This window comes from Vitis riparia, chromosome 13 (genome assembly GCF_004353265.1).
Source record: "Vitis riparia cultivar Riparia Gloire de Montpellier isolate 1030 chromosome 13, EGFV_Vit.rip_1.0, whole genome shotgun sequence".
NCBI classification, from domain to species: domain Eukaryota; kingdom Viridiplantae; phylum Streptophyta; class Magnoliopsida; order Vitales; family Vitaceae; genus Vitis; species Vitis riparia.
Genome location: NC_048443.1, coordinates 12,119,921 through 12,192,009, shown reverse-complemented (window position 1 = coordinate 12,192,009; position 72,089 = coordinate 12,119,921). Strand labels below are relative to the sequence as shown.

The following is a 72,089-nucleotide window of genomic DNA, read 5'->3' as shown; positions in this document are numbered from 1 at the left end:
TTGTGACCATTGTGTTCCTCATGCTTGCTATTGAAAAAGTGCAAATTAAAAATAAAATAACCTAATTGCTTTCAAAAAATTTATAATAATAAATGTGCAACAAAAAAAAATCCTTGCACAATTTAAAATATTCATACATTTATAATTATAAAAGATGAAAAATAATAATAATTATTATTATTATTTAATTTCTTTACATATATTTTAAAATTTGTAACTAATTTTAATTTTAATGATACGTAAATTATATATTTATGATGTTACCAATTCGATCAAGGTTTAACCACCGATCCAACCATTGAACTATGGACTAGTAACTTTTCTGGTTCAATGACCAGTCTGGTTTTAAAAACATTGATCATTACCTTATTTTTATATGAAATATGGAATTAATCATTGAGTAAAAATTCTAGTGGTTATTTAGTAGCCCTATAAGGAAGACAACCTCATTTGTTGTGTGATTTGAAGATATTGAAGGCTCAATTCACAATTCTAAATTTTGAAGTATTATTGACTAGTCTTGGTGTTTAGTCGAATCTAATTGAAAGGATTAAGTCATCTTAAAGGGAAAAGTTGGTGTAAATCATGGATGGTGTTAGAAAAGTTACTAAACTCGACTTTAACACTTTCAAATGATGGGATTTTGAATTTTAGGACTAGACTATGTGTGCCTTGAGTTAGAGATTTAAGAAGAGACATTCTATAAGAAACACACAACTCTAAATTTTCAGTTCATCCTGGTGAGACTAAGATGCATATAAATAAGATAACTTTATTTATGACATGGATTAAAGCAAGATATTGCTCATTTTGTAGCACAATGCTTAACTTGACAAGTCAAAGTTGGGCACTAGTGCCCAATTGGGCCCTAGTGCCCAATTGGGCCCTTACAACTACTTCCCATTCCTAAGTGGAAGTGGAAGCATATTGCAATGAACTTTGTCTCTAGACCACCTAAGTCTTTAGTAGATAACAATGTGGTTTGGGTAATTTTTTATAGATTGACAAAATCAACCCACTTTTTGCTTATTTGGACCATGTTTTCCCTAGATAAATTGGCCTCTTTGTATGCTTAGGAAATTGTAACATTGCATGGAGTTTCAATGTCTATTGTTTTAGATAGAGATAGTCATTTAGCTTCTAGATTTTGGAAGAGCTCACAAAAAGCTTTGAGCACTTAGTTGAAATATAGCACTACCTTTCATGCTCAGATAGATGCTTAGTTATAAAAGATGATCCAAATTTTGGAGGATATTTTGCATGTATCTTGGATTTGGGAGGTAGTTGGGAAAATCATATACTTTTGGTAGAAATTGCTTATAAAAATAGATATTATACTAGTATTAGTATGGCACCATAGGAGGCTTTGTATGATAGAAGGAGTAAGTCCCCAATTTGTTAGGATGAAATTAATGAGAGAAAATTGTTCGGTTCAAAGCTAGTTCAAGTGACTATAGAAAAAGTTGATCATAGGATACAAGTCATAGGTTCCATTAAGTAGATAAGTTGTCCATAATTAGTTCATGGATTTAGGCAATTCAGTAGAGACTATAGTACACTACCTTCTAATTAGAGGAATGACTTATCTTAGGCATCGAAATGGGTTTCTCATGGTGAGTGCACTAGTGTATGAGATGCAAACTGGATAGGACCTATGGTAAATCATGAATTAAGACTATTTATTATCATTATTCACCAAGATATTATATTGCATGACTTTTCAACCTTGAGAAGATATTGAGCCTATGCCAAAATCAGGAGAAGGCTTTGATCTATGGGTAAAACGCTAAAATGGTCATATATCCCTAAGGATTTGGTCATTGTTAATGGAGACTGGTGGCAATGGTATTCTCAATAGAGGCACCATGATATCTCATAGGTTTGAGATAACTTGTCCCATTGGTTGATCCAAAGGATGTGTGATTATGAAATTTGTGGTCACAATAATTCCTTTAGTGGAATTTGACATATGCCCCTTTGAGCTATGTCTGTTGATCATATAATAAAGAAGATCGATAACTCAAGGATTGGAAATGTAATTTTCAAAGTGATAGCACTATCTTGTTATATTACGGTCACTAGTTCATGGAGAGTCTGCATGGAGTGGATAGTAGCTCACGGACCCGAACTTCATCTCATTGTCATTTACATAAGGTATTAGGGTGTATTGACTCTCTATAGTAGGATGTTGAATCAATTTCAAAATTGGATTCTAAGGGAGCCAGTACTCCTATGGCTTTAATCGTTCATGCTTTGAGTTCAAATACCATGATGGTAGGGTTTATGAAGGTTGGACTGACTCTAGGTTCACTCATGTGTATAAGGGTGTTTTGGTAATTACACAAGATTGCATAAGGAATAGTAAACAAGGTCTCTAAATTGGGCTAATTGATTAATTAGATGACCTTGTATGGTTAATTAATCAATTAAGACTTGTTTTAGGCTAGATTATGTGACCCAAACCCATGTGAGCTCAAGTCACTTAAGCCTAGTAATATAACCATATAACTACTCCTTAAAGGTTATGGTTAGGGTTTCCATGGCTTTAGACAATCATCTTCCACCTCGAGAGAGAAAGAAAGAAAGAGAGTCAAATATTTATTCCTTCCAAAACCCATCATTTAGAGTGTCAAGGTCATCATTAGAGTCATTGGAAAGAAAACTTTGGGTATACAAGACCTCTACAAACTACAAGCTTCTTTTTCACCAACTTTGATTCGACTTGGGAACATCCAGATCCAAGTATAATTCTCTTAGTCTCTAGATTTTCATTATTTTGTTTTTTTAAGCCATTATTTTCTATTATGTTAGATCTAGAGAACCTTAGTGATAAATGCATGCACTCTACGAGATCCAGGGCCTGGAAGTAGAGTAATCAAGGGTTCCTAACAACAAAGCCCTAAGGTAGGTTATTGCATGCTAGATCTATTCTAGGATATGCTCACATATGTTTTATAAGGTTGTTTTATTCATCCCAGATCCCTAGGGATAAATGAATGAAATTCACTTTTATTTGTTCAATTGAATGAATGAATATAAATGGATATGATCTCTGCCTTTTGATTTTCTAGGTTGGGTTATACACTCCATAAGGGGTATAGGATTTTTATTTTATTGTAAAAAAATTTGTTTTTTCAATAGATGGGTTGTGAGCTCCATTATTGGAACATAGGAATTTTTTATTATTGTAAAAAAAAAAAATTATATCCATCTATTGTGACTCAAGAGAAAATAAAGATTCTTGAAGTTTCTTTTTTAAGATCATATTGTAACTAAAGAAAAAAAGAAAGATTCTTAGAAGTTCTTTGTTTTGAGATCCATGCCAACATACTGATGTTAAATTTGACTCGAAATTGGGGTTGTCTCCCATAAGTTTCTTGGGGAAAACCACTTATGGTTTTGAAACTTAGGAAGTTAGAAATTTAACGCTTCAAATGGTTTGTAAATCAGAGTTGAGATGAGAGAGATATGATCGATTGAAGCAAGATTGGGCAAAGAGCGTGCTATTTCGGGATTGCATTCAGGCCAAATTGGTTTTAGTCCTTTGGGCTTGATTTTGGGCCTTTTTTGGGGCTCATTTTTTGGCAGCAATTGGGCTTTTTAGGGGAGTTTTAATTTTTACAAATCCTAATATTTGGTTGTAGTGCTATTTTGGTAGTTTGGATTTTACCCAATTTTTAATTACCAAATATGTAATAGAATCCTTAAAGGACATGAGAAATATTTCTTTAATTATTTTCTTGTTTTTATTGAATGTTATCTTTATTAATTGCATATATGGCCTTAAGCTATTTTGGTATTTTTAATTAGAAATAAATGTTCATGAATTTTTCAAAATTAGAAAACTTATTTAAATTGAAATGTGCATGGTTTGAAAATTTTATTTTAAGAAAAGATAAGTTGGAAAAGGATTAAGAGCTTTCTTTCATTTTTAAAAAATTCATTCTTAGAGATTTTAATTTTATTTAAAATCTTCTCGAATTTTTGAGATATCTAAGAATAAAATCTTTCTTTTAAGAAAAAGCTTTTGATTTTCCAAATATTTATAAAATAATATTTTTCCTATTTTGCATAAGATTTCGATTTAAAGAAAATAAGTTTTTAGAAATTTATGATAGATAATTCATAATTAAGAAAGTTACCAAAATAAGTGTTCAAACCTAAAGAAAAATGTTTTGGTATTCTTATTAAATTTTCACAAGAAAATTTTTCCAAGATTATTTATTTAAACAAGTAGTTGTTAATAAGAGAAATAGGAGAACTTTTGAGTTTGAATATAGATAGTTTAAGGATAAGAAATAAAATAACAATTGTTTTAGCATAGGAGTCCTAGTTTAAAGGATAAATAACAGATTTTGAAAGTTTCATGATAGAAAATTTATGATTAGAAGGGTTATTGAAATATTTTTGGAAGTTTTAGTAATTTAATGGAAACATAAAATATTTTGAAAATACTTTCCAAAATGGCTTGTTTAATTCCTTTTAAGGAAATAAATATTTTTGAAAGTTTGTGAGAAATATTCTATTAAGGAATTACTAAAAAGTTATGTTTTTGTTAGTATTTAATGAAATAAATTATTATGAAGTTTCCATGAGAATATTTATTAAATTGGAAAGGTATAGGTATAAAGAAAATAAATTCCGTGAGGAATTTTAAATATAAGAATTGAAGTTCCTTTCTTAGATAGTATTGTCAGGATTTTCAAAATCTCATAAATTGGTAATTTCTTTATTACACCGGCGTTTTGGATTTGAAAAATAAATATTTTGGAAATTTTCATTAGGGATAATCTATCATTAAAGTTTATCACCAAAAGGTTTAGTAATTTGATAAAGATAAATTTCTTTGAAAACATTTCCTAGGTAAAATATTTATTAATTGGATTTGTGTAAGAAAAGCAGAATTCATTCTCCAATTACACTAGGTTTCCATTTAGGAAATAAATATTTTTGGAAATTTTCAAAGTAGATAATTTATTCATCAAGGTAATCACTAAGATTTTAAAATACTCATAATTAATTCAAAAGATTAACTGGGAAAGGGCTTTAGGCAAAGCTCATGGCTTCCATTATCAAGCCTACCTTTATTTGGGTTCAACACTACCCTACCGGTGGGTTAAGCCTAAAGAATCAGGGGATATGGACTCTCTAATCAGACAAGACTAGACATATCTATAGTGGGATCAACCATTCCACCGGTGGGGTTCCTTATTTGGTGACATTGATAATTCAAAGACAATGGTTATACACTTATTAGTGGATATGAAGTGGTTGAATTACCTAGCATGGTCCCACTTGCATAATCCATGGGTTAGAGAAAAAAGTATGTTGATCTTACTTTTAGATACCTTTGTGGTTAAGGCAAGGAGATCAATTTGAGATGATCTTTAATAGTAATAAGGACATGACTTGCCCACTATAGGCTTAATTTTTATGATACTAGGATACCTTGTAAAATGACATATAGTTCGAGATAACTAATTTTTTGCTAAATTAATTACCAATTGCCTTGAATGCTTAATTATGTCATATGCATAGTTATTTTATCTGTTATAGATATCATGTTGGTTTAACTATCACTCTCTTTCTCACTTTGGACCAAGCCTAACTATTCTTTTGGACTGTTCTATATATAGTAACCAATTGCATTGAAGCTAGTTTAGGTCGAACTAGTTATTCCTTACGAACTAACCTAACATAAAGAAAAAATGGTATATCAAAGGTGGATTAGACAGATTAGAAGACTAAGTGTCTTATACTTGAATCTTTGGATAATATTTTGCAATAACAACATGTCTATTACTAACGACTTTGATATTTTCTTTCTAGTCTGAAAGGGTTATTTAGTGGTAAAGACAGGTTAACTTAGACAAGTTGCCCTTATGACTATAATGAACATTGGAGTTGATATAATCTTAAAGACCTTGTCAATTTCATTTAGGATGGTTAAAAAGGTTCTCAAAGAACATAGGGGTGTTCATACAAGAGTTAAGGTTCTTTAGATTCTTCTACCAAGAAAAAGAACAAGAACATCAAATACGAAAAATTCAAGAAAATGAATAAGAAAGCAAGATCAAGGGCAGGTGATTCCTTTGTGATATTTTAGGACACTAGAAAAGGAACCAATTTACCAATGAAAAAAGGAAAGTATACATCATTTTATCTTTTTTGAATATTTAGTGAAAGATTTCGCCATTTTTGGTGGATAGATTCGAAACCCACTATCTGTAAGTCTTTACAGGGATTTCAACAACACAGAAGGTTAAATGATAGGATTATTATATTTACCTCAACTTCAATTTAAAGGTTAGTTATGCAAGTTAGTAAGAGGTAATATCTTCCTCTTTTATATGTATTCCATTATCACTTAACCAAGTGATGAGACTAGTTTGATCATAGGATTGAACCTAACACTAATTAAACATTTGGTATCTAGACCTAGGTCATATTAATCTAAATAGGATCCAAGAATTGGTTAATTTTATACTCTTTTTTAGAAGATTTTCTAGTCTGCGAATCCCACATAGATAGTAAAATGACAAAGAGCACTAGAGCTAAGGAATGTTTGAAGTTAGTGCATACAGACATATATGGACCTTTTTGTGTTTATGTGTGGAAAATGTGGGTATTTCATCATTTTACCAATAAATACTCTAGGTTTGGGTATCTACATAAGAAAGTTGATACGTTGGATACAACCATTGAATTTAATATAGGATTAGATATTGGGTAAACATATTAGGCACTTTGATTGGATTGAAGTGGTGTGTCTAGCTTTCATTGAGTTGCATGGGATTATATCCCAGTTATGTGTACCGGGACTCCATTTCAAAATAGAGAGGTGGAAAGAAGATATTAAACTTTGATAAACATAGTAAGATCGATGATTAGTGTTGGCAAATCAAAGGGTTGGTCGCGTCCATCAGCTCTTCTTGTGTTCATTGTGGGTACTTGAGTGAATGTACTATAAGGCTAGGATATGCATTTTTCCTAACAACAATTACTTTTAGGAGAGTGGGTAGCGTTTGAGGTCCTACAAGTGGTATCAGAGCCAAGGTCATGGGTTCAAATCCCAAGGCTAGGGTATTTGTCACGGAGATCGTTGGCAGATTGAAGGGTTGGCAGCGTCCATCAACTCCTCTTGGGTTCGTCATGGGCGCTTGGGTGAATGCACTATAAGGCTAGAGTATACACATTTCCTAATAGTAATTGTTTTTAGGAAAGTTGGTAGCGCATGAGGTTCTACAATTGGTTTCTCAATACTTCCCATATTCTTTTGGAGATATATCTTAAAGACTTATGTAATACTTTTTTTATTAAGAAATATACTAGTTTATAGGATATTTAAGAGGATTTTTGGGTTATTACCTTTATAGTTAGGATCATCATAAGATATTTGTTAGTAGAAATTTCAAATTTGTAATGAAGACTCTATGATAAGGAATAAGGAAAAAAGTGATATATATATATATATTGGGGGATACATTAGAAGATAGTCCTATTTTTGCACAAGATACTGTGGATCTAAAGGGTTAGAGACATACCATTCCTATGATTTCTAGAACACTAGTACCTTATCATGGTGGGAGGTTTATATCCTATGGATTATGATGAAGTAGTGAGAGACTTTTGTATTTATTCTTGGCAAGGAGTTATGAAGCAATAGTTAGAATCTTTCAATTCTAACATTATTTAGGTTCCTATAGAAGCACCTAAATGGATAAAAACCTATAGGTGTAAGTTGGTCTATAAGATGAATAAAGGAGTAGATGGAAAACTCGAATTTTATGTGGTTAGTTTGTAGCTAAAGGTTATAGTTTGAAATTTTGTTTCAACTATATAAACCACTTCAACAATAGTCATACTCAAATCCATTAGAGTACTTTTATTCATTGCAGTACATCTCATTTATGAGATACAATAACCAAACATTTTCACAGCAAGGGCCTTGCACGTACAAGGAGGCGCAGGGAAGCATGATGGTGCTCTTAGATCTTATAGGTAGATGATAATCTACTCATTGGGAATAATGTAAGGATATTGTCATCAATTAAGATTTGGTTGTCAACTCAGTTCTAGATGAAAATCTAGAAATGGCGTAATATATTCTTGGGTTTAAGGCCCTTCAGGATTGCAAGAATAGGAAAATTGAGCTATGTCTCCTACATTGAATAGCATTTGGTCAAGTGCATGATATAGGACTCCAAGCCTAGGTTTGGATTTGCCTTTTTCACGATCAGTGTCCTTGTATATCTAAGGAGAAAAATTACATTAAGGTAGTATTCTATGCCTTTGTTATGGGTAACCTCATGTATGAAATGCTATGTGTTAGATCAAACATTTGCTTTGATGTAGGAATGGTGAGTAGACATTAGTCTGATCTATGATTAAAGTTTTGGATGGATATCAAACATATACTCAAGTATCTTTGGAGAACAAAGGGTTATATGATTATGAGTCTTTGCGATGAGTTGGTACTTGTTAGGTATCAAGAATTAGACTTTCAGCTTGATGAGGACTCTTGCAAGTCTATCTCTAGGTATGTGTACACTCTATATGGTTTTTGTTGCTTTTGAAGCAAAAAAGAAAACTGTTTGACTTAAGCATAGTTCTCTTGGTTGTATAATTTAATATTATGTTTTTTATAATAGGAGGATGGTGGCATAGTCTAAAGAACCAAGGTACAATTAGAAGAGCAAATGCATATCAATGAAGTATTACTTGCTTTGTGAGATAGTTAAAAAATGTGATGTGATTGTGGAACCATTTTTTTTTTTTTTTTTTTTTTGTGGTGCCCCATCTATTTTTAGGGCTACTAGAAGTTTTTTTGGAATTGATCCCTTAAAAACAAGATATAATGTAAAAAAAGTCAGACTTAATTGTCCCCTTGCTATCCATTTTATGCATTGACATTGATTTAAGCATTCAACCCATATCTCTTACATTGTACGTGACTTGGATACATTAAGAGTTGGACAAAGGATAGAAGTCATAGGTTTCTTGTAAGTGGATAAGTTGTCAATAGTTAGTTCATGGATTTGGGCAATCCAGTTAAGACTATAGCGCACTACATCCTAATTGGAAGGATGACTTATCTTTGTTGTTGGAATGGGTTTCCCATGGTGAGTGTACTAATGTATGAGATACACACTGGACAGGGCCTACGATGAATTTATTAGGATAAAACCCTTTAAAACATGACATAATGTAATAAACTCTTGGATTTTATTTGTTTAATAAAGTTCCAATTCACTTTTATCTATAATATTTTCATGCATTATATCTTGTAAGCGCTTTAGTCTGTATCTTTTGTATTGTACATGACTTAGGTGCATTAGGAGTTGCACAAAAGATCCAAGTCATGTAGTTCCTTGCAAATAGATGACTTGTTCATAGTCAGTTCATGAATCTAAACAACCTATTAGAGGCTACAATGCACTACCTCCTAATTGGAGGGATGATTAGTTATGGCTATCAAGATGGGTTTTTCATGGTGAGTGTACTAGTATGTATGGTTACACATTGGATAGAACCTACGATGAGTCATAACTTAAGGTTATCAAGTAGTCACAACCTCACCAAGTTGTTTCATTATGTTGTTTCTCAACCTTCAGATAATATTGAGCTTGTGTTGAAACTAGTAGTGGCTTTGACTAAAGAATGAGATCTTAAGCTGATCATATATTCCTTATGGATTGGGTCACTGTTGATGAAAAAAAAAATAAGAAATTCCTTGATAAAAAGGGGAGTTAGTAATTTTTTGAATTATTTAATTTCATTCATTCTTTTATTCATTTAATTCTTAAGGGGAATTAATTTAAATATTGGAGAAAATTAAACCTAAGACATTAAAGGAAACCAAATGAACTTATGACAACATGACTTAGAAATTTGAGAGAGATACCTGACATGGATGTTTCTTGCAAGATATTTATGTCTAAATTGTCTATCTCTCTAGAACTATTATGAGTCATAGAAGCTTTTTCCCATGATCTTCATTGCCTATTTTCTAGTTGAAGATAGAACTTTGTGTTTTACTGTTGATTTATTGTATCTTATGAAGCTTCTATTATATTTTGTTGATTTGCACACATTTGTATTCCTCTCAAGCTTAGATTTGCACATTGGCATCACTATAGGAATTTGTTCATTTTTCATGCTTTCACAATGCATCAAGATAAATCTCCAACTATCTTATTCTATTGATTTGATCATGTCTTATCCTACACATTGCTTTATCTTTAGTTTTGTTTTCTATATGTGTGCATGTTACAAGATTGGAAGATAAGTACTACAAGATTGTGAAATGCATTCCCTTAATTCATTTTTAATTGAGAATTAATATGTGTTATGTAAGCTCCATTATAAGAGTTTAGGTGGGTTTATGTAACAATGTTTTGTCATAAAATGATAAAAGGGGGGGATTTTTAGAACATTGAGTCTTTTATATGTATGTTGGAAATTTTATTCCTTTCAATGTTTAGCCATAGAAGTCCTTTTAAATAGTGACTTGCTCTCTATTAAAGATCAAGGGTTGTTGTTTATCAAACCAGGAAGTCACAGGTATGTCTAAAAAGGTTTGACTTACGGCAAATTAGGCTCCTATAAGGTATAAAGAGAATCAGTTTGTTTTTTAACTTCAAATAACGCAGGACCACTCAAGTGGCCCAAAGTGCTCAAGCATTCCTTATTGCTCAAGCTCCCTTACTGCTCAAGCGCTCGAGGTGTTCAAGCAATTCTTCATTGAGCTTGAGAGGTTATGTTGATTTTACTGAGATTTTTCATGCAAATTTAATTTAGAACTCTTCCAAAATTGAAACTTTTTGGGTAGTTTGCCTATAAATACCTCATTATAACCCTTTAAGGGTAAGAGATCTTATTTTCCTTAGAAAGGGTTTCTTTGGAAAGAAAGTCTAACAAACCACATCATTCTCGATTTCTCATTCAAAAAATTCAAGCTTTGACTCTTGGGTTGAAGACCTTTATCCCTTCAGTGAGGCTGAAGTGTATTCATTGAAGCAATGAGAGGTTGTTGCATCTTGGATGTGGATCAAGTTGTAGCTATTAGAGAGTAAGTCTTTAGGGTAAAATGACGAGGTAAATCTATGTAATTTGATCTCATATAGTGGATTTAGATTAAGGGTCTTAGACCTTATGGTTTTTTATCTCCATGGTTAGTGTGAGGATTTTCCACTTAAAAATCTTTTATGCCTCATCGCTTATATTTTTTATTATCTTGTTTGCAGTGCCTATCTTTGATTGAATTGATAATCTCTAACTACTTGTAGGGAAAAAAGTTAGTTATAACATATAAATTTTTATTTACATTTTAAAATACACTCATTCATTCCCGCCCCCTCTCCTTCTTTAGTGTTACCCCACTGGAGTTTGGGGTTTTTTCAAATTTTTTTTATTTGACTATATTTTGCATTACATGTGCATTTTTAATAAGTAACCATAATTAACAAGGGAAAATATGTTAACCTTTTGTTACCCTTGGTGAAGATAATGATGATCTAAAAACCCAATCAATAGGGTCGTTACTAACCTAAGGTATACCATTGGTTTCACCCACTAACGTATAAGGAATATTTGAGGCTAGCCACCTCTGTAATTCTCACTATGATGGACACTTTTGTAACTCCCATTATGATAGGCATTCTGTTAACTATTGGGAACTCTAGATTGCTTTGTTCCCTAGACCTTAAACAAATAAGGTGCATGCATCTACCCTAGGCTTCTCTAGAAAGTAATCTAAGAAAAAACATGGCTTCAAAAAACCAATTAGATATTTAATATAGAGAGAATTGAAAGCATACTATAGACCCTCAATTTTTCCTAGTAGTGCGTGTTATTCTATGGGTTTCCCTCCACTTCTTGTTACCTTATAGCATCTTATGATGGTCCATTATCACTCATTTGATTTACTATTTTTGAGTCACCTTTGGAGATTCGTTGTCGAGGGATTTTTATGGGTCTTAATTGTAATCTTTGTCACACCTAAGTCTAATTCATTTAGATGTATTTTCTAGGTTTAGCTCACTTAACATAATTTTAACTTAGTTCATTTAGTTGCACCTTAGGTTCAACTCACATAGTTACACTTTAGCTTAGTTCACTTAGTGGCACCTTAGGTTCATCTCACTTAGTGACACCTTAGTTTTAGTCCACTTAGTGACACCTTAAGTTCAACTCATTTAGTGACACTTTAGTTTTAGATCACTTAGTTGCACTTTAGTTTAACTCATTTAGTTGCACTTTAGTTTAATTCATTTAGTTGCACTTTAGTTTAACTCACTTAGTTGCACTTTAACTTACCTTACTTAGTGTCAACTCACTTAGTTACACTTTAACTTAGATCACTTAGTTGCACTTTAGCTTAACTCATTTAGTTACACTTTAACTTTAGTTCACTTAGTTGCATTTTAAGAAAATTCTTAGTTGCCTTTTAGTTTAGGCACACTTTAGGATAGTTCATCTAGATGTATTTTAGGATTTGTTTTTTTTTTTAGTTACACTTCATGATAATATTTCATATCATCTTGCATGGCATGTGCATGAGGGTTGTTTAGGAGAATTTGGGACCCAACCAAAGTGGAGAGGACTTTTAGGAAGGATGTACCTGGCCATATGAAAAGATTAAGAACATAAATCAATGTTTGGAAAGCCTTTGGAAGAGTATATACATGGCTATAGAGGAGAGAAATAAGGAAAGCAAGTCTTTTTTGGAAAGTCTTGAAAAGATATACCAACTAGGAGGGTATTTTGAAGATTGGTTTTAGAGATTGAGAGAGACTCTTATTGTTATACACAACATGATGAGACTTGGATGAAGAAGACTCTTTGGAGATTGGTACACGACCATTGGGAGGTTGTTTAGGAAAGTAAGAAGATTTTAGGAGATTGAGGAAAGATTCACATGGTTTTAGGTTACCATTGAGACTTGGAAATATCACACACAACATAGATAGAGAGGTCTTTGGAGAAGTCCATAGATAGAAGGCTTTGTTAGGATTCATTCACACCATATTGAGAGTGGTGGAGGGCATTGGAAACTTTAGATAAGGAAAGACTCTTTTTAAGAAGTGAGATCCATGGTTTTAGGCAAATTAAGATGCCATAGGATTCTTTGGAGAAGGATTTTTTAAAAATAGAGGGATACCATGCTTGATGAGGAGGATATTCACGTGATTGAGTAGGAGAATTGATGGGAACTCTTTAATTTAATGCCATTGGAAAGTTTGAGAAAGGGTTGAACTCTCTTTGGAAGGGGGTGCGACATAGAGAGTTGAGGAGTTCATGATAAGGAAGAGAGAAAAAGATTAAGAGGTTTCTATGGAAGGGTACTAGGACACCATCTTGAGATAGGAAGACTTGGAGATTTTAGAGAGGCTTCTCTGGGGGATCCACTCCATTGAAAGAAGGACTTAAGGCTACCAGCAATTGATCTTGAAGAAAAAATGAGGCATCTTGAGTAGAAAAGTTGAAGTCTTGAAGATAAAAAATGCAGGACTCGGCATAGGGAAACAAGAAAAGAATAAACTTGCATCATTTTGGAGGATAGGTATGTTCTTTTTATTTTTCATATCTTGATTATGATCATCTCTTCATTTATTTATTTTTTTCTTCCATCTTGCTTAGGTATAGAAATTCTCTTTGTTTAGGGTGAATAATGAAGGCCACTTTGATTATTGATGACATATTGATAAAAAAATTGATGAATGGTTGATTGATTTAATATTAATTGATGTCTATTATAATTGAGGTTAAGATTGTTTTCGTTAGAATTACTTTCACTTGATTGAGGCTCCTTTGACAATACATGATAGACAGTTAATAGATTCTCTATTTGATTTTTTATTGTCTTTGGTCTTATTTTTGGGTTGTTTGTTTTTGTTTTGGATGTTTAGATTATTCACCTACAACCACATAATCTTTTTCATGCATTACACTTTTTTCATTGTTGTTTATGTCTGATATTTTATGTGTTTACAGTCTTTAAGATTGTTTTTTCTTTTGTGAACCTTTTCCTAAATAGATCGATCCTCTAACGTCTATTAAAAATTCATCTTAGGTCATTAGGGTTAAAAAAAAATAACCATTTTCAAAAGACATGAAACCAATTTCAATCAATATGCATATTTCCATTGGTTTTCAAATGAATTTTGATTTTGTGATATATGAATCAGAGTTCATTGTTCTGAACAAAATGAAATGATTATTTACCTTGATGAGCTTGCTAATGATCATATCATGTTAATGATGCATGGATTAAATTTGTGTATATTAAATAGGGACTTAGTGAAGCCCTACATACATCAAACTTTCAAAAAACTTGTTGCCACTGTTTGTCATATTATTAACCTCTTAATTGAAAATTGGAATTGAATGGCTTACTATTTTTCTAAAATGAATTTCATACTTTTAACATATTACTATAACTTTTTAAACTTGTTAATCAGACTTTATTTGACATAAAAACATTTTTCAATTGAGAGATCTACATTGGTTAATACATAGGTCTTGTTTTGACCCTATTCTGGACACCTGAACCAATTTTATAAAAATAAATTATTTCTTGATTTTTTTTTTTTAAATGTATGATACTTTTCCCTTAGTCTACACGTCTTGAAGTTAATTTTAAGATGCTTCTTTGTTCAAAAGTTAATCTTAAGTAGGAAAAAAATATATTTTTTCCTATACCCACTACATTAATCCTGTTCTATAGTCAAAGTATATTTGGATTCATTCAAAAATTCTACTTATGTGATTTAATCATGCTGCTATTTTTTTGTAATATAGACCTACTAAATATATTGTACAATTTTTCTCTTGATTTTATCATGCTTCTAGGTTGGTCAAATAAATTCATCTTTTTATGCTATTGAAATCTTCCTTGTTTCTGACCAATATGCTTGTGATAGAATTTGGTATTAATCATAACATAATTTAATGATTTTGCCTTTTGGGATGTAATCTAGACATATAAAAGATTTTTTTAATTTTTCAATTTTTTTTTCATGGTGAAATTCCATTTCTAGATATATTTTTTTAGAATTTATTTTTTATGTTCCTTTGTTCTACCATGTTGCTGAATGTTTTGAAAAGTGATAATAAATTTGATTTAATTTGGAATAATTGGTGATTGATTAAATTATTTTGACACTTGGTTTACATTTTAAACACTTTAAAGGTGATGCAAAATTTTTATTTTGATAAAATACCATCTCTAAATATTTCATTTTGATTTATTTCATGAACACTTCATTTTTTTTTCCCCTATTGCTAAGTGTTTTGTTCATTTTAAATAATTCCTCTTTTCTTATGTATAATTGTGAATTCTTTTAATCCTGATTTATACTCAGAGCATGTCACACACATCAAGTACGTATCTTTTTACATCATTATGTTATTTTTATATATTTTATTTGAGTATGCTTTGTGGATGTATGCATGTTAGATTCATTTGTTGCCTATGCATTGTTATCATTTTTTATTTTTGATCGAAGTTGATTCATGTTATGTATGACGTGAGATTTTAATATTATTGTTTATATTTATTGTTTTATAAAAGTTTTTGACTTGTTTTTAAGGTACTCTTTCCTTTTCCTATTTATTTGATTTTCATTTGATATATATGTCGTGTGTGAATATTTTATTGCTATGTTTCTATTTGTCAACACCATTGTCATGTTATTGCTCCCTTGGTAACTATTGATTTACAAATTAATTATCATAGTTACCTCAATTTAATTATTAAAGACCTTTATTTAGGGTTTAGAGGGGTGCTATCCTATGATACCTTCTTAATAGGCAATCTAACCTCAAAACTTAAAGTTGGTTTTCAAAGACATATTTTTCAAATAAAGAGTCATTTTTAAGGTTTTATTTCTTATTTTATTTTCCCTTTAAAAAAATAAATAAACATAAGTGGCAACTACATTTTTTTTCAAAAATTAGTTTTTCAAAGACATGAAAAATATGGATCCACACACACCTAAATCTAGATGGTCCTAGATCAAATGCATTCCATAGAATTTTTTAAATAAGAGCTTAAAATCGTTGAAGACGTCGTAGATCTCGTCTACCCAATAGTCTTCCACCCGATCTCTCTAAGCATAGTAATAGACACAAGAATAGAATGGTCTTTTCTTTCTTGAAAGATGGCTAAGGTTCTCTTTGAAAATTTTCTTTGGAAGAAAATTGGTAAAAAAAGAAACCCTAATCCCTAATAGGGGGGTATTTATAGGCTTCATTATCAGATTAAATGACTTAAGCTCAAATGAGACTTGGGTAACCTAATCTAGCCCAACTTGCCCTAATAAATTAATTAGCCTCAATAAGCTCTAATTAATTAATTAGCTCATACTAGAAAGACAAGTTATAAGATCTAGTATAACAATGCGTTCTTATCAAAATGCCCTCATTCACACTTATGAACTAGAAAACCAAATTCTTCAAATAAAATGTACCTCTATGAAATAAAAGCTTGAAAATGGACCACTAGGACCCACTAGAAAATATTAACTCCCTTAAAATCTAATTTTGAAGTTGATTCAACATTCCATTAAAGAAAATCAATTGCACTATGGTATTTTATGTAATTACAATGAGATGAACCTCAGGTTCGTGCCCTACTATCCATTGCATGCAAACCCCCTTTAACTAGTGTCCGTAATCTAACAATGTAAGGTTATTACCTATCAAGTTTACCTCTCAAATCCTTAAATTGCAAATCTACTTATTATGTAATTAATTGACTTACTCTAACTTTAAAGAGAATATGTCAAATTTACAATAAGGAAATGTTATGGGCATAGTCTTCTAGATCACACATCTTTTGAATCACCTAAGATAACACACTATCTCACTTTAATGAGATAGCATGGTGCATTTATTGAGAATCCATGTTGCCACCAGCCTCCATCACTGGTGACCCAATTCATAGGGATATATGTCCACATTAGGGTCTCACCCATAGGTAAAAGTCTCTTGTTGATTTTGACACAAGCTTAATATCCTCACAAGCTTGAGAGTCTATGTAATATGGTAGTTTGGTGAATTATGATAACTAATACCTATACATCATGATTCATCGTAGGTCCTGTCCAATGTGTAATCGCACACACTAGTACACTCACTATAGGAAACCCATCTTAACCGCCAAGATAGGTCAACCCTCCTATTAGGAGGTAGTATACTATAGTTTTTACTAGATTGCTCAAATCCATGAACTAATTATAAACAACTTATCATCTTGTAAAGAACCCATGACTTATATTCTTTGTGCAACTTCTAATGCACCTAAATCATGTACAATGCAAGTGATATGAGTATGTATGCTTAGATAACCAAATAATGCAAATGAGATAGTAAAGTAAACAAGAAAGATAAATAAATAAATTTATTAATGAATATAAAACAATTACATAATATCATGTTTTTTAAGACTCTATCCCAACATTAACAACCAATTTTTTTTTTAATATATGTATGTTTATCGAAAATTTTGATTTAATACTTTTATGAAAATAACACAAGTAATACAATTTTGTTTCTTTTGATTATATTCATGTTGAAAGCATTCCCTATTTCATTTTTGAAAAATACATGTATTTGACCTCTACCTCGTATTAAGCTTTCAAGCTTACTCATTTTATTAAATGTTTTCAAGGACACTTGATTCTAGGACAAAGTGACATGGGTAGGAAAAACTCAAGAAGTTGCTTGATTTCTTTAGCTATGAGACTAGTTTGTTTGGATATTAGTGGTTTATTTTACTACTACTTTTAGAGAATTATCAAAATTTTGATTTATTGATTTTTTATATGGAAAGAAAAATTTATAGTTGAGATTTTTTTGTTCGCTTAACTATTACTTCAAATAAGTTTTGGGATTAACATTTTGCTAATTAATTTTGCTTGTTCGGTCACTCTCATGTTAAGCATTTGTGCTACACATATGAAATGAATGTGATGTCCTAGCCTCCAGGTTTAGGTTGTTACACAACCCTCTCTAGTTAGATACATATGTACAAATTAGGGTTTAATCCTCTTCACGGTCTATATGGACCACCTAATGGCTTCCTTGCATTCCTTGAGAGCTTTCAATAATCTCCTCTCTTATTAGTCCACATGAAGTCAAACTGAAATTGCCACTAGTTTTCCTTCATTCTCACTAAGAAAAACATATTTCAATCCCTATAGTAGTGGTTTCAATTCACGTCTCTTCTCCTTGAACTTTTTAGATTCATCCTGCTTAATGTTTTCTATTTCCATGCTATCAACATCTAGCACTACCTTCTTTTTCTTTCAACAAGTGTTGTCCTTCTACATACCTTCCTTTTCAATGGCATTTAGCTAAGCTTCTTTCCTTGGAAAACTAGTTAGTACTTAGTCCTAATGCTTCTCCATGAGTTGATCTACATGTTCTTTAATTAAAGTGTCAATCAAGCATACTTCTTTAGGTTCAATCTCTTCATGATTATTGGTTACTTGCATAGATGAAATGCATTCAACTTCAGAGTCATGTTCCCAAATGACAATTACATGACCCCATTCTAACAATTGATAAGTACATTAGTAATGGTTAAGAATGGTCGTGCTAAGATAATTGGAACTGAATTCACCCCTTTCCTCAAAGGCTCTATGTCTATAGAATTTTTCAACTTGCACTAGCACATCCTCTACCACTCCTTTAGGTACTTTGATTTTTCTATTAGCTAAGGATAAAGTTACAGACATGGCTTTTAATTATTCTAATCTTGATTGCTAATAGATGGAGTAAGGTAAGAGGTTCACACTTGCGCCTAAGTCAAGCAGTGCCTTCTTCACAAATGAATCTCTAACTTGCACAAAGATGGTGAGATAGTTCAGGTTCTTATACTTCACCATGACTTTGTTTTCTATCATTGCACTCACCTACTCTATTAGGAAAGCCTTTTTGTTGATGTTAATTTTCCTTTTAACTGTGTAAGGATCTTTTAAAATTTTTGCATAGGTTAGCACCTATTTTATAATGTCTGAGAAAGGTATATTTACCTTGTCTTGCTTTAGCACTTTAAGGATATCAGAAGTTTGTTCATTCATCTTAGGCTTCCTAAGTACGAAGTTTGTTCATACTAGAAGCTTCACTTACAGTCATTTATTAGAATAGAATATTTTGATACCGTGAGGTGCTAGTATTGAATTATTCAATAAGAGCCCAATCTTTTTGTACTTGATTCAACTCTGAGTCTTCTATCAAATTGTTGAATAAAATATTCCAATATTGCAGCTTGAAGCACATCTTTTCCTTGCTTTCTTCATCTTTTCTTGTGTTTTCAGGCTTCTCCACCTTACTTCAATCATCATTGGTTCTTTGGGTTGTCATTCACTCACATTTATGCACATTTTATCTTATTTCTGTTGTATTCTCCATTAGACTTAAACAGCAGTCCCAAAATAAGGGCTTAGCATATATACAAGCTAAAAGATAATGGTTTGCACTCAAAAGCTATTCAAAAACCTATTTCTATATAAGGAAACACATCGGTTTTGAGTACTAATCAACTATTGCCATAATAGCTTTCTCCATGAATTTTCAAGAATCTCTGGCATAGGCTTTTTGGAAGGAAAGAGAAAACTAGCTGGATACATCATTCAAATATGACGCTTAAATGTTTTTTTTTTCATGGAAAAACAAATGAATCATAACAAAGATGAAAAACTGCTATAAGAACTAGGTGCTATGTATATTCTGAAATCCACAATCATGGATCTACTAGACAATAATTCAGTGACCCAGGCAATTATTCCTTTTTGGCATCACAGGATACTGAAGGTAAAGCGTTCTCTTCCAAACAAACTTTTTGAATGGTTGAATGGTAACTTAATGAAGTGCTCATGAATCAAGGTTTCTCAGATGCTCAATTCATCTGCAACATTTGGAGATATGATGATAGACAAGAAGATCAAATCGAAATTTTGAATTATTCACAAGCTGTCCAGACCCATATGAGAACAACTGTCATTTATTTGTCTTGAAAATTCTAGGTGAGTATTTATGACACAGCAATGTTTTCTTGGACCATGCATCATATTTTAGAAATGTTGAATGCACCTCAGCGGCAATCAAGGTCTTCAATTCTTTTCAAAACTGTATCCAGGACATAGGAAAGAGACAGAAGTATTGACAGGCAACCAACTTCAATAAAATCATTCAACAACCAAATGGCTCATGGTGAGTTTTCTGGCTTTGAGAGGACCACTGTTTTCTACTTTATAACTACTTATGAGTACTATACTGTGCTTGTTCCTTCAAAAAGTAAAATAAAGTTAAAAAAGTTAGATTTTTGTTGAATGAAGGGATGAATTTTCTACTTGTGTTTAGTGGTATCCAGAACTAAATATCTCAGCTAAGAAATCCAATATCTAGCATTATTTGAAGTCCTCTTGCATAGGTCATGGGGAGTTTGCTACACCTATGGAACATGGTTTGGGATAGAGGGGTTGTTGGCTGGTGTCAAGATCTATGAAAATAGCTCAATCATCAGAAAAGCTTGTGATTTTCTACCATCGATATAGCTTGATAGTGTGATTTTAACATCTGTTGAACCAAAATAAAGAGTCTTCTCAAATATTAGCTATGGAAATAACACTTGATGAGAAAATGATTTCAGGCAGGCAAATATTCTTGACCTCATTAATTTGATTGAATTACACAAAGACATTGGTTTCAATCAACCTATCAACATGAAGGATCTAACTCTGACACTTTAGCTAGGATTTCAATCATTTCAAAGTTCTTAGACACACATTTTATCGAGTCTTACAGTTTTCTATCAACAAAATTAAAAAAAAAAAAAAAATTCAAATTTTAGTTGCCAAAGACATTTGATTCATTGCAACAAAATAGATTCCTCCAATTGATGAGAACAAGTAAAACTGGAAAGGAACAAATCATAGCTAGTGAACCCACAGCACTGTTGTCTTCCATTGCAGCTGGGCAGTTAGGTCTCCTATCATATTCTAATACCAAGGATACTAATTCAATACTTATCATCACTTCACTTTTAACATTAAATTAGAACAGGCAGGGACAGAACCAACCCGGCTGCATTTTGCAGCAAAGGTGCTCATTAATTCCCAAATGGAAAAAGGAGATTTTCCACAACAGGTTAGATATCTTAGCTTTCAACTAATTATATACCAGAAGAAGTTAGTTACTGAATGAGAAATTTATGTAATTTTGAGTAATTTAGAGTCGTGTTTTGTTTTGTTTTTAGGTTTTTTCAATGAAGAAAGGCATTGTGCCTAAACTATACAGATGTTACACAAATTTTTCCTATCAATTTTAGCAAGTTCAAATATGTGGTCTCTGCTCATGAATTTTTATTTTTATTTTTTTTCTGCTGTGGGATTACTTTTATGAGATTTTTAATGTACTGATTAAGCATTTATTTTCTTCCATTACCAGAGAAATTTATGAAGTTTGTCATTGGCCCTGTCTTGCCCATTCAGTTCCCATCCAAGAAAGTATATTTCTCCCTCCAACCATTGTCCATCTTGTTCATGCTTGTATTTTAGGCAACTTAATATAGAATAACCAGGCACTATATCCAGTTTATTTTTCTTATATCATTCCTATCCTAGTGATCATATGCTAAGCATTAGTGTTGATGATTAGGTAGTTGATTAAGAACTCAAAGCTAGTCAGAACAAGAGGTTAGTGTGAAACCCATCACAAAATTTGGTTGGATGTCAAACCTAGTCCAAGAATTCAACTAGAACACAATTAAATTTGACTGAATTTCAAACTCTTGAATACCCCAGATAACATTTAGAGACCCAAATAGCATCAGTATAATTATAAAGAATTTCCTATGACACAAGAAGCTTTGGGATTTGATTTGATGTTACAGAAAAACAACTAACAAGTATTTTGGAAACAGAGTGTTTCATATCATATGATTATACATGCCTAACAATTATCATAAATCTCAAGTAAAATTAGACAATAATGATACAGCACATAAATAGAACAAGGTAAGTATATCAGCAAGATCAAATAAAATCTCCAAAGTCAAGTTCTAGGTGCCATATAGAGATCTTGCTGTAAGATTCCCAGTTTTAGTTGGTCTTTTTTTATTTTTTTGGCTACTCTGCCTTTCTACTATCTCATTAAAGAATCCTTGAATGCCTAGAAACACATAATGCATGCTGCAGCTCCCAACCAGTCATGTACATTACTACATGCAAGTTAATACCAAAGAGCATGTGACCAACCAATATACCACAGAAGCAAAGAAAATAGATATATCATATGACACAGGAATCAAGTAAATAAAGTATCCATGGCATTCAATTCAGACAAATACTGCGTCTAGCGACAGTTGTCAAGAGAACAGATGAAAAGGAAACGAATTTGTAAACATTAAATTTTCTGCGTTTTCAGTTCCTACAAATTGTTAATTCGCAAAGCAGATAACAGAGTATGATTTTTATTTTGCCACTGATGCTCAGAGCAACAAGCCAGCTAACGATATCCATGTTTGTGCAGGTACAAGACATAAATAACATGTGCAGTTGAAACCTGGCAAATATTTTAATACTTCAAGTATTCTGAGCAGAAGAAAGGAACCAATAAAAAGGTCAAACTACACTCCTCACCTGATCATAAAATTTGTTCTACACTAACACTTCTAGGCTGCAAAAGATGGTACTGCTTCTGATTGAATTCAAGTCAATCAGAAGGTTTTGTTACGGTAAATTTACAAGTAATCATCTATGGCATATTACAGCCAGCTACAAATGATACAAAACAACAATATGACAACAACACCACACAGCAAACAAGATCAAAAGTTGCTCTAAATCTTCGGCACTCAATCAACAAAACCTTAATAGCAGCAAAGCAATCTTAAAAGAAAAATATACTATTCAAACTACATAATTAGCAAGCATCTATCCTCAACTAATGTGAAAACTGCAACCATTATCCTGGAGTGCAACAAGCAGCAACTTAAACTTTTAGTCATAAATACCTCAGAACCACAAAGGAGCCAGGCACAACAATTTAGTTCTTCTTGGTTTTCTCACTGCAACCAAAAAAGACAAATTATTTCAGCACAGCTAAGTTCTCCATGTTGATGTATATGAACAATGGCAGCATGCACATCATTAACCATATCAACATTGTATGCCATTGGATTGAACTCATGATGAAAAGAGTGAGCATCTAGAAGATTCAGTAAATTACATTGAAGTACTGGGATATGAGACCTAGGGAATGCCCAAGAAAATTTCAAATATTTAAAATGCTCAGAACAAGTCTGAAATTCAGACACTAGTTCTCTAAAAATTTTAACTAAAATGTTAGATGTTGAAGTGAAAAAAGCAACAGACTAGAATAGGGAAGCATAACAACAGATTAAAAAATATATAAAATAGAAATGAATTTAAGATTCAAAAGAGAAACTACATGATGTTTTTTTCATTATTTAACAGACTAGAACAGGGTATTATAACAACAGCTTTATGAATATTTTTTTTGCTCTTCTTGAAGTTCCATTTCCAGAAATCACACGAACATAACATATTGCCCAAGAGATGCAAGCTGAATTGGAGGAAGATGAAGGAAGCGACAACTGACAATATGGTGGTGACATACCAATCTGATGAGCCATTTTAATGGATATGCAAAGGGAAAGTCATTGTCAAATTGAAAGCTCATCCTAATACCATTTCCCATAGTGGGAGCCATTGCGATGACAAACCGATAGGGAAAGGAAACCTGATGTGAATCGATACCAAGACTGGCCATTGTTGAGTTTTTCATAGCACACCCTGAAGAAGTTAGCTCTTATCCTTTCTATTGAACCGTTTCAAACACCATGATCTACTATTGATTTGAAAACCAAAAGTGAGCAAAATTGGCAAATAGTAAAAGGTTTTCTATTGAAATGAATGGATCTTAGTTCAATGTCAGCCGGGCAAGCCGATGACAAGCTGTAAAATCCAAATTTATGCATGGATCAAATAAAACTTTGATTTGGAGAGGAATCTTAAGTGGATTGGGACTTGTCTAAGCCAGAACATGACATTGAAATTTGAAGATGAAGAAAAGGAATTTTGACATCAGAACCCACAACAAAGACAAGGATTTTGATAGTGAAACGAAAAGGAATGCTACAAAGCTTAATACAAATATCCAATAATGATTCATATCAGTTTAAACGGATACTATTTCTGATGGCAGACTCCTTTATATCCTCTTTCCCAGTGGCTTCGCCTCCGATGTCAGTTTTTCAACTAAGTTATAAGCTCTTTTTGATTAATTCCATCATTATTGGTTTGGAAGCTAATTGGTCTTTGACAAAGCAACTCTTATTGCTAAGGAGACATTAGTGTTTCATTTTCATTTATATCAGCAATAAAAGATACAAGCAAATCAATAAACCAAAAGTTGGTGCTATAGTTGATCAATTTTGAAAATTAGTAGTTGTTGATGCATTTTTCTTCTATTGTCTAACCATTTTGTAAATATATTGTTGTACATTTGTTAGTTTTATATTTGCTTGTTTTTGTTTTTGTTGTTTAGTTGAGCTTGGGAAAGAATTCTTTGGTGCATGCTGTATTGTTGGATAAGGAACACTAGTGGAAGACTAGAAAGTGTTCTTGTAGAGTTAAATCCAAATCAAACCATGGAAGGTCCACAAGACCAAACAACCAGAATATACCTATGAGTGAGCCATTCCAGCACTTTCAGATCCATGATGGACTATTTGAATCCTAAAAGAATGCCATCTCCATCTTCCTTCATCCCTCAAATAGAGTATCCCACCGTTTGTTCCCAACTTGTACCTTTGCTATCAATTTTTAGAGGATGTCAAGGAGAGAATCCCTACACTCATTTGAAGGAGACTGAAGAAATTTGTCCTACATTTCAAGACTAGAATGCCTCCATGAACCTAATGAGAATGAAGCTTTTTTTTCCTCTAACTTTGAAAGACAAAAGCAAAAACCTGGTTTAACCCATTGGGGCCAAAGAATATACAGACCTAGAATGAATTTCAAGCTCTGGAGACGAGAAAAATGTGTAATGAAGTATCAGAGATAGCTCAAATCCATGCCATATGTGAATCAAGGGAGCATGCAGCACATGACTGTCCTACCATTCCCATCATCAAAGAAATTTTAATGAACAAGCTACTGTGATTGGAATGTCAGCTAGGATAACATATTCAGACAACAGAAAAATTGTCCATTCTCAAAGACAAACAATCCAAATTGGTGGAACACCCTATTTTATGCTGGAGTAACCTAGTCAATTTTCAAGGGAGTTAGGAATATCAGGGCAGAAAAAGCAATTTCAATTAGTTTAATCAAGTTTCTCCGCCTTAATTTTAGAATCCACCCCATGTTTAAATTTAACAGAGTTCTAGACCTTCATCAACTTCTTCCTCATTTGAAGCTTTGATATTTATTGAGGAGCAGGGGAAATGTAATGAAGAAGTAGCAGGTCAGCTGCTGAGCAACGAAAGTGGAATGATGAGCAGTGCAAGTTTAATGCATAAAAATCACAGGTTATTACAAATATCTAGATGACTATGAACAAATCGAATCTACAGAGTAAATGGGGAGAAAGGGAAGTTCCCTGCTCAACCTTATCAAAATCTAAAGGCCATCTGTGTAGTGAATGGTCAAGCATGCTTGTCATGTGATCATCAAGAGGTTAAAGCAGTTGTTACCTTGTCAAGTGAGAAGGAATTAAGAGAAGCTGAGCAATAAAAAAAGAATGAATCTGAGAAGCAGGAAGTTGTCCCTGATAAGCCTAATTCCTCAAACAAAATGAAGGAGAATGAGGAGAGTAAAGAGCAAGAAAAAGTTGATTAATTTGTCCTTGAATAAAGAGCATAGTTTTAGTACCTTTTTCTCAAGCTCTAAAGGGGAAGAAGAAAAAATAAATACAATAAGGTATTGGAAGTATTGAAACAGGTGAAAGTAAATATTCCTTTACTTGAAATGGGGAAACAAGTGTTCGTTTCTGCAAAATTTCTGGAGGACCTATGCACGGTGAAGACAAAGATCTCCATAGACAATAAAGCATTCTTATTGAGCAAGTTAGTGCAATCATAGAATAAACTCCAGAAAAATACAAGGACCCTAGATGTCCTACCATATCTATCACTATTGGTGCGGCACTTATGGAAAAAGCACTATTGGATTTAGGAGCAAGTGTTCACTTGTTACCTTATTCTTTGTAATCATAAGTTGGACTTGGTGGAAATTTGTTTCAATCAGAGGAAGATTCATTAGAATTTCAAAGTTTGTTACAAACAGAAAAACTACTTCTCTGATTTTTCTTGAAGATGTCAAAGGTAGAGGATGGGAAGCCCTAAGGAAGTTGATCTTCTTTGTGTCAAAGAGCCCTTTTTGTTCTGTCACTAGAACAGAGGAAGTGGAAGCAAAGGTGAAGAACAAAGCGGGGTTGGTAGGGTGGTCTGGGGATAGGTCTTATGCAAGAGTGGTTGACAAGAAGGGTCCAAGGAAATGAGCTTTCTTAGCAGTTGGAAAGTGGGCTATAGCTGTGATTTGTGAAGGCCAAGTTTTTGTTCAATGGTTCTTGGAAAATTCAGGAGGGGTTGGATAGAGTTGCGGCCCCATTCCATCTATGGAATGAAAACTAGTTACGATTCACTTTGAAGAAGTGGGGGAAGGTGATAGAGGTGGGGAGATACTTTAAAACTTATAGATTTAACAAAAGTTAAAGTGAAGGTGGAAATGAATCCAAACATGGTGTTGCTAGCATTGTTGGAGGTGATAGATGGTGCCTAATTTTTTATAATTGCAGTCTCAATCATTGGAGGGGAAGAAAAAGATGTACAAAGAAAGTTGGAGTTAACTTGCTACAAAAGCGAGTCGGCTTCAATGGGAGAGGCATGGCGTAAGGCCCTTCACAAGCTTTGAGGACACATGGTGAGGCTAGGATAGTTTTGGGGAACAACTGCCACCCACTCTCTCTTGTCTCTAACACTATTTCAAACCCCAAATAAACCCTAATAGAGCTTCTTCCCTGGTAAGGTGTTTGTCTCGGGAGTCAAGTCCTACTCAATTGGAGAATTTCCATATTGAAGGCATTTCTCCTTCAAAAATATCTTCCATCAAGTCGGTTTTGGGTACTTTGAATGTCAAAATTGTCAAATACAGTAAAAATGGAGTTCAGTCGGCCATAAGCAATGGTTTCTTAGTGGAAAAGGTGTATTCCAAAAGGAAGAACATAACCTCTTTAGGCACCCCTAGCCTTCTTTAGTTTTCTAGGTACTTGGGTGTCTTCGGGGTTTTTTCAGCTTTTATGGAAATTATTAGTTGGAATATTAGAGGTATTGGTTCCAAAAAGAAAAAAAGAGTAGTAAAGGATTTTCTCTGTCTTGAAAATCCAAATGTTGTTCTATTACAAGAAACAAAGAGAAAGTCTTGTGATAGGAGGTTTGTGAGTAGCGTATGGAAGGTCAGAAACAAACAGTAGGCAATTCTTCCAGATAGTGAGGCTTTGGGAGGAGTGGTAATCTTTTGGGATGCTTTGAGGTTTAAGTGCTTAGAGGTTGTTTTAGGATCTTTCTTTATAACAATCAAGTTGGAGTTAAGAAGAAAAAGGGTTGTTCTGGTTTACTTTGGTTTATGGTCCTAGCTCGTCAAACTTTAGAAAGGATTTTTGGTTGGAGCTTCAAGATCTTTCAGGCTTAACTTTTCCAAAATGATGTGTTGGTAGGGATTTTAATGTCATAAGAAGAATTTCAGAAAAGTTAGTGGGTTCCAAGTTAGTCCCAAGCATGAAGGATTTTAATGATCTTGTAAGAGTGTGAATTAAGTGATATGCCTCTGAGGAATGCGTCCTTCACTTGGTTTAATTTGCAAGAAAACCCCGTTTGCAAAATATTGGAAAAAGTCTTATTTTCTAGAGAATGGGAGCAAGATTTCCCTCAATGCATCTATGAAGCTCTCCCCAGATTGGCGTTGGATCATTGTCCAATTGTGTTAGATACCAATCCTTTTAAGTCTTCAAGATCTTTCAGGCTTAACTTTTCCAAAATGATGTGTTGGTAGGGATTTTAATGTCATAAGAAGAATTTCATAAAAGTTAGTGGGTTCCAGGTTAGTCCCAAGCATGAAGGATTTTAATGATCTTGTAAGAGTGTGAATTAAGTGATATGCCTCTGAGGAATGCGTCCTTCACTTGGTTTAATTTGCAAGAAAACCCCATTTGCAAAATATTGGAAAAAGTCTTATTTTCTAGAGAATGGGAGCAAGATTTCCCTCAATGCATCTATGAAGCTCTCCCCAGATTAGCGTTGGATCATTGTCCAATTGTGTTAGATACCAATCCTTTTAAGTCTTCAAGATCTTTCAGGCTTAACTTTTCCAAAATGATGTGTTGGTAGGGATTTTAATGTCATAAGAAGAATTTCATAAAAGTTAGTGGGTTCCAGGTTAGTCCCAAGCATGAAGGATTTTAATGATCTTGTAAGAGTGTGAATTAAGTGATATGCCTCTGAGGAATGCGTCCTTCACTTGGTTTAATTTGCAAGAAAACCCCATTTGCAAAATATTGGAAAAAGTCTTATTTTCTAGAGAATGGGAGCAAGATTTCCCTCAATGCATCTATGAAGCTCTCCCCAGATTAGCGTTGGATCATTGTCCAATTGTGTTAGATACCAATCCTTTTAAGTCTTCAAGATCTTTCAGGCTTAACTTTTCCAAAATGATGTGTTGGTAGGGATTTTAATGTCATAAGAAGAATTTCATAAAAGTTAGTGGGTTCCAGGTTAGTCCCAAGCATGAAGGATTTTAATGATCTTGTAAGAGTGTGAATTAAGTGATATGCCTCTGAGGAATGCGTCCTTCACTTGGTTTAATTTGCAAGAAAACCCCGTTTGCAAAATATTGGAAAAAGTCTTATTTTCTAGAGAATGGGAGCAAAATTTCCCTCAATGCATCTATGAAGCTCTCCCCAGATTGGCGTTGGATCATTGTCCAATTGTGTTAGATACCAATCCTTTTAAGTCTTCAAGATCTTTCAGGCTTAACTTTTCCAAAATGATGTGTTGGTAGGGATTTTAATGTCCTAAGAAGAATTTCATAAAAGTTAGTGGGTTCCAGGTTAGTCCCAAGCATGAAGGATTTTAATGATCTTGTAAGAGTGTGAATTAAGTGATATGCCTCTGAGGAATGCGTCCTTCACTTGGTTTAATTTGCAAGAAAACCCCGTTTGCAAAATATTGGAAAAAGTCTTATTTTCTAGAGAATGGGAGCAAGATTTCCCTCAATGCATCTATGAAGCTCTCCCCAGATTGGAGTTGGATCATTGTCCAATTGTGTTAGATACCAATCCTTTTAAGTCTTCAAGATCTTTCAGGCTTAACTTTTCCAAAATGATGTGTTGGTAGGGATTTTAATGTCATAAGAAGAATTTCATAAAAGTTAGTGGGTTCCAGGTTAGTCCCAAGCATGAAGGATTTTAATGATCTTGTAAGAGTGTGAATTAAGTGATATGCCTTTGAGGAATGCGTCCTTCACTTGGTTTAATTTGCAAGAAAACCCCGTTTGCAAAATATTGGAAAAAGTCTTATTTTCTAGAGAATGGGAGCAAGATTTCCCTCAATGCATCTATGAAGCTCTCCCCAGATTGGCGTTGGATCATTGTCCAATTGTGTTAGATACCAATCCTTTTAAGTGGGGGCTGACACCTTTTAAATTTGAAAACATGTGGTTGATTCATTCAAATTTCAAGGATATTATAGGTGGTTGGTGGAATGAGTGTTGGTTTGAAGTGTGGGAAGGTCACAAATTCAAGAAAAAGTTACAGTTTGTCAAGCCAAAATTGAAAGAGATGAAAAAGGTGTCTTTTGGAGACTTAAAAGGAAAAAAAGAAAAATATTATTACGAAGATAGTGGGTTTAGATGAGAAGGAACAACAAGGGAATTTTTCTTCGTCTGATCTAGTAGCAAGGAAGACGTCAAGGAATAGGGAGTTGGAAGATGTGCTATTAAAGGAAGAGGTGTTTTAGAGGTAGAAATCTAGAGTCAAATGGATAAAAGAAGGGGATTGTAATTCAAAATATTTTCATAAGGTGGCCAATGGTAGGCGGAATAGAAAGTACATTAAATCCTTAGTGATAGAATATGAGGTAATCTTAAATAATATTGAAAACATTTCAAAAAAGATTAAGCACCATTTTGGGAAGTTATTTCCAAGCCTTTAGGTGGTTCTTGAAGGATTGAAGTTTTGGATTGGTCTCTTATTTCAACAAAGAGTGTCGAGTGGTTGGATCGTTTTTTTTTTACATAGGAGATTCATAATGTTGTGTTGAATTTAAATATGGAAATGGCCCCTAGGCCAAATGGTTTCACAATTTCTTTTTATCAAGTATGTTGGGATGCATGTTGAGAGACGATTAAGGATGATCTTTTAAGAGTGTTCTTAAAGTTTCACAACAATGGAATAATCAATCAAAGCACGAACGCTACCTTCATTGTTCTAGTGCCAAAAAAGAGTCAAACAAGTGGGATCTCAAATTATAGACCCATTACCTTGGTAACTAGCTTATACAAAATCATAGCCAAGGTTTTTTCAGGGCGGATGCATAAATTCCTCCAAGACACCATCTTTTTAACCCAAGGTGTTTTTGTTGAGGGAAGACAAATTTTGGATCATGTCTTGATTGCTAATAAGTTGGTGGATGAGAAAAGGAGATCAAGAGAGGAAGGGGTAGCCTTCAAAACTGATTTTGAAAAGGCCTATGATCACGTTGATTGAGATTTTTTGGACCATGTAATTGAAAAAAAAAAAAAAAAAAAAGGTTTATAGTTCAAGATGGAGGTCTTGGATGAGAGGATGCTTATCTTCGACAAATTTTGCAATCTTAGTAAATGGAAACGCTAAGGAGTGGGTTAAGACATTCAAAGGCCTAAGATAAAGAGATCCCCTTTCCCATTTTCTTTTCATCTTGGTAGCTGATGTCTTAAGAAAATTCATTGGGAGAGCAGAGGAGAGATGTTTATTCAAGGAGTTTCTGGTGGGTAGAAATAGGACCAGGGTGTCTCATTTATAGTTTGCGGATGACATTATCTTTTTTTTCTAGAGCATCCTTTGAAAAGTTGCATTCTCTCAAGCTAAATTTGTTGGTGTTTGGGCAATTATCAAGGCTAAGGATTAATCTAAATAAGAGCACTATCTCAGGAATCAACATTAGTCAAGACCAAATTGCAAGGTTGGTTTCTTTGCCTGAATGTGCAATCTCTTATTGGGCTTTAATGCATTTGGGTCTCCTTTTAGGGGGGAACCCAAATTCACTCTCATTTTGGGATCTAGTGCTGGATAGAGTCTCTAGAAGGTTGGATGGATGGAAAAAAAACCTTTTTGTCCTTAGAAGGTAGAATCACCCTAATTCAATCTTGAGGCACATCCCAAGCTATTTTCTTTCTCTTTTCAAGGTTCCAACTTCAATAGCTTTGAGGAACCAAGTTTTATTAGGGAAGTGGCTTTGGAGGTACCTTAAGGAAGGTTTTGCCCTTTGGTATCAAGTTATCTTGAGTATCTATGGGACACATGATAATGGATGAGACTCCAACAATATACTCAAATGGTTACATTGTTGCCCTTGGAAGGCCATTGCTCATATTTTCACACACTCGTCTTTTAGTAGGTGATAAGACCAGAATTTGTTTTTAGGAAGATCTATGGTGGAAGGACCAACCTCTTTATTTACAATTTCCAAGACCTTTCAAGATCACCACTACTAAAACTCATCTTATTTCAACTATTATGGGTAACAACACTTCATTGAATTGGGATCTAGTTTTTAGATGTCATCTAATTGATAAAAAGATTGTGGATCTTGAAAAACTAAAGCCCTTACTTTCCCTTATTCACTTGACTCTTTTAGTTCCAAATGCGAAAGCTTGGATATCATTTTTAGGAATTTTCTTAGTTAAATAAAATTTTTCAACCTTATCCATTGTCTCAAATTTCGTTCCTTTCTACCCAACTAATTTTTTTATGGAAATCAAAAGTCCCATCTAAGGCCAGGGCCCTTGCTTGGTTAGTGGCACATAAAAAGGTAAATATTGTTGACATGTTGTATTTGAGAAGACCTTTTAAAACTTTATCCCCGATTGGTGCATTCTTTGTAGGAGCAGCAAAGAAATGATTGATGATCACTTCTTGTATTGTCTTATCACTTTAGGATTGTGGTATAGAATTTTTTTCACAGGCTGGGAGAGAGTGGGTTCAGCCAAGTAGTATTTGTGATATGATAGTGATTTCTTTCAAGTTTTTTGGGAATTCTATTAGAGGCAAGACTCTTTGGAGGATCGTGTGTGTCTTTTTGTTATGGATTTTGTGGAGAGAGAGGAATGATAGGATTTTCGAGGACATTTGGAAGACGTCGGAGATGATGTGGGATCATCTTCATTTTTATGTTTTTTTTAAACTTACTGTATAGACATTTTTAAACCATATCCTTTGAATGTAATCCAGCTTAGTTGGTTTATGTTATGTACACCTTAGGGTTGGGTCTATAGGGTCAGGATTGTTTTACTTGTATAGGCCTTTTGTTCCTTTTATATAACCTTCCTTGGTTAGTGGAGGTTTACTTAGTTCTTTTGATCAAGTTTGTATTTCATAGGGAGGATTCCTCATACTTCTCATGTTTATTTTCTCATTTAATACATATCTTTTGTTTCTGATAAAAAAATGGTAATAAAACGCATTAATAACCATTAATCTAAAGATAAAAACCATACATGTGATTTGAATGTCCCCTAATTTATTCCAGTCGATGAAAAAGTTGGTACAAATCTAAAAAATAAGGGATCTTAAACCCGATGGCTCTCTTTCCTAGATTTAAGCACTTGATGATGGTGGAATCCTCTCAGAGTGGTAGAGGGTAGAGTTCTTCTCTTTAAATTAAGAAAAAGTGAAGAAGAAAAGTAAAGAAGAAAAATGAAGCATTAACTCTTAAGGGGGGTTTATATAAGTTTCCTTGTGGGCTTAAGTGACTTAAGTTCATCTTAGGCTTAGGTCACTTAATCCAACCCATTTGTGTTCTAATTGATTAATTAGCCTAATCCAGAGATAATATTCACAAGCTCCTATGCATTTTTACCAAAATGCTCTTATGCACACATGTTAATAAATAGCCTAACTAACCCTAAAAACTAGTCACCTAGGAACATGAGCTCAAGCGAGGACCACTAGGATCCATAGGAAAATATTAGCTCCCTTAAAATTTAATTTTGAAGTTGACTCAACATCCCACGATAGGGAGCCAACTACACTATAATATCCTGTGATATTAAATTGAGAAATAATAATTGGGTTGTAACCTTCCACCCATTGCCCGTAGACTACCCATGAACCGGTATCTATAATCTAATGAGGTAAATGCTATCAACCTCTCAAGATCACCTCTTCAATTCATAAGTTACAGATCCTCTTATAATATAATCAAATAACATACTCTAGTTCACAAATAGCACATGTCAAATTCCACTAAATGAATTATTATGGCGCTATAGATTTCATGATTACAAGTCCTTAGGATCATCCAAAAAAACACGTTGTCTCAATTCAATAAGATAACATGATGTTTCTATTGAGAATACCTATTGTCAAAGTAGCATGTTGATTTTAGTTCATGCTCAATATCCTCTCAAATTTAAGAGTTCATGTAGCATAATACCTTAGTGAATCATGACTACTTGATAGCTAATGTCATGATTTACGTAATCATATTCAATGTGTAACCATACACATGCACTCACCATGGGAAATCCATCCCGATGACCAAGACTAGTCATCCCCATAATTGGGAGTTAGTATACTACAATAATTTAAACCTTTTTATTACCCTATATGGAATATAAGAAGAAAATAAGTTTGATGAACCTATCATGTAGTTTGTGGCCCTTGAATATATAACCAAGAAGTCTAATTTTGTGCTTTTAAAATGATGGGTAACAAGGAAGAAAATAATTTTGATGAACCTATCATGTGGTTTATGTCCCCTTAATATGTAACCTAGAGGTCTAATTTTGTGCTTCTAAAATGAAGGACAATAAGGAACTTGTCTAGGCCAAATTTGCTGAAGATGATGAATTAGAAGAGATTTTTTTTACTCATAAACCTATAGAAATTCTCTACTTGCTTTTTAGTAAAGGTTATCAATTCAAAAAGGCTTGTATATGTTGCATTTTGAGTTTTTTTTCCCCCTAATAAGCAATAACTTGAAGGTTCTAATTGTTGTTATTGGTTGTCTTGTCATCTCTACCTATGATAGAGGATTTTTTGTTGGGATTGGTGGGGTTACAGAAGAGTTTCCTAATTTTTCTAATGTAACAGACATCTTAAACTAAATAGATAGTTGAAATAGGCCAGAAAAGGCTAGCAATGAATGTTGGAACAAGCTAGCGATGAAAGCCAACAATTAGAGAAGAACTCCACAACAACCCTAGAACCTTATAGATGGTTATAATACCATCATGGAAATTGGAAAAAAAAAAAAAAAAACATTTTTCTCTCTTGTGTTGATATAATAGTTAAGGCTAGATTATAGTCGTACAAAAAAATAACAAAAAGAAAAAAGAAAGAATACTAAGAATATTTACAGAATACACAAGGGAATTCTATTGAAAGAAGAAATCAATCAATAACTATATATATATATATATATATATATATATTTCATTTAGATTGTAAAACAAATTGATATAACCAAATTTATGATATTAAAAAAAATAAAAATATTAAGCACAATAAAATGAGAAACTTTAGCTTTAAAATCCGGAATACTATTTGGTTTTCTTGATTATGGAAGATTTAAACTAGCAAAACTTAGTTTAGCATGATCATTATCATAGTATTAATTTTATATTAAGTTTGTGTTTATGTTCACTTTTATATAGCTCTTTTTGTATAAGATATAAGAAGTTCAGTAGCTTATAAGTTGAACTCTAATTGTTTATATAATTAACATTTCTCTAAACCTTTGCTATGAAGCATTCTTTAAATTTTTTTTTTTGTTTTATTTCATTTCAAGGACACTAAATTAAAGTTATTTTTAGTTTATGGAAGCTTAATTATTTATTATTATGTTTAAAGTTCTAAAGTTCAAGACATTTGGAAAATGGGAGTCACCTTAAGTCTTAAGCTCTTTTAAATTTACTTCGATAGTTTATGAACATTATAAATTGATTACTATCGCTAATGTTTTCATACATTTTGAAGTAATTTAGTGGACATTGTAACCCTTAATTAGTTAAGTTTGCATTATCCCTCCATGCGGGCATTTCTCATGGTTTTCAAGTTTTATTTAAAACTTTGTAGGTATTTTCCTTCAAGATCTCAAACTTGAATGGCTTAGGAAGATAACTTTCACTGTTGAAATGATCTCGAAGAGTTTAAGAAAGCTACATAAAGGTTTGGAAGTGAGAACAAAGTAGCAAGATAAGAGCAAGTTCACATAACTCCTCTATAAACCTGATTTCAACCAATCTGAAGTTTGCAATTATTTTAGGGGGATATATGTGCCCAAATTGAGTGAAATAAATTTTGATATGTTCTAGATTCATTGATAATGGATTTTCCAATTTCCTCATATTTTGAGATCATTTGCCTTACTACAAAAATCACATAATTCAAAGTAAAAAATAAAAAATTTTGTTGGAGGTGAAGGGATTTAAAGCCTAATTGGAGAAGACTCAAACATGGTTATAAAGGCCTAAAACATCTTCCTGCAAGATAGGGTTTGGAGAATCTATGTCTAAACATCTTTTAGTTTTTGAGAAAGAAGCTTTTTAATACGTTTGGAGAGGGAAATAAGGAAAACAAAATGAGAGAAAATGAATGAAAAACACAGATTTTCTCATACAACACACATATGAAGATTTCCTTGAGTTTTCTTTCCTTCTTTATTTGAATAGAATTAGAAACTTGATCATCTTTGACCTAGAACTTTTAGATTTGATTCTTAGAATTTGCTTTGCTCTCTAGAATTTGTAATCACTTTATCTTGAATTGTCAAGTTTAGCATAATTTTTGAAGATTCAATCTTTTTAGGCTTAATGATTGTCTTTATTACTTTATGATGTTTTAAATATTTTCTATACTTGATTAAATTATTAGGCTTAATGATTTGTCTTGATTTGTCAAGTTTTAATATAATTTTTGAAGATTCAATCCTTTTAGGCTTAATGATTGTCTTTATTACTTTATGATGTTTTCAATATTTTCTATACTTGATTAAATTATTAGGCTTAATGATTTGTTTTGATTTGTCAAGTCTAACATAATTTTTGAAGATTCAATCTTTTTGGGCTTGATGATTGTCTTTATTACTTTATGATGTTTTCAATATTTTCTATGCTTGATTAAATTATTAGCCTTAATGATTTGTCTTGATTTGTCAAGTTTAACATAATTTCTGAAGATTCAATCTTTTTAGACTTAATGATTGTCTTTATTACTTTATGATGTTTTAAATATTTTCTATGCTTGATTAAATTATTAGGCTTAATGATTTGTCTTGATTTGTCAAGTTTTAACATAATTTTTGAAGATTCAATCTTTTTAGACTTAATGACTGTCTTTATTACTTTATGATGTTTTCAATATTTTCTATACTTGATTAAATTATTAGGCTTAATGATTTGTCTTGATTTGTCAAGTTTAACATAATTTTTGAAGATTCAATCTTTTTAGGTTTAATGATTGTCTTTATTATTTTATGATGTTTTCAATATTTTCTATGCTTGATTAAATTATTAGGCTTAATGATTTGTCTTTATTTGTTAACTTTAGCACAATTTTTGAAGATTCAATCTTTCTAGGCTTAATGATTGTCTTTATTACTTTATGATGTTTTCAATATTTTCTATACTTGATTAAATTATTAGCTGGGATGAGGATGACCTTAGGACTCCACACATGAGACTAGAAGCATCCTAAACTTAAAGAATTAATTGTACTCATATCTAGTCCATTTAGTTCTTAAAAACTTTAGAAAGTAACTCATTTCTTGTACTTGAAGAGTTACTTCATTAGATAAATGTTGATATCCCTAATTCTTAGCCCTAGTATTAAGGTTATTGATTTTTATTTCTATTTTGGTCTAGCAATTGTTGAAATGGTAGGGTGAGAAACATATTGATTTCAAATAATGAAAAAAATGAGTATCAAATGGAGAATACACTCTTTAAAAAAATCGAAACCTAAAACTATTCATTAATGATAAAAGGTAACTTTTATTTGTTAATTTTATGTTATTTTTCTCAAAAATTTGGCAACGGGAACATTTTAAAATAATCTCTTTGCTCTATAATTCATTCTTTTTTTTGTTTCATATTTTTCATGAGTATTCCCTATGAATATGGTCCTAACTCACCAAATAAAGTTATTGGTCAATACCTTATCCTTGAAATAAAGTTATTCCCTATGAATGTGGTCCTGACTCACCAAATAAGGTTATTGGTCAATACCAAATAAAGTTATTGGTCAATACCTTATCGTTGAAATAGAACTCCCATACAACTCCGCAATCAACCAATAGATTATTGAAAAACATTTTTTTAATATATGAAAATATAACAAAATAGAGAATCTTTTGTTGTTGCTCCAACTGATCAAGTAATTTCTCTTTTAATCAATCAAGGGCAATTGTGATCTAGTAAGGAGGCTTTATGAGTTAAAATTTGATCAATTCTAGTCATATTACTTCACTTTTCTCTCATCTTTTCCTTTCTAAATCAATATCACTTCAATCCTCTTGCCTCATGGTTTTAGTCTTTTTGTTTTTTATATTTAAATGCCCTAAAGATCATATGGATCATTCATCTTTTGGAATTTGAGTTTAAATTGTCCCATTTTATAAATATAATGTAAGTTTTAGGCACATCGTGAAACTATTTTTTTTTCTTTAAGTTAGTTTGAAAATGTGACTTCTATACAAATCAAATACTGTAATATCAAAATGTGGTTTCTAAATGTGTACTAAAGCCACAATTTCAAGATGTGATTTCAATTTAAAATAACAACAATAATAATATTAAAACAAAAGGTGTGATATATATAATAATAAAATAATCAGGGTGAGGCAAGGTAATAACTAAACTCGTCTTTGATTTAAAAAAAAAAAATCTCAAATCCACTCTTAACCCGTTTATTTAAATTTCAAGTCCGTCCTATTAGCGACGAGCGGGTAGTCCAATCATTACCATCCCTACTTATAGTTTATAAATTTAGAGGATTTCCTAAGTATTTGTGTTCTATCTCCAAGGAACTGCATATGATACTTAATTGAGGAGTTACAATCCCTAAGTAAGCGTCACTGCAACATTGTAAATAATTCTTATAGATTAAAGTGTGTTAACTATCATATAATACAAGTTCCACCTAAAAACTCTAAAAGCAAAAAACCATCAAGAAAAAAAAAATACAAATTTTCTTTAGGACTATCAAAATATATACACTTCAATATATAGAAGATGATAATTTATATAATACACCCACAGATATAGCTGACACTGTTTTTCCATAAGCTTCCACAGATATAGAGAATGAGCAACTTAATTATACAATTAATCAACTCTTAAGAATATGGAAGCTTAGGGTGTGTTTGGTCTTAATGTTACCATATACAAATTAGGAATGAAATTGGTTGTACATATAAGAAAAGATTGACAGATTGGCTTACCATGTATTTGTTAATGTTACCATATATAATTTAGGAATTTAGACTCTGTTTATAGGATATATATATATATATATATATATATATATATATGTATGTATGTATGTATGTATGTATGTATGTATGTATGTATATAGATGGATGCAGATGACAATAAACTGATCAGAGTTCTCAGTTTCTGTGGAGTTTTTTTTTTTTTAGTATTTTGACATGGTATTAGAGCAAGGTTTCGGCACCTTCTGAGTGAAGTTCGAGATCTTCTACCAATCAAATGCTTGGCATTGAAAACAGTGTTGATCGGGTTCATCGTGACCTGGTTCTTGGCCGTTTCTGTTCCAATTTTCTAGTGGGCTATTTCCTTTGTTTCTCGGTTGCATCATGTCATCAGATAAGTTGGAATCGTTTCCTATTAGATTTACTGGCAAAAATTATTGTACTTGGGAGTTTCAATTTAAATTATTTGTCAAAGGAAAAGAATTATGGGTTCATATTGATGGGAGTAATCTTGCACCTCGTGATGCCGAGGCTTTGTCTAAGTGGGAAATTAAGGATGCTCGGGTTATGACCTGGATCCTTAGCTCGGTTGAACCTCACCTTGTTCTCAATTTGAGGCCTTATAAAACTACTGCTGTTATGTGGAATTATCTCCACATGGTTTACAATCAAGACAACTCTGCTAGGCGTTTTCAATTGGAGTATGAGATGTCTAATTTCACATAGGGAAGTCTCTCAATTGAGGAATATTTTTCTGGTTTTCAAACTCTTTGGACTGATTATTCTGACATTGTTTATGCTAATGTTCCCGCTGCAACTCTCTCTACTGTCCAAGTAGTGCAAGCAACCAGCAAGCGAGATCAATTCTTGATGAAGCTACGACCCGACTTTGAAATTGCACGGTCTAATTTTATGAATCGTCATCCAGTACCATCTTTGGATGCCTGCTTGAGTGAACTTTTGCGTGAGGAGCAGCGTATCGTAACTCAAGCTACCATGGAACATCGGGCTAATGTTAGTGCACCTGTTTCTGTAGCTTATGCAGCATAGGGGCGAAATAAGAGTCGAGATATGCGGGCCGTCCAGTGCTTTAGTTGTAAAGATTTTGGTCACATTGCTCGGGATTGTCCTAAGAAGTTCTATAACTACTGTAAGAAACAAGGTCATATCATCTCTGCTTGTCCCATTTGGCTTGAAAGGAAGCAGGGTACTGCTTATCATGCCTCCACTAGTGCCTCTAGTTCTATTGCATTGCCTGCTGCCTCTTTGATTGTTCCTATTCCTGCTCCTACAGCCTTAGCAAACCCGAACACACTCACTCCTGAAATGGTACAACAAATGATCATTTCTGTTTTTTTTTTGCTTTTGGGCTCTCAGGTAATCATACGATTTCTTCTAAGCCATGGAATTTTGAATCTGGAGCTTCTAACCATATGACGAATATTGTTCTTTCTCTTTCCAATGTCAGAAATTATGATGGAAATCTGAAAATTAACAGTGATGATGGTAGTTCTCTCCCTATTAGTGTTGTTAGTGATCTTTCCTCTTCCTTAATTGATGTTTTTTGTGTCTCCTGACCTCTCCACAAATCTTTTTTATGTTGGTCAATTGGTTGATAATAATTGTAATGTCAATTTCTCCCGTTCTGGTTGTGTTGTGCAAGATCAAGTGTTCGGGAAGATGATCGCGAAGGGGCCTAAAGTGGGACGACTCTTTCCTCTTCATGTTTCTCCTTCCACTATTATTCCTAGTTTTCCTTTACTTTCCTTTGCATGTAATGTTGTTGGTTTTGGACATAAGATGTGGCATAGACGTCTTGGCCACCCAAACTCTGATGTACTTCGTACTTTGTTTAATTTTGGATTATTGGGAATTAAAACGTGTTCTTCTCTTGATCTTTCTTTCGATTGTACATCATGCAAACTTGGCAAAAGTAAAGTTCTACCTTTTCCTCATTCCGCATCGCGTGCCTCACAATGTTTTGATATTATACATAGTGACGTTTAGGGGATTGCACCTATTGTTTCTCATGCACATTACAAGTACTTTGTTACTTTCATTGATGACTTTAGTCGTTTTACTTGGGTTTACTTCCTCCGAGTTAAGGCTAAAGTTTTTTCAGTCTTTAAGCGATTTTTTGCACTTATTGAGACTCAATTCTCTGCCAGCATCAAGGTTTTGCACTCTGATTCTGGCGGAGAATACATGTCTAATGAGTTTAAGGACTTTCTTCAAAGCAAAGGGATCATCTCGTTCTTGTCCTTCGACACCACAACACAACGGTGTTGCTGAGAGGAAAAATCGCCACCTTCTTGATGTGGTAAGAACTCTTTTACTTAACTCATCGGTTCCTCATCGTTTTTGGTGTGAAGCACTTTCTACTGCAGTTCATTTGATCAATCGCTTACCCTCTCCTATGTTAAATCATGTTTCTCCTTTCTCTAAGTTGTTTGGTCATTCTCCTTTATATTTTGATCTTCGTACATTTGGTTGTGTTTGTTTTGTGCATCTACCTACTCATGAACGACATAAACTTACTGCTCAGTCTATTAAGTGTGCTTTTCTTGGTTATGCTATCCCTCACAAGGATTATGTTTGTTATGATCCCCATGCTGGTCGTATACGAGTTTCTCGGAATGTAATTTTCTTTGAAAATCAATATTTCTTTCCATCTCATATTGAGCTTCCATCTGCATATGTATCTTTTCTGCCTAGTTTTTCTGAATCCCCGACAATTGTGGAAAGGTTCAAACCTGGTTTTGTGTATGAAAGATGCAGTCGACATGAGTCCAATTCCACTTCCTATGTGCCCCTTTCCAATCTTGACCCGACGCCTGATCCTGATCTTGCTCCTGCTTCCACCACTCTTCGTCGGTCTACTCATCTTTCTCGACCCCCTAATTGGTATGGATTTTTCTTTCCTGTCTCTCTTGTTGCTACTTTATCCACTATTTCTATTCCCTCTTGCTACAAACAGGCCATGGAACATGAGTGTTGGCAAAATGCAATGCAAGCAGAACTTCAAGCACTTGAGGAGAATCATACTTGGGATATTGTTCCTTGTCCTCCTACAGTCAAACCTATTGGGAGTAAATGGGTTTTCTCTGTAAAACTTCGTTCTGATGGCTCTTTGGACCGGTATAAAGCTCGCCTCGTAGCTTTGGGTAACAAGTAGGAATATGGGGTTGATTATGAGGAGACATTTGCTCCTGTTGCCAAAATGACCATGGTTCGAACCATCTTAGCTATTGACGCTTCACAGTCATGGCAACTACATCAGATGGATGTGAAGAATGTTTTTCTTCATGGTGATCTCCAGGAAGAGATTTACATGAAGCTTCCCTCTGGTATGACTAATTCTTCTCCTCATGATGTTTGTAAGCTAAAACGTTCTTTGTATGGGCTCAAGCAGGCGCCCCGGGCTTGGTTTGAGAAGTTTCGCAATACAATTCTTTCCTTCAGCTTTACCCAAAGTCAATATGATTCTTCCCTCTTCTTCCACACATCTGTTTCAGGTATAGTCCTTCTCTTGGTTTATGTGGATGATATTATCATTATTGTCACTAACTATAGTTTGATTACTAAGCTTCAGTAGTTGTTACATACAACTTTCCATATGAAAGATCTTGGACAACTCACATACTTCTTAGGATTGGAAGTTCATCATTGGGCTAGTGGTATTTTCGTGAACCAGCATAAGTATATTCAAGATCTTATCACTTTGGCTGGTTTGGAGGACACTTCTTCTGTTGATACTCCTATGGAGGTAAATGTCAAATACAAGAAAGATGAAGGGGACCTTCTAGATGATCCTACTCTCTATCGGCGCCTGGTTGGGAGTCTTATCTACTTGACCACTACACGACCTGATATCTCCTATGCTGTTCATTAGGTCAGTCAGTTTATGACTTCTCCTCAGCATTTCCATCTTGCTGCAATTCAACGCATCATCCGCTATTTTCGAGGTTCACCTACTCGTGGGTTGTTTTTTCCTACCGACTCATCTCTTCAACTTGTTGCCTATAGTGATGCTAATTGGGGTGGGTGTCCAGATACACGTCGATCTACTACAGGTTGGTGTATGTTTTTAGGTGATGCCCTAATTTCTTGGAGACGTAAGAAACAAGATCGTGTTTCTAAATCCTCTATTGAGGCCGAGTATTGTGCCATGTCTACTACTTGTTCTGAAATTGTATGGCTACGCGGTCTTCTTGAGGAGCTTGGGTTTCCTCAGACTACTTCTTCACCTCTTCATGCTGATAACACTAGTGCTATTCAAATTGCCACCAATCCTGTTTTTCATGAACGTACCAAGCACATTGAGGTTGATTGTCATTCTATTCGAAACACCTTGGAAAGTTGGGTGATATCTCTTCCTTACATTTCTTCTGATCTCTAAGTGGTTGATATCTTCACCAAAGCTTTGACTCGACAACGATATCAATTTCTTATTGGCAAATTGTTTCTGGTTGACTTACCAACATCAATTTGAGGGGGGATGTTAATGTTACCATATACAAATTAGGAATGAAATTGGCTGTACATATAGGAAAAGATTAACATATTGGCTTACCATGTATTTTTTAATGTTACCATATACAATTTAGGAATTTAGACTCTATGTATAGGATATATGTATATAGATGGATGCAAAGGACAATAAACTGATCAGAGTTCTCAGAGTTCTCGATTTTTGTGGGGTTTTTTTTTAGTATTTTGACATTTGGTAACTGTTTTTTAAAACCTTTTTCTGTTCTCTAAAAAATAAACACGTTTAACAACAAATAACTATTTTCTATTTTCTGTTTTTAAGAACAAAAAATAGTGTTTTCAAAACTTATCTTTTAATTATTTTATATTATTTTCACTTGTTTTTTTAGACATTTTTTAAAAATAATTATAAAAACATGTAAAATGATTAAAAATAAAACACAAGACATAAAAATTATTTTTAAAACATAGTTAAAAATATTAAAAACAAATTAAAAACATTTTAGGTTTTCAAACAAACTTTTGTTTTATAAGACATAAAAAACAGTTTTAAAAAACTATTTTTAAAAACTGTTTTTTAGAATTGTTTCTGAAAATAGTTACCACGTAAGTCCTTAACTTTCCTTTTCACCAACCTTCATATATATGATCATGCACAATGAAACAATATCAAACATTCTATGAAATTGCTAAATTGTAACAAAATTGCAACAATAAATAAAGTTCATCTTCATAATACGAGTACCACATTTTTCTGAGTTGACAATACAGAACAAACAAGAAAATAAAAACAAAAATCCCAACATCTTATTCATAATAGAACTAGACATATTTTCTACTTGCTCCAACAGTTGCAATGGCTCATAATATGTTGCATAAGCATAAAAAAAGTTGGAAGGAGCATGTTAATTATGTAACCATCAAGCTATTTTCCTAAACTAATAGCAATACGCTCCATAACATAATAGCACACACCAATGGAAAATAATCATACTCACTCTCTAACTAGTCTGTTCAAAATGCTTCTCCAGCAGACATTATGACATGCTTATGATTTTCTTTTATTTTCTTAAAAGCCAAAGGAGAAATTGCGCATTATGCCTTGTTGAAGAAGCATTCTAGGAGCGTATTAGAAGATAATAACCATAAAACATACTAATAGGCAACATACTAAGTAGAGATCTCACACATTAAAGGTCACTAGTTCTTAAAAACTTCCAAACAGTGCTCTTGGTCAAGGTTCCTGCTCCAGAACTTTTTGTAATACTCTGCATACGTGAAACTCCTGTATATGGCTGCAGACCCCTCATCCGTGAGGGCCCTTGCTGGACTAATGAGCGCATCATCGCTTGGGCAGAGGAAAGAAGCAATCGACATCCTTGCCTTACCGACATTAACAGTGGCTCGGTGCCATACACTTCTGTACTTGCCATTGCTCAATGCCTGCATGCGATCATTTGTTAGTTTTGATTAACTCTATAAGAGAATATTAAGATATAAAACAATTTTGTTAATTTTACCTGCAATTGATCGCCAATGTTAACGACAAAAGCACCTGGGTGGGGTTTAACAGCAACCCACTTGCCGTCCTTAAGGACTTGAAGACCCGCGACATGTGAGTCTTGAAGAAGAATTGTAAGAGCATTGGGGTCCGTATGTGCTGGCAGTCCGTAAGTTAACTCTGGCTCGGGACAAGGTGGATAATAGTTTACCGCCATATGTTGCCCTTGTTCACCCAATGTATTTCTTATATAATCTTTTTCCAAGCCTAAACTCTCTCCTATGGCTTCTTCCAGTCTGTGCCCAAGTTGTCGAACCTCTACACAGTAATTGCTCACGGTATCCCTATCAATGCCAAAGAAATTGTAATAATTAGATTTTCTCTTACTTCTTATGTCTTCATTTTGGAGGATTAAAAAAAAAAAAAAAAAAACTGAGGAAACTATTATATAACTAAAAGTTAGTTTGATAATAATTTTAGAAAATGTTTTTAATTTTTCTGATACTTAAAATTTTTTTGTCATTTAAGTATTAAAAATATTAAAAATGTTTTCTAAAATCACTCTCCAACGCATTCTAAAAGTGTATTTGACAGTAATTTTAAAAAACATTTTTAACATTTTTAATACTTGATATGCACTCTAATTATATGTCTATTTGTTGAATATATAGGATAGATACAATTCTATCAACCAATCTTAACTAATAAATTAAATAGTTCAACTCAACATAATTCTAATATCACATTAAACTACCATTTAACTTTTATAATTTTAAACTCCATGGCAATAGTTTATGAGATAATTAATGACACATTCAGTTCATTAATACTTTATTTGGAATTTAATAATATTATTTGAAAAAAAAAGAAAAAAAAAAACCTTTGAGATCATTTTGAAGCCAAGACCTCAAGTTATTATATGTTTCACATGATGATCCAATTAGTGTACAAAAAGATAAATAAAAAGTATTATTAAATACGTTGATCTTGTGTTTTTTTTTTTCGTATATAAATTGTTAATTTAAAATGACAAAACTAGCCTCTCCAATCTTAACTCTTCTTCTCACCTATTTCCAATCCTAATTTTCATTCTTCTTCTTTCTTTAATGATATGAAAAGAAAAGGGATGAGTATGATTTATTACTGTTTTAAATGGCCATAGTTACACCATTGTCATCTCCTTTTCTCCCGTTTTTATTCAATATAATTTTTTATTTTAAATAAAGAAAGGGTGATTATGATGTGCCACATCATAGATCATGTCACACCACAGGTTGCAATAACTATGTTTGGTTCTTGGAAAATACTAAAAAAATTATTAAGAAAAATGAATTTCATATAATTGGTTTTAACATGAAAATTATTAAAGAAAATCAAATACAATAAAAATTAGTAAAAAAACTTATAATTTTTAAATTATTTAGTCTTTATATAGAAAAATTAAATAAGTAAAATGACTTTAAAATATAATACAAAATAATTTATTTATTTTCTTTTTCTTATATTTTGCTTTTGTATCCAATATAAAAAAAAAAGGAAAAAAAAAGAAGGGAAGTTAAGCTCTGGATTGGGATTAGGATTGGGATGGAGATGAATGAGAAAGAAGATGAAGTTAAGCTTTCGATTAGGATTAGGATTGGGGTGAGAAGAGAAAGAAGAGGACAATATCATTAGAAAGGGGATAGACATGAAAGGGGAAATGATTGATGGATTTAAATTTTTTTATAAATAAATAATAAAATAAAAAGATGGAAATAAAAATTGAATGGGTGAGAATGATTAAAATATCTAACCGGGCATTCAAAGTGGGCCATTTGAATAAATGGATGATACCTACCCCAAACCCATCCTAAGCCTTTAGAAAAGGTATTAAAAAGAAAAGTCAGAGTTGAGTGGTGAGATGGGTGATGGGTCTCCCTCTTGTGGCCATGTGATGGCAACACATGATCATGTGCCGTCCTTGCCATCTCACACTTCACGTACACATTGCCTCACTCACTTTTCATTTCTTAAATATCTTCAAAGAATCGTATGTTTCCAAATAAACAAAGCACCACCCCCAACTCCCAAAGTCCCAACCCAAGGGCTAGACCTCCCATTCAAACTTAAACCCACTTTTTGGGGTTGGCCGGTCGTGGGTGGCTAGAGCAGACAAACCAAAAGCGAAAAGCCTACCCAGAACAAGTACTAAACTTATATTAATGTCTTGTACAGAGCACAGACCATAATTATAATAATAATTATAATAATAATAACAATAAAGCACATCACATGGTTCGCAAGGGCTTACATCATCCTACCTTTCGGCCCCTGACGTCAACCGGGTGACAAAAGCCACGACCCAATTCATATTTAAATCATGATAAAGGACAAAGATTACAGCCTGTCAGTGATAAAATATAATTCAAGTTTTATTATATTAATTATTTTGCTTCAATTATAACAAAACTGTAGTATAAAAAGTCATGCACGATATGTCTCTGAATCGAGACAGGTACCTCACTGAGGTCCTCGGCCTCCTACATCACATCAATTCTGCACTTATTTCTGGAAAAGTCTTGTAAAGTAATTTTTAAAATAAATAAATTAAATGATGGCAGATTTACGTAAATTCCCGAACACGGTTTCAAAATTCAAACGACTGTTGCCCCCACGGTGTTTTCATGTAATTATAATTTTTTCGGTCTTGACACAATCTCATGCTACAAAATAATCTTTCAACTGGTGCGCGTTACATGCACTAGATGATATTGCCGATATATTGTAAAAATTATCTTCATTCTCTTAGAACTTGTTTGATAGTAATTTTAAAAAATATTTTTAATTTTTTTAATATTTAAAAAATTTTATCATTTAAGTATTAAAACGATTAGAAATTAGAATTACTATTAAATATATTTTTAATCTTTCATCGATAGTGCAACAAACACTGTGTTGAGAGATGATTGAAAGAAGTGAAAAATAGGAATAAGGGAGAGATGACATATTAGTAATTAAATAAGAAAATGAGGATGGGAATGAGAATATGGCTTTGGATGTTTAACTCTACATTCATTGAGTGTAAGCTAAAGTAGTATGATCTTTAGAGAATAGAGTAAAAGTTGCTATGAAATTCATTAGTTCTTCCTCTAGAATGGCACAAGAACAGTAAGAAATTAGGTTTTCTCTCAAATTAATTTCATCCTTTTTCTTAGATTCTGTACAAAATCTTCCGATTATGAGGATAGAAATAAGTAATTAATAAACGTGAATGATAAAAAATCATTCAAACGAGTCTCATTTGATGGTGGTTATAGTCTTTTCAATAATTTTATAGAATGCAGAACATGCATGCAATTACGTATATTCAATCAAAATCGTAAAACATGCATGCAATTGCGTATAATTTATCATATAATAAAGAATTTTTAATTCTAAAATAAGAATATTTGTATCCAAAAAGGAAAAATGATGCGGGAGGACATCCGTATACTCATACTTAGATATTAAAGATAAAAAGAATATTGATTTGTCGTGTAGTTGAAATATAAGGCTTTAGTATTAGTATTGAAGTTATGAAGCATAAAAAGTGTTGTACTTACTTGAACTCAGGAGGATTGGACGGCCACTCTGGCATATATTGCTCCAAAGGATGGCAATGAAGTCTAAGATAATCTCTCCAATTGTGCACTTTTTCCTTTTTGACATTGAAACTGGTAGACAACCTCATTGTCTTTGATGGGTCATCTGAATACAACTTCATCTTCTCTTCCACAGGTAACTGGAAAAACTCATTAGCCACATGTAGCATTTTGTCGATGGCTTCTGCAGACACCCCATGATTAATAACCTGCAAACCAAAATCACATCGCTTAAAATTCCTAGTCACTGGTCACATCCACACTATATTTAAATAATATCGATCTATTTACAGTTTTACATTATTCGAGATAAAGCCTGAAATTATATCAAATTGGAATACCTGAAAGAAGCCATAACGGCTACAAGCATCAGCGAGTTGCTCAATAATTTGGGCTCGATCTTCACAACTCAGGTCGATGATAGGAACATTTTCGCAGTCGGCAACTTCGGAGAGTCTAGGCCTCTCGGATTCGGGTCTGATGTAGTTCTCCGGCAAAGTGGTAAATGGGATTCCGGTGGAAAGGACCTTAGAATCCATGGATTCCGGTGGGGTCAATATGAAAGAGCCAAAAAGAAGGAAAAGGGTGTGAAGCCTCCAAAGCGGGCAGGTCCTCAGATGATGAGTAGAAAAAAAGTTGAGGGTATCGTCGGATATTAAAATGGGGTGGTGGAAATTGAAACTGCCACGATATTACTTACGTCATTCTTTTTTTTTGCTGATGTCAATATTCTCCATTTTACATTGGGAGAATTGTGTTTTAGGCCAACTAGATCCAAAAATTAACATTTGGTCCTCCAACCACCTATATTTAAGCCCAAGACCCAAACAAAGTATGAAAATTAAGACGAAGGATATTGTCTTTCATTAATTTCTAAAATACCCTTATCCCTTATATGTCTACAAGTGAGTGTGAATTTTAATTTTTTTTTGTATTTTTTTTCCTTTTCTATTCCCTATTAAATATTACTCATTTCTAACTTTTTTTTTCTTTTTATTTCAATATATATTAAAAAAAAAAAACTAAGATATGAAGTTCTAATATTATATTAATAATTTTTGTTATCTAGATAGATTAATGTAAAGTATTTTGACCCACAACAAGAAAATTGTCAATACAATTTTTTAGTTAAACTTTAAAAATTAAGTTTCAAATAAAATATATTATATAAAATTTTATCTAAAAATTATTGAAAGCGGTATTTAATTTTTTTATTTATTGACTTTTAAACTTATCTAATTTTTTACTTAAAAGGTAATAGAACATGTTTATAAAAAAAAAATTAGTTTTTTATTTTTTAAATAAATGACTATAAATATATTAAAAAAATTAAAGATAATCTAATTAAAATTTTTGATAAATATGATTATAATTTTAAATATACATTCATTTAGATAAAATTTTACAAAAAAAGAAAAAATAGAAATTAATATGTACTCTCTTCCGTGTGGTTCGGGAATGGTTAAAAGCTTCCGTGTGGTTCGGGAATGGTTAAAAGCTGTGTGGAAATAGTAAGGAGAGAGGAAGAGGAAATTAAATGAGGGAGAGAGAGAGAGAGAGAGAGAGAGAGAGAGAGAGGGAGGGGGTGGAGGTGGGAGGAGACGCGGTCGATGGGTAGGCATGGGGCAGCACCGTCCAATTACTTCTGTCTGGATTTGTCAAGGCGTCATAATCCAATATAAATTTGAGGGTCCATCTGACTCCATCTGTAAGATTCCATACTGATTATTTTACGATGGTAAGAAATCGCGTACGTACATTTGAAAGGAGCACGCGCCGACTTGTCAACAGGAACTTCAGGCTTAACATCTGCGACTTGGTCATAGTTTTTATTATCGCTCTTACTTAACTATTTGAATTGATTGGAAGTTTTGTCTTAATTTCTGTCGAGCGTTCAATGAAGATGCTTTGGCCTTTGGATCACAACTTACTGGGGATGACAAAAATAAATCTGGATCACGTGTGTTCAATAGGGTGACAGAAAGGAAAAGGAAGTACAAGGACTAGAGGTCTAGAGGAATCTTAGAAGATTAGCATTGAGTAGGAATAACAACGACACGGTTCGGGACGAATCGTCCCCCTTCCAACCCCTTGTTTATTAAAAAAAAAATAGGAATGACAATGGGTGGTTCGAGACGAGTCGCCCCGTTCCAATCCCCTATTTATAAAAAAAATTCTCATCCTCAATCCATTTAAAAAATTAAACGGGGTCTCGTACCTGCCCCATCCCGTTTAACTTTTTTTTTTTTTTAAATTTCTTTTTAAAAATTACTTTAAAAAATTTTAATTATATTAAAATAAATATATTTTATAAATAATAAAATCATAAAATTTTAAATTAAATTAATTTTAAAATTTAAATTAAATTTAATTTTAAAATTAATTTTATAGGTAAACAGGATGGGATGAGGCAATACCCGAATCCGTCCCGAGTTTTGGTTTTAAAAAAAAAATCTCATACCCTTTATTGAATTTAAACTCCGTCCCATTAGGGGTTTTAAAAAAAAAATCTCATACCTTTTATTGAATTTAAACTCCGTCCCATTAAGGATGGGACGGGGCGATAACCGAAAAAATCTGTCTCATTGTCATCTTTAACATTGAGGGATAAGAGTCATCTCGATGAAAACGAATTATAACAAGGTTTGAAAAATCGAATATATTTTTTTAATAATTTAATGAAATATTGGATATCGGATATGGTTGAAACATAATTGGTAATAGATTATAGATGAAAATTCCCTAAAAAAAATTGACGTTATTGACAAAATATGGTTTATATTTTGGAATATTCCGAAATGCCTTCAAAAAATTTGGTGGAGTACGCATGTGGGGGACACACTTTTCCAAAAGAATAGCCAAAAAATTCTAATTTTTTGGTAATTTTCGCTTTTTAAGTTATTTGTATTTTTTAATTTTTTTTTCAATTTAGCTTTTATTTAAAATTTATATCACCTTTTTATTTTATATTATCATTTTATTTTTAATTATTTTTCATATTTATCTCATTTATCATATTTTAAAAATTACTATCACATCATTTTAATTTTTTTATATTTATCCTTCTAATTTTATTTTATTTTAAATATTTTTATTTTAAAATGTAATTTATTCAAAAATTGCTAAAATATAAAAAATAATGAATTTATAATATTTTATAAATTAAAATTAATTTGATAAAATAAATTATTAATAAAATTTGTAATAATTTTAATTATTTAAATAAATTAATGTTAAAAGCAAAAAGTTGTCACCACAAATTTTAACAAAATTTTATAAATTAAATCTCAAACAAAATATTTTATGTGAATCGATTTAATTTTTTATTTAAAATATAATAAAAACATGTTTTAATAAAATTAGCTTTTAATATTTGAAATCAACGAATATAAATATATTAAAAGAATTTAAGTTTATATTTTTTTTAAAGGTTTTATAAATATCATATTTAATTATACTTATGTCAATTACACTTATAAAATGACTTTAATACGTGTATTTTTAAGTTCTTTACCATTTTTTAAGCATTTTTTTATGAATTTTTAATAATTTGTGTCTTACCGATATTTTACCAATATTTTTTATATATTCATAAAATCTAAGTATTGATATATCTGTATTTACTGGTATTTTAAACCTTGAAATATAATAAAAAAAAAGTATTAAAATCTTTTATGTGATTGGGTTTGAAGTTATTTAAGAAAATTAGAGGACAAACATATAATTTGTATTTTATCTCCCTTATTGGGGCAGTTGGGAGTAAAGACTACTACAATGAAAGGGAGTAAGTGTAGGGGTTCAATAATCCACTTGTACATGGATGGATTTAAAGGTAACATTAATGATGCAATGCCCTAAGGCAGCATGCTAAACCATGTCACCGTAATTGGGTCTTTCATCATCATAGTAAAATAAATACGAGTTGCCCACTACCATTGCTACAGTGAGAAGCCCTTCATATTAAAAGACATAACAATAGCAAATAATCAATATGTTTAGACCCAAATGGATGACTACACCTCATTTGAAATCAATTTAATTGAATATCATTACTAACGTAACACATGCTAATAATACAATGACTCTTTCTCATATAAGGTTGACTTGCTTGTCATAGAGAGATTGGCCTAAATGATCTATTGCTTTTCTAATTCTCTTTGTGCGGATTCATTCATTGAGGAATCCTAATTATATTTGGTTTCCAGAAAATACTAAGGAAAGAAAAAAAATGTAAAGGAAAATGATTTTTTCATGTTTGGTTGTCCTATGAAAAATATCAAAGAAAATAAAATATAATTAAAACTAATTAAAAACTTATATATTTTTAAATTATTTAATATTTATATTGATGAGTTAAAATAAATAAACTGAATTTGAAGTAACAAAAAAAATAATTTATAAACTTTTAATCTATTTTTTTTATTTTCCTTCACTTTTTCTTTCCTTCTACTTTTTATTTGTATTTTCTTTTCCTTGTATTTTCCTTCAAATTTCTGGAAACCAAACATAGCCTAAAAGTTTTTCTTAAATGGAAAAGTGAACACAAGAGGGGACACCATGGTTCATACGTGAACAAATAATAGGAGACCTCATGAAAAACCCCCACTATCATGAATTCAAGAGCAAAGGAAGGAAATGGCAAAGAGACTCCAAAGGGAAAGAGAACATATGACACAATTACTTAAAGAGTTAACCATGTATGATGAATGGCTTGCCCAAGAAAACACTCAACTGCACGAGAAATTATGTGAAGTTAGCCAATGCCTTAACCCTTCTAGTCCATAGTTATCCTTAAGCACTCTAATGAGAGAAACTAGACACCTAAGAAGTTGTGCCCATGAGTGAGAATCAACCAATTCAAAACCAATATAGTGAAGTCCCATAGCTCCTAGATATGGGCATGCATCGACTAGGTCACGATTGATGGATCATACTCAATGGTCGTGCCTTATGGAACTTATTACCCTACAAGTCATCTGTGGGATTACTTCCAAACCATTTTCTAAATTAATCCTTAGGTAAAAGGCTCCAAAGGGACTTGTAATTCCCAAATTCAACATGTTTAATGGGATGAGTGACCCATTGGAACATCGCTTACATGTTAGATAGATGATGATCCTTACATAAGGGAACAACCTCCTAATGTGTAAGGTCTTCTTATCCACCTTACAAGTACTGGGAATGACATAATCTAATAATAAATGGATTATTTTGGTTCTCTTTTCACAATTCCATTTATGTATTATACATGTTGAATATTCTAACTTGACATCTCTTGCATTATATATGACTTGAGTGCATTAGGAGTTGCATAGAAGATCTAAATGGGTTCCTTGTAAGCAGATGCTTTGTTCACAATTCGTTCATGGACTTAGGCAATCCATTTAAGGTGGTAGTACACTACCTCCTAATTAGAGAGATGATGGATCTTGATCACCAAAATGACATTCCTATAGTGAGTGTATTAGTATATATGGTTACACATTGGATATACCTATAATGAATTCTAATATTAGTTATCAAATAGTCATGATTCACCAAGCTATTATACTACATAGACTCTTAACCTTGAGAGGATATTGAGTTTATGCTGAAATCATTAGGAGTCTTTGACCTATAGGTAAAACCTTAAAACAATTATATATTTCTTACAGATGAGTCACTATTGATGGAGGCTGGTGACAATAGGTATCCTCAATAGAGACACTACGATATCTCATAGGATTAAAACAATGTATCCCATTGGGTGATCCTAATGACATGTGATTATGAAATCTACATCTGCAATAATTTCTTAAGTGAAATTTGACATGTGCTCTTGTAAGTTAGAATATGTCAGTTGATTACATAATATGAGGATTTGTAACTTAAGGATTTGAGAGGTAATCTTGCGAGGTTGATAGAATATACCTCATTAGATTATGGAGACCAATTAATGGGGACTAATTAATGGGGAGTCTACATGCAATGGATAATAGGTCATAAACTTAAGTTCTATTTCATTATAATATACATAATATACATTGAAACCAAGCACTAGAGGGGTGGAATTCTCTCAAAAGGGTGGTGGCTAGAGGTTTTTTTCACTCTAAAGTTAATAGGAAGACTACAGTGAAGCCTTGACCCCTAATGGGGAAGGAAGTTATATAAGCTTATAGTGGGCTTAAGTGGCTTAAGCCCATCTTGAGCTCGAGTTACTTAAACTAGCCTACTTGGGTCTTAATTGATTAATTAACCTTATTAAGCTCAAATTGATTAATTAACCTAGTTTAGAGAGACCATTCACAAGCTTTCTTACAACCTTGTGCATTTACCAAAATGCTCTTATGCACACATGTGAATAAAAAACTCATTAACTCTCATAAATTGTGTCATCAAGGAATACAAACTCAAACAAGGACTACTAAGACCATAAACAAATACTAGTTTCCTTAAAATAAAATTTTAAAGTTAACTCAAGATCCCACTATAGAGAGTGAATTGCACTCTAGTATCCTTTATATATTACAACGATATATAAGGACTCAAGTCCATGACCTACTATCCATTGTATGCAATTGCCTTATGGATCAGTGTCTATGATCTTATGAGGTGAATGATATCTACCTCTTAAGATAACCCCTACAATCCTTAAGTTTGAGATTCTCCTATTATGTGATCAACTGACATACTTTACCTTACAAAAGAGCATATATTAAGTTTAAGTCAAGGAACTACTATGACCATATATTTCATAAACACACGCCCTTAAGATCAGCTAAGGGAACACATTATCTTAAACCTATGAGATATCATGGTGCCTCGACTGAGAATACTTATTGTCACCCACTTATATCAATAGTGACCTAATCAATAGTGAATATATGACCACCTTATGGACTCACCAACATTTCAAAGTCACTACAAACTTTAGCACAAGTTCAGTATCCTTTCAAGGTTAAGAGACCATACAATATAGCAACTTAGTAAGATCATAATTACTCGATAGCCAATGTCATGACTCACTATAGGTTTTGTCTAATATTTAATCATACACACTAGTGCACTCACATGGTAACCCCATTTTGATGACCAAGACCAATCATCCCTCCAATTAGAAGGCAATGCACTATAACCTCTAATTGATTGTGTAAGTCCATGAACTAACTGTGAACTAATTATCTACTTACAAGGAACCCATGACTTGGATCTTCCGTGTAACTCCTAATGTACCCAAACGCCCACTCCCAAATATGTAAAGAAAATAACAGTTCCTTAAGCATAGGGATGCATTTTTAGCTTTAGAAACCTACTAAGTTGAGTATTGAACCTCAGGGAGGTGATCTTAAAATGCAGATGAAATGGTGGGATCGAGATAATGAAAGCTGGAATTTTGTGGAAAATGTCTTCTTTCAATTTTCTTTTAGCTAAAGGGTTTGTGAATTTTTGTTTTATGAAAATAGGGAAAAATTCAAAATGTTTAACCAAATTTAACAAAACATTGAGGATAAAGGAATCCTTTGGGCTTCCTTCTCACAATGGAATGATCTTTGTTTCTATTACCACAACTTAGGCACCCATAGGTTTCCTTAAGTAGAATATTTTCAACAAAATGGTATTTAAATTGAATTAAAAATCATAACTTGTTGCTTAGACTCCCATGTAAAATGTTCAAACTTCTCAATTCTCATCTATTTACCAAATTACACTATTAAAGGCTCAATAATAGTCATTTCAAGTCAAAATGCATTCACCTTTAAGTACTTGAAATGTAACGACCCCCTCTTCTCTAAGATTGCCCTACCTCTAACCAGTTTGACTCAGAAAGGGGTTAAGTTTGAGTGGTCTGATGATTGTGAACATAGTTTCCAAGAGTTAAAGAATAGATTGGTGACAACTCCTATTTTGACTATCCCTTCAGGTTTAGGAGGATTTATGGTGTATAGTGATGTCTCTCATCAGGGTTTGGGTTGTGTTCTTATGCAACATGGGAAAGTTGTAGCTTATGCTTCTAGGCAATTGAAGCCTTATGAATGAAATTATCCTACTCATGATTTGGAGTTAGCTGTAGTGGTTTTTGCACTTAAGATCTGGAGACATTTTCTTTTTGGTGAAACTTGTGAGATATTCATAGATAATAAGAGCTTGAAGTATTTATTTTCCCAAAAGGAGTTGAACATGAGACAGAGAAGGTGGATTGAACTACTTAAAGACTATGACTGCATTATTCAATATCACCCAGGGAAAATGAATGTTGTGGCTGACGCCTTAAGCAGGAAATTCATTGGTTCCTTAGCAGCTATTAGAGATTGTCAGAGGCAATTATTGAGAGATTTGAGGAGTTTACAAGTTCATATCAGAGTTTTAGACTTGGAAGCTCTTGTGGCGAACTTTAGAGTGTAGCCAGACTTAGTTGGGAGAATTAAGGCCTTACAAAAGAATGATTTGAATTTAGTGCAACCACTTTCTATTCCTGAGTGGAAATGAGAACATATTACAATGGATTTTGTGACTAGGTTACCAAGGACCTTAGGGGGCAATAATGCAAGTTGGGTGATTGTTGGTCGATTGACAAAGTTTGCTCATTTTCTACCTATGAAAGTTAATTTTTCTATGGATCGTTTGACTTCTCTTTATATTAAGGAGATTGTGAGAATGCATGGTGTACCTGTTTCTATAGTATTTGACAGAGATCCTCGTTTCACTTCCAGATTTTGACATAGTTTACAGAAAGCATTAGGTACTAAGTTGAGTTTTGGAGATTTTGAAATTTGTTCTAGTACTTGAATTGTTTAAGTTTGCAAATATTTGGACAATGGATTTTGGATAGTGGATGTTTTAATTTTGAAATTGAATTTTGAGGATTTTAGATTTTGTTCTGCTACTCTAAACAGGTATTTGGTAATGGGTAACTTCGATTACAAGATAATTGTTTGGGTCAGGTTACACTGTAAGCCTTCGGGTTTGAAGTGTGAAATGACAGTCATGCCCTTGGAGTGGGTCTTGGGGCGTGATAGAGTTTTGTAACGACCCCCTCCCAAATGTGTAGATATTATTCACTTTGGGCCCAAGGGGGCCCTCACGGCTTTAAAACGCGTCTACTTAGTTAAGAGGAGTCTCTACATATATAGCGTTAGAAACATTCTCCTCTATCCGATGTGGGACATCACAAACACCCCTCTATGCAGACACAACGTCCTCGTTGTGTCCCATAGAATTGTGGGGCCAAACAGACAAACACCCTTTATGGGGCCAAACAAACCCCACCCCGAGGTCGGGGATCGACTCTGATACTATTTGTAACGACCCGCTCCCAACCGTGTAGATATTGTCCGCTTTAGGCCCAAGGGGGCCCTCACGGCTTTAAAACGCGTCTATTTGGTTAAGAGGAGCCTTTACATATATAGCGCCAGGAACATTCTCCCCTATCCGATGTGGGACATCACAAACACCCCCCCCCCCCCCCATGGAGACACAACGTCCTCGTTGTGTCCCATGGGATTGCGGGGCTAAACAGACTAACACCCCTTACGGAGCCAAACAAACCCCCACATCGGGGTCGGGGATCGGCTTTGATACTGTTTGTAACGACCCCCTCCCAACCGTGTAGATATTGTCCACTTTGGGCCTAAGGGGGCCCTCACGGCTTTAAAACGCGTCTACTTGGTTAAGAGGAGTCTCTACATATATAGCGCTAGGAACATTCTCCCCTATCCGATGTGGGACATCACATGAAATACCCTAAAGGGACCATTAAACTCCATTTTCTAAATATGAAGATATGATGCTTTCATAAAGGTGGAAAGGATATAATTAAAAAATTGATTAAATCTATGAATATCTCATGAGTAAAAAATCATTCTAATAGTGGAAGGGGATGCCTTACAACCCATTTTTCTCAGCCTAATAAATTACTCACTAGACATTGAAATAAAATTAGAATGAAAGAATAAAACAAAGATTAGGCAATCGATCATTAGAATCTTAAAACTTAAATATGAAAGTGCATTAATTCAATGATAATGAAAAGATTCAATTACACCTTAAAGAAAACAAATTCAAGACAGAAAAGAGTACAAAACAAAATCAAGAATGTAAAGAAACCTAGGATCAAGATTCTTTTAAGATCTCCATAATGGAGTTAACAATGCAACATTGCTTCACACTCCTCTAATTAATAGCCACACCACCTAGAGTAAATACAAAAAGAGAGGTAAATCAATGATAATAATTATTAGACTAAAAGTTTAATCTGTATATTGAATGGATACCAACTTGTCACTATGGAATGCTAGCCTATAATCCATCATTTTCCTAATATACTTGAGTATATGTGTGATAGTTATCCAATGTTTTAGGCCCAGATTAGACTTATACCTACTTATTATAATTACAACAAATCAAATATTTGATCTAGTACATAACATCACATACATGAGGCTACATACTGTTGAAGCCTAAGGTCTGTCTTTATGCACTCTTTTTCCTTAGGTGTCTTAGTACACTAATCATTTGTGCATCATATAAGCAATTATGTCTCTAAATATTTTTTTGAAGTGCTATTTTTTCAAAGGATATGAAAATATTCTATCACTAACAAGGAATTTTATATTTTTAAAAATATCAGTTTTGATCTATACCATGATATTCGACTCTAGTCAACAAGGGTTGTCTTGTTAACCCTCTTTTGTCTAGTTGTACGAAAATTGAAAAACCTAGCTAGTTGGATAGTCATTAACCTGATGGTACAATCTAATTGGCTAGTTAATACATTCCAAATTGAAGGATCATTTATTTATTAAGGTCTCACTAGTTTGGAAAATTTTGTTTATGTTCCACATGTTTGAAATCTCTATCATATGTTATATCATTTTAATTTTCTGAAAAGAAATTGTAAGGTGTTCCTTCCTATGTTAAAGGTCACTACCTCTAGTTTTGAAACCCCTTTCAAATACCTCATACATAGATGGTGAGGAGTTATATTGGCGGCTATGGGTTCTCATTAGTTTAGAATTGTTTTGCTTTAGCCTTTGTTAAGACATTTAATTTTGATTTGGATTATGCCTTATGTTTTAATTATCAACTTAACTTGAACTCTTGTGGTAATAAGAGTTCAAAGTTGTGATATTGATCCAAAAGTAGATGGAGTCCCAAGAATGTAGTCATCTTGGGAATGTCAGTGTCGATGACACTATTTTTTGTTCCTTTGCATTCTCAAGATTACTACAAGCCTTATTATTTGTGAATAAGTGGATAATGTTTTATGTGATAAATAGTCCCTTCCAATAATCACATGCTGGCTTCATTTGGATACCTTCTGATTTGTGTTTTGCAGAAGGATAAATACAAATCATGATTTTTTTCTTGGCCTTCATAAGTTGACGTTTCAAAATTCTATTTTAAAACAGTTTTTCAGTGCCAAAAAAAGACCTTTGCCTCTATCCAACAAACCATTTACTAAATGCCTTACTATTTTGTAACTACATTTTATCTTCTTAAAAACATTTTCTTGATTGATTTAAATATATTTAAAAAAATTAAATTTCATTTTATGCTTAATAAATATTTATAAAAATACTATCAATATATATATATATATATATATATATATATATATTAAAAAAAGCTTTCTGAAGATATATTGTGTGAAAATCATCAATATCCAAGGTTAAGGTTTTGAATACTAAGGTCATCATCATGTCTAACTATTTAGCGAAAAGAAATGAAATAAAATGATAATTTAAATTATAAAATAAATGAATAAATAAAACACATAAATTACAAAATTGTGACACTAACACTAAAAGTTTTTTTATTAAAATAAATAATAATAAAAATAAGATCAATACAAAAAAAAAAAAAAAAAAAAATCATACGATGATTAAAGTGTAAAACTATGATAACAAAACCCTAGATATTTTATTTAAATAAAATGAGAAATAAATATCATAAACTCTTTATATTGAACATTATTCAAGGAAAAATGTAAATAAAACTTAAAAAATGCTTGGTTAATGGTAGATTTGTTATTGTCTCCATGGCATTCTTCTTCGATTTGTTCCATATTTTGCATTGATGGAGAGATCAAATAGTTTTAGACAAAAAGATGATGTGTGTTTGAAATTTTAATTTTTTTAAAGAAAAATGTAGAGGTAGTATTATAAAGTTTTTGTTGGTACATTAGGCTATATAGTTTAAGATTCATAATTCTTTCCATTCTTTCTAATTTAGGATCTTTTTAAATTGTATCTTACCCTCCATTGAACACTCGAGGTTGCTACATGATCTTTATCGAGTTGACAAAAGTAAGTATAGAAAGGTCTAAGAAAGGCAAATTAGTGGTTATTAGGCATGATGTAGACCAAGATTTTTAAAACTGGGTTAAATCAATCTTAAATTATTTTTTAAAACATCCTCGAACTCTTAAGCACTGAGGAGAGCACACACCCATGACAGAATTCTCTAGAATTCTAGGGATCCATTTTTTCATTTTTAAAGGCTTTATTTTTAAGAGTTACCTAGATCTGGTCCACCAGGTTCCTAGGCTATAAATACCTTGCCTAAGAAGGTTTTTGGTTTGATGTTTTTAAGTTGAAAAAAAAAAAACCTCATTTGCCTTCTCATTCCCAAAACTCTCAAAGAAGTTTGTTTTCGTTTTTACTATGTTGTGAAGGAGATTTGCACCCCGTCAAGTGCTAAGGTGAAATCCACTTGGAGCACACAAGGTGTTGAGTTGGAAACCTGAAGTGTAATGTAGGTTTTAGGGAGTAAGGTTTAGGGATAGTTTTTGTTAGGTAAAATTGTGTATTGTATTTTCATATAGTGGATTGTGGACTTGAGGTCTCTAACCCCTTGTCTGCACATTGGTTGAGTGATTTTCCATGAAAAAAATCTTGTGTTCTTATGTTGAATGTTCTTTGGGCTTCCCTAAATTAAAGGTAGTTATTACAGGTTTGAAAAAATAATTAATTATTTAGGCTAAAAGGTTTAAACACCTATTCATTCATCCATTTTTAGGTGTTATCTATACTAGATTATATAACTCTCAACTGCTATAAGAGTAGAAAAAATTGTTAAAAATCAAATTTTTGTTTATGATTCTACTAGATCTAGTTATGGATCAATAGAGGGTTGGATTTTCCATCAATAATCCACCACATTTTGATGGTGATAATTATCCTTACTAGAAGGCTCATATAGAGTTTTTCTTGAAAATGCAAGGAAAATAGGTTTGGAATTCAATGGAATATGTGTTGGCACCTTAGATATAAGCAATAGAATCAATACCAATTTTTTTAAAAATTGATCTTTTAGGGTTAAAGTACTAACCTTTAGGTTTGGATGTTCCTAAACCTCAAATTCTAAGTGTTGAAGACAACCTTGAAGTTGTTGGAAGTCTTGTAAACCCATGATCTTCTGCTCGATGACTAAACCTTGGCACACTTTTCTGGTGGGAAGGAAAGGAAGGTGAAGGCTATGACTCTTTTTTTTTTTTTAGATGGTGGAAGACAAAAGTTATGAAAACCCTAACCCGTAGGGGGTATTTATAGGGTTCCTAATTGGGCTTAAGTAACTTGAGCCCACATGGGCTTGGGTCACTTAATCTAGCCCAAAATGAGTTCTAATTGATTAATTAACCCAATAGGACCTACCAATTAATCAATTAGCTCAATCCAAAGACCTTGTTCACTTACCCTTGTGCAACCTTACGTAATTACCAAAATGCCCTTATGCACAAAAGTGAATTTAGAGCCAATCCGACCCTCATAATTCATGCCAACAAGGTATATGAGCTTAAAGCGAGGACCATTGGGACCCATAGGAGTATTGGTTCTCTTAGAATCCAATTCTGAAGTTGATTCAACATTCCACTATAGAGAATCAACTGAACTCCAGTATCCTATGTAAATAACAACGAGACACTATGTGTTTAGGTTCGTGACCTGCTATCCATTGTGTTCAGTCTTCCTAGAACTGGTGTCCACAGTCTAATAAGGTGAAAACTATCAGCCTTTCAAGACTATTTCTACTATCCTTGAGTTACAGATCCTCTTATTGTGTATTCAACTGACATGTTTTAGCTCTCAAAGAGCCTATGTCAAGTTCCACTTAAGGAACTATTATGACCATAGTTTCCATGAACACACCTCTTTAGGATCACCCAGGAGGACACATTGTCTCAATCCCATGAGATATCATGGTGTCTCTATTGAGAATACCTATTGCTACTGGCTTCTATCAATAGTGACCCAATCCATAGGGAATATATGATCAACTTACGATCTCACCCGTAGGTCAAAGCCACTACTAACTTTAGCACAAGCTCAATATTCTCTCAAGATTGAGAGACAACACAATGAAACAACTTGATGAGGTCATGACTACTTGACAACCTTCAGTCATGACTCACTGTAGGTCCTGTCCAATGTGTAACCATACACACTAGTACATTCACCATGAGAAAACCATCCTGATAGCTAAAACCAACCATCCATCCAATTAGGAGGTGGTGTACTACAACCTTTAATGGGTTGCATAGATCCATGAACCGATTATGAACAAATCATCTATTTACAAGGAACCCATGACTTAGATCTTTTGTGCAACTCCTAATGCACCTAAGTCACGTATAATGCAAAATATGCATGCAAGAATACTCATAATGTATAATACATGGAATAAGGATAGATAAAAGTGAAACTGGAACATCATTAAATAAATAACGAATTCCAAATTTATTACATCATGCTATGCTTTTAAGGGCTCTATCCTAACATTCTCCCACTAGCCCTCAAAGCATCATGCTTATAAAGAATGCTAGATACTCATCCGAAACCTATACTATCCCTGTCACCAATACAGACTCTCCCTATCAGTGTCTTGGTGAATGGATCTACCAAGTTCTCCACATACGGTATCTTGTTAACCATTGTCACTCTCTCAACTATCTCAACAGTTTGGAGCAAAAGGACATAATCCCTCGTTCTCAAAAGATACTAGATTATATGCTTGACATAACACAATTCTCATATTCTTGTTATCCATAAGGACTTTAAACCCAAGAATATATTGCACCCCTTTTAGATTTCCATCTAGAACCAAGACAACCAGATCTTGACTAATGACAATATCCCTACATCATTCTCAATGAGTAGATTGTCATCTACTTACAAGATCCTAGAATAGCACTATGATTCCCTACAATTTCTTATACACATGAGACCCTTTGCTATGAAAATATCTGGTTACATCATATAAATGCTAATATCAAGATAATCGTTTAAGAAAACTATCTTGACATCCTATTGCAATATCTCATAAATGAGATACACTGCAATGGGTAGGAGTACTTAGATGGATCCGAATATGGCTATTGGTGAAAATGTTTCCTATATTCGAAAAAATGTTTTGAACTATAACCTTTAGTTACAACCTACCCACATAAATCTTAACTTTTCCATCTACTCCATTACTCCTCTTGTGGACTAACTTACACCTATGAGTTTTATTCCTTCAGGTGTTTCTACAAGAACCCAAACTACATTATAATCACAGGGATTCTAACTCTGCATCCATAGCTTTTTGTCAAAGATGTGCATCCACATCACTCATTGCTTTATCATAATTTATAGGATCGATCTCATGTTCCTTTAGAATGGCCTCGAAAGAATTTCCCAAATACATGAATCGGTCTGGTTATTTAACAACCCTCCCACTATGACAAGACCTTGGTGTATGAGAAATGGGAATGGTTGGTACTAGATCCATCGTATGTTGTGTATAGTGGGACCATATTCTAGTATTCTCCAATCTATATCATTGTTTACCCTATGACATATCATATAGTCTTCATCGGAAATCTGGTATTTGTAATAACAAACACCTTATGATAATCCTGATTATAAAGTAATAATCCCTAAATCCTCTTGGCTATCTTATAAAGTGATGCACCTCTTTAGAAAAAGAGGTATTATACATCCTTTAAGATATGTCCCCAAAGAATATGGGAAGTAATGAGAAACCAATCATTGAGCTAACTATGTCTATCAAAGTTCAATATCTTATTTCTATTACTCCATTTTGCAATGAAGTCCTTGGTGCACACAACTAGGATATCATCTCATGCTCCATATGGAAATGATCAAACCTATTAGACACATTATCTTGATCTAATCGAAGTGTCTTGATATGTTTACCCAATAGTTTATCTGATTCCGCCTTAAACTCAATGAATTTATCAAATGCATCAGATTTCCTATCTATATATCCAAAACTAGAGTATTTATCAATAAAATGATCAAATATCCATACTTTACATGCATTAACTCAAAAAAGGTTCATACACGTCAGTATGTACTAAATCCAAACATTCCTTGGTTTCATGTCCTTTTAGAAATAAAGGGTCCTTCTGGTTATCTTACCATTTATACAAGATTTGTAGATTGAAAGATCTTCTAGAATAAAAGTGTCCATAATTGACCAGTCTTTAGATCCTGTTTAGATTAACATGACCTAGGCATTAGAATCCAAATGTTTGATTAGTGCTAAGTTTTTTTTTAGTGAGATCTTAGTACTCTCATTACATGGCAAAGTGATAATGGAGTCTCACATAAAAGAGGTAGTACCTCTCACTAACTTACACAACTAACCTTGCAACTAAACTTAAGTACAATCCCATCATGTGACCTTCTCACTTGTTGATAATGGGCCTGAAATCTATCCACCACAATAGGTGAAATCCACCATTATGTATTCAACAACGAGAACATGTTGTGTACTTGCCTATCCTTAGGCACTCCAAGAATTTATTTTCTAGTGTCCTAAATGGTCACAAAGGAATACTACCCATGAGTTTGTTCTCTCATTCATTTTCTTGAACTTTCCTTATTTGGTGTTGTCGTTCTTCTTCTTGATAGAAGAGCCTAAATAACCTTGACTTCCATATGAGCACTCGTCCACTCTTTGAGAATCTTCTTACCCATCCTAAAGGAACCATGTAAGATCTCTAAGATAATATGATTTCTGGTGTTCATAATAGTCCTAAGGGCAAGTTGTCTAGTTGACTTACCCTTATCACCAAATAACCCTTACAACTTTAAAGAGAATATCATATACCATGATAATAGACATGTGTTGATTTTGCAACACATTATCTAAAGACCCAAGTATGAGACACTTAGTCTTTTGATCCTTCTTATGCCACATTTGATATGTTTCTCTTACTTTTTTGATAGGTTTGTTCAAAGGAAATAACAAACTCTACCAAATTAGTTTCTATGCAATTAATACTATATCTAGATTATTTTCAGTTTATAATTAGGTCTAATTTAAACAAGAGATAAGATGTAACGGGTTAAAGACATGATATCCATAATAAATATAATAATTCCATGCATTAAAAAAAAAGGATTGAGCATTCAAGACAAGTTGGTAATTAATTTAACAAAAATGTAGTGCTCTTAAACTACATGTCATTTTGAAAGGTATCCTAGTATCATAAGAATCAAGCCTACTTTAGGCAGGTCATGACTTTTATTACTAGGGTAGAGACCCTCTCTAATTGATCAACTTGCCTTAAACTTTAAAAGTTATCTTATGGCATTGATCAATATACCTTTATATTTAGCCCTTAGCCCATGCAAGTGAGACTACTTTAGGTGATTTTACCACTTCATGTCTAAGTTAAGTGTGTAAACAAGATCCTTGAAATCAATTTTACCAAGTGAAGAGTTCCATATTTAGTATTGACCACTCCTACTACAAACATATATAGTCTCATCTATAAAGGATAGTTTATATCCCTTGATTCCTTGGGTCACCCCATCTTTAGGATGGTGATGCACCCCAAATCAAGACGGGCTCGCTCTTAGAGGCTATGGACTTGCATATAGCCCTCTTCCACTTAATCTTGTGAAATTAAAGCTTTTAAAACATTAGTAATTACCTTGATGAATACGCAAGGTTACATAAGGGTAAGTAAACAAGGTCTTTAGATTGGGCTAATTGATTAATTAGTAGGCCTTATTGGGTTAATTAATCAATATGATCCATTTTAGGCTTGATAAAGTGACCTAAGCTCATGTGGGCTCAAGTCACTTAAGCCCAATTAGGAACCTTATAAATATCCCCTAGGGGTTAGAGTTTTCATAACTTTTGTCTTCCACCATCCAGAGAGAAAAAGAGTCATAGCCTCCACCCTCTTTTCCTCCTCATCGAAAGTGTGTCAAGGTTGAGTCATTGGGCGGAAGATTGTGGATTTATGAGACTTCCAACAACTTCAAGGTCGTATTCAACACTTGGAATTTGAGGTTTGGGAACATCTAAACCTAAAGGTTAGTACTTTAACCCTAAAAGATCAATTTTTTAAAAAATTGGTATTGCTTCCGTTATTTAGATCTAAGGTGCCAACAGCTGGTGTTAGAGCTCAGAGCGGGGACCACTAGGACCCATAGGAATATTAGCTTCTTCAAAATCCAATTCTGAAGTTGATTCAACATCCCACTATAGAGAATCAACTGAACTCCAGTATCTTATGTAAATAACAACGAGACACTACGTGTTCGGGTCCGTGACCTGCTATCCAGTGTGTTCATTCTCCTTATGAACTAGTGTCCATAGTCTAATAAGGTGAAAACTATCAGCCTTTCAAGACTACCTCTACTATCCTGGAGTTATAGATCTTCTTATTGTGTATTCAACTGACATGTCTTATCTCTCAAAGAGCCTATGTCAAGTTCTACTTAAAGGACTATTCTGACCATAATTTCCATGAACAGACCTTTTTAGGATCACTCAAGAGGACACATTGTCTTAATCTCATGAGATATCATGGTGCCTTTATTGAGAATGCCTATTGCTACTAGTTTTCATCAATAGTGACCAAATCCATAGGGAATATATGATTAGCTTATGATCTCACCCATAGGTCAAAGTCACTGCTAACTTTAGCACAAATTCAATATTCTTTTAAGGTTGAGAGCAATGAAACAGCTTGGTGAGGTCATGACTACTTGATAGCCTTCAGTCATGACTCATCGTAAGTCTTGTCCAATGTGTAACCATACACACTAGTGCACTGACCATGGGAAAACCATCCCGATAGCCAAGATCAACCATCCCTCCAATTAGGAGGTAGTGCACTACAACCTCTAATGTGTTGCCTAGACCCACGAGCCAGTTGTGAAGAAGTCATTTATTTGCAAGGAACCCATGAGTTAGAGATTTTCTGTGCAACTCTTAGTGCACCTAAGTCACGTACAATTCAAAATATGCATGCAAGAATGCTCATAATATATAATACATGGAATAAGGATAAATACAAGTGAAACTGGAACATCATTAAATAAATAACAAATTTCAAATTTATTACATCATGTTATGCTTTTAAGGGCTCTATCCTAACAATATGGATGTGGAGCATTATTAAAAATTTAATGGAATTGGAAGATCTATTAGAGAACTTAAGCCTAAACAAGAATGGGACAAACTAGACAATGAGGGAAGTGAGGTGAATACTCAGACTCTATATAGCATTTTTAATAGGGTTAGTTCTAACGAATTTAGTAGGATTACCTCATATAAATGTGCTAAAGGAAGTCAAGGACATTCTCTTTGTAACACATGAGGGATTTATGTAGTGAACTTGACCAAAATCCAAATTCTCATATTTAAATTTGAGAGCATAACAATGCAAGAGGATCATAACTTCTTTGCAATCCATTTTTAACTTAGTGATAGAGTAAACTCTTGTTATAACCTAAAGGAGAAGATACCTGAATCCCAAGATGTGAGAAAATTTCTAAGATCTCTCATTGAGTGATTTAGACATAAGGCTATGGCCATATAGGAAAGTAAGGACATTGACTCTATGAAAGTTGATGAATGCGTAGGATCTCTTTAGACCTATGAGATGTCTTTACTTGATACTCAAAATACATAGGAAATTGCTTTTAAGGTTTCTAAGAATGAAGGAAAAAGGAACTTTAAAACTTAAGATTTTAGGAATGGAAGAGTTAGCTTACTTTTGTTGGGAACCCTGGATTACTCCATTCTCATTGCTTAGATCTCATAGGGTGCATGCATCTATCCCTAAGCATCTTTAAATATATCACAACGGAATAAAATGACAATAAAAACCATTATTCACTATAGATGTATAGATACAATACTCATACCTAGATTTAGATTTTCCCATGTCAATTCTTGGTGGGGAAGAACATGCTTGAAGGTCTCGTACACCAAAGATCTTCCGCTTGATGACTCGAACCACAATCCTGGCACTCTAAAGTGTGAACTTTAGAAGGATGGAATCCTAGGCTCTCTTTTTGGAGGTGGAAAACGACTTTTACACCAAAAAGTGATGGAAACCCTAACATTTAAGGAGTATTTTTAGGGTTACGCTATTAGGCTTAAGTGAATTGAGCTCACTAAGGCTTGGGTTACTTAATTTAGCCCAAAATGGGTCCTAATTGATTAATTAACCACATAGGGTCATTTAATTAATCAATTATCTCAATCCAAATACCTTGTTCACTATCCCCTTGCAGTCTTACGTAATTTTAAAATGCCCTTATGCATAAAAATGAACCTAAAGCCAATCCAACCCTCATTAATCATGTCATTATGGTATATGAGTTTAGAACAGAGACTACTAGGATCCGTAGGAGCATTGGCTTCTCCAAAATCCAATTTTGAAGTTGATTTAACATTCAGCTAAAGAATAGTAATTGCACTTCATTACTTTATGTGAATAATAACGAGATGAAGCTTAAGTCCGTGAATTACTATCCACTACATGTAGACCTCTCATGAATTGGTGTTTGTAAGATGACAAGGTAATGTTATCACCTATCAACATTACCTCTCAAATCCTTGAGTTACATATCCTACGTATTACACTTTAGCTCTAAAGAGCATATGTCAAATTCTAATAAAAGAATTATTCTAGTCATAGATTTTATGATCACATGTCATTTGGATCACCTAAGAGGACACATTATTTCAATCTCATGAGATATCATGGTGTCTGTATTAAGAATACTTATTGCCACCAGCCTTCATAAACAATTACTCAATTCATAGGGATATATGACCACTTTAGGTCAGTCTCTTATTGATTTTAGTATAGACTCAATATCCTCTCAAGGTTGAGAGTCCATCCAGTATAGTAGCTTAATGAATCATGACTATTGATAATCTTGCATCATGATTCATTGTAGGTCCTATCCTATGTGCATCACATATACTAGTGCACTCATCATGGGAAACCCATCCTTATAACTACAACAAGCCATCCCTTTAATTACGAGGTAGTGCATCACAATTTCTACTAGAATGCCTAAATCCATGAAATAACTGTTGACAACTTATCTACTTACAAGGAACCCATAACTTGTATATTTTATGTAGCTCATAATACACTAAAGTCATGTACAATGTAAAAGATATGGGTTGAATGCTTAAATCAATTTCAATGCATAAAAGGGATAGTAAGACAACAATCCAATTTGACTTTGTTACATCATATCTTGCTTTTAAGGGTTCAATCCCAACAACTTTGATGTCTAAATGAATTAAAAAAAAAAAAAAATTCCTTAGGAAACAAGACTCAAAGAAGGGTAAAAGAGTTGAAAATTCTTTAAGGAAAAGAAAAATGACTCATCTAAGGGAAAAACGATTGAATTTTATAACTTTGGTGGAGTAGGCCATATGTCTTCTAATTGCCCTAACTCCAGAGATATTAAAAAGTGTATGCAGGTAACCTGGAGTGACATAGATTCACATGTGATTGAGGCATCAAACCTTATAAACAACAAGTATGATCAACAATATTACCTTGCTTTTATTACTTCAATTGGTTTTGATCCTGACAATGATATTGATTGTAATGGTGACTTTGATGATAATGCCTCTATACTTGAAAATTGGTGTGGAGAGTATCACTTTTTATTTGATAATTGCATCAAAGTTATTGCTACTTATGAATCATAAAAAACTGAGCTTGGTGTGTTAAATGAAGAAAAGTTGAACTATCTTGAAAAGATTTAATGCATATGGGATAATAAAGGAATATAAAAAAAAAAAAATTTATAAATGAGTTTGAATATATTACATCATGTCATGCTTTCTAAGGCTCAATCCCAACAATTTCTTGCTCGCCCTAAAGAATGTTGGGGACACATTTGATGCCTAAACTATCCCTATCTCCATCAAAGACTCTAGTAAACAAAGTATTTGTGAAGGGATCCACTAAGTTCTCTACAAAAGTAATCTTCTTCACGACCATATCTCATCTCATTACTATCTCATGTATCAAGTGATACTTCTTCTCAATATGTTTACCCTTCTAGTGGTTTCTTGGTTCTTTAGACTATGCCATAACCCCACTGCTATTGCAAAATAGTATTTGTGGTGACACAGCCAAAGGTGCTACCCTAAGTCCCATCAGGAATTTTGAAAGCCAAATAACTTCCTTTGTTGCTTTAAAAATAACAACATACTCAACTTCCATAGTAGAGTCAACAATATAGGATTGCTTCACACTCCCCAACTAGTAGCCCCACTACTTAACGTGAACACAAACCTAAAGGTAGACCAAAGAGAGTCCTTATCGGATTGAAAGTCCAAATCCTTGTACCCAAGGGATAATAATTCAACATAATGATACACCAACATATAATCTCTCATTCTTTGAAGATATTTAAGTATATGCTTGATCACTATCTAATTTTCTATGCCTAGATTGGACTGATATCTAATCACCATCCCTATAACAAAGCAAATATCCAGTTTATTTCTCCTTAGTGCTCTTAGGACATTGATCCCAAGAAAGAGACAATCCATGCTTGAAGAGTGGCATACCATTCCTAGAGTCCTGTATCACATACTTGACCAAAAGCTTGTCAATGTAGGTGTCTTACGACAACAAAATCTTCCTATTCTTGCAATCTCGAAGGACTTTAATCCTAAGAATATATTACACCTCACCTACATTTTTCATTTGGAACTAAGTAAATAACTAGATCTTGATTGATGACAATAACCCTACATCATTCCCAATGAGAAGAATGTCATCAGAGTACAAGACCAAAAACACCATGCTTCTTTGTTTTTTCTTGTACATGTAAGGCTCACATTCATTATAATCAAAATCAAGAGTCTTGATAGCTTGACTAAAATGCTTATTCCATGAGCGAGATGCTTGCTTTAATCCATAAATGGATTTATGCAACTTATACACAAGGTTTTTTGGCCATTTTCTATGAATCCATCTTGTTGCATCATATAGATGCTCTCTTCAAGATCACTATTCAAGAGCGCTGTCTTGACATCCATTTCTCATATCTCATAATCGAGATACATCGTAATGGATAAGAGTATTTTGATGGATTTGATCATGACTGCCTATGAGAAGGTTTCCTCATAGTTGAAACTAGGTTTTTTACTATAATCCTTTACTATCAACTTAACCTTAAATGTCTTAACCTTTTCATCTACTCCTCTCTTGTAGACCCACTTGCACCCTATGAGTTTTATCCCTTCAAGTGTTTTTATAAGATCCCAAACTCTGTTAGAATACATAGATTCTAACTCTGCCTCCATAGTTTATTGCCATAGAATAACATCATCACTACTCATTGCTTCATTGTTATTTGTGGGATTGATCTTATGTTCCTCTAGGATGACCTTGAAAGAATCTCCAAAATACATGAATTGGTTTAGTTGTACTACAACCCTTCTACTATGACGAGACATTGATGTACTACAAGTAACAAGAATG

General features: G+C 33.1%; 1 protein-coding gene and 1 long non-coding RNA gene across 5 annotated transcripts; one reads left to right on the top strand and one right to left on the bottom strand.

Moving 5' to 3' along the window:
• The first annotated feature begins 19,125 nt into the window (after window positions 1-19,125).
• Window positions 19,126-22,394, top strand: LOC117928620. Of its 3 annotated transcripts, XR_004653590.1 has the most exons (4): window positions 19,126-20,033; window positions 20,147-20,220; window positions 21,107-21,156; window positions 22,312-22,394. It is a non-coding gene; the product is annotated as an uncharacterized LOC117928620 (long non-coding RNA). The 3 variants fall into 3 exon arrangements; XR_004653589.1 differs by lacking the exon at window positions 21,107-21,156; XR_004653588.1 differs by lacking the exon at window positions 22,312-22,394 and having other exon boundaries at window positions 21,107-21,355.
• Window positions 22,395-22,558: 164 nt separating this feature from the next.
• On the bottom strand, window positions 22,559-48,954 carry LOC117928619 (protein DOWNY MILDEW RESISTANCE 6-like). 2 transcript variants are annotated; one of them, XM_034848551.1, is made up of 5 exons: window positions 48,673-48,954; window positions 48,293-48,540; window positions 44,731-45,055; window positions 44,398-44,653; window positions 22,559-23,077 (listed from the first exon to the last, which is right to left on the bottom strand). In XM_034848551.1, the coding sequence occupies exons 1-4, from the start codon at window positions 48,868-48,870 to the stop codon at window positions 44,411-44,413; spliced, it is 1,014 nt and encodes a 337-aa protein (XP_034704442.1). In that variant the 5' UTR covers window positions 48,871-48,954; the 3' UTR covers window positions 22,559-23,077; window positions 44,398-44,410. The 2 variants fall into 2 exon arrangements, with proteins under 2 accessions (XP_034704442.1, XP_034704441.1); XM_034848550.1 differs by lacking the exon at window positions 22,559-23,077 and having other exon boundaries at window positions 43,925-44,653.
• Between the last annotated feature and the right edge of the window lie 23,135 nt (window positions 48,955-72,089).

Excerpts from the sequence above, each read along its gene's own strand:
- LOC117928619 (XM_034848551.1), bottom strand. The coding sequence starts at position 48,870 with ATGGATTCTAAGGTCCTTTCCACCGGAATCCCATTTACCACTTTGCCG. Across the intron at positions 45,056-48,292 it reads TCCAATCCTCCTGAGTTCAA|GGATACCGTGAGCAATTACT; the intron begins GTAAGTACAACA and ends TGGCATTGATAG. Across the intron at positions 44,654-44,730 it reads ACATTGGCGATCAATTGCAG|GCATTGAGCAATGGCAAGTA; the intron begins GTAAAATTAACA and ends GATCGCATGCAG.